The following is a 72,089-nucleotide window of genomic DNA, read 5'->3' on the forward strand; positions in this document are numbered from 1 at the left end:
AGTACATTCGTGTTGACAGAGTCAAACGCACGTCTAAGATCAATGAAAACAGCACACACAAGCTGACCATTGTCTATTGCTTTAGACCAGTGATCCGTCATTGAAGCTAAAGCGGCTGCGGTTGAGTGACCCGGTCGGAAACCGAATTGTACTTTACTCAAGATTGACTTTTTGGTGAGATAATCGTAGAATTGTTGATGGGCAAGTCTTTCAATTATTTTGCTTATCGTGGGGAGAATTGAAATTGGGCGATAGTTACTTAAATTTGAAGTGTCACCTTTTTTATAAATGGGTAAGACTTTTGCGCATTTCCATTCATCAGGGTAGGTGCTCTCCAAAAAGGATTGATTGATGAAATTTGTAATGTAAGGTAGAACAGTTTGAATTGAAATCTTTAACGGTTTCGCTCCGATGCCATCCAAACCGAACGCTTTAGATTCTTTTAACAAATTGAAAACCTTTTTTACCATATCTTCATTTACGGGTGAGAAATTTTTCATCGTTTTTAGAAACGCTGTTTCTAGCGTTCATTGAGTAATCACAGTTTGTGTCACCAAGAATAAACACTTCTCGATTGTTGTTCACTGGGGAACATTGCAATCTTTCTAATACATCAGAGAGTTTGTCAAAGAATTCGACTCCCGTAGATGGCGGCCTGTATAAGCCAATTACATACACGTCTTTTTGGAACTGTAAATGTACCTGTAGACAAATTATTTCTAAATTGCTATCTTCAAATTTAATACGTCTGGTGTATCTATGACGATTTGATATGTAAACCACAATGCCACCGCCAGAGCGGGTTCGGTCATTTCGTTCAACATCAAACCCTTCAAGGGATATTTCATCATTACATATAGTTTGATCACAAAATGACTCGTTTATACATAGAAAATCAATATCATTTATGGCATCTGAAAGTAAATACCTGAGGTTGTCTATTTTGTTGATTAGACCACGAATATTTAGTGACGCAAAAACCAATCCCTTTTTAAATCGTGGGATTTTGCCATCAGATAACTGAATGCAACTATCTTTAGTTAAAATTTTGTCAGTTTCAAAATTATCGTTCACATGAAAATTGGTGTCATGGAATGGTAATAAACGAAATAAACAGCATGTACAATTACAGTTTTCAATACAATCGTTTAAACTTGCACTTAAAGTTTGTTGACCTATGTTGTCATTATTAACGGCTAGGTCTTCCTTGCCGGCAACTCAATAATTTGTCACATAAGAACAGAATTTTGATTTGTGGCCGTAGTTGAGGCACTTGAAACATTGCAGTCTGCTTGGGTATCGGCATACTTTTTGTGTATGATTCTTTTCTCCGCAGTTGTAGCATCCGGTGTACTCATGAGGTGTAAGGTAAGTATAATCTGGGTGATGAGAACTGTCTAGCTGTATCTCATTCGATAATGGCTGATAGTTATGATAGGGTACACGGTTGGTACTCGGAGTTACATGAACATATGGATGGGAAAAATCATCATCACTTCCGGAGTGGCCCAATGAGGCAGCCCAACGTGGACCGTAATAAGGGTTGTCATACCGATGATGATATCCAGTTCTTCCATCTGGTAGGGGGAAATCCTCGTGATACGTAATTGTGTCATCATATTTCACATTCTGTTGCGAGCGTTGACGTTGAACATGGCGTTGAACATAATGGAGATCCTGAAGCGGTTCCGGACTTGGATCATCTCGGTGGGTGATTCCCTTCAGATGGGAGATGAAGTTCCTTGCAAGGATGCGGACCCCGAGGTCATTAAGATGCACTCCATCAGGACCGATGTGCAAGCTCGGATCAACATTCCTGTTGTCAATGAATTTCCAGTCATGCTTCTTCGAGATAATTTCCAAGAGGTCATTGACCTTATTGGTGGTAGATATAAGGACACTTTGACGTCTCTGGATTATACTGCTTATCGTTATTCGAGTAACCGTTTGACAACATTCGAGTACATGTATAGCTGCACTTTCGATTTTAGTTGCGATTTCTGAGGCATCATTCTGATAAAGATTATTGGTGCCAATGTGGAATATAACTTCACTCACATTACTAGAATTGGCCAATCTCACCGCTTCATCGCTAATGTCATCAACACGAGCTCCTGGAAGAGTTTTGCAAATAATTCGTTGAGATCGGGACAATTTTGTTGGTTGTATACGACGAAGCATGGAGTCACCAATCAAGAGGCTATCGGCATGTGTCCTTTTGTAGTCATGGAAGGTCGCATTTCATAAGTTGGGTATGCAAAAAGGGTGGCGTATGAACAATTTTCCACACGGTGCCATGGATAAATTGTTGCTACATCACAGCATCTTGACCAAATTTATTGAGTAATATCTCATTTTGAAGCTAGAACTATAGGCTAAATATATTACTATGAATTAAATCAATACAATATCAGGAACAAAAACTATAGCACATTAAGTTTGAAGTAACAGGGGTGGCGGAGCCGGTGGATGCGGAGCCGGTGGATGTGGTAAATGATGAAATATTAATTAAACCTAATTAACAACTTACTATGATATGTAATATGACTGTTATCCTCATATTTTTGGGCGTTTTAAAGCAGGGAACAACTAAATGTCATAAAAATTTGACAATTTTGAAAATATGCAGCAATGGAATACATGTGTATGTCAGCTCTGATCTGCAACCTTATCAATTAGTAAACCGGAGAGATTTGGTTAATTATCTAATTTGTAATCTTAATTTTTAGTGCAAATGTTGTGTATCATTGCAACAAACATTTCTACCCATGATATTGTCATTTTGCCAAGCATATAAATACAGTGACAGGTATTTTGGGGGCAAAAATGTGAAATTAAATACTGTTAATTAATTAGTATAATTAATATGCATACAATAATAGATGATTATTTGATTTTTGGTACAGATTTAATTATTGATGTTTAAAGATTATAACTGCAAAATACTAGGGTGATCCAACGTTGCATTAACTTTTGACACCATTTTATGTGCAGCAGGTCCAATTTGAGAAAAACACATTTCAAAATTCACATTTACATTGACGTCTATGTAATAATTAGCTGTTAATTAGTCATTTTAAGGAAAAATAAAGGTATTTGAGACTTAAAACTTTTTCATTATTTAGAGAATGGTAATAGCTATAACATATCAAAAAATAAAATTTTTGACCATTTTTACCCTGTTCACGAAATTGGACCACCTTATGACATGCCACCGGAAACGAGAAGTTTGGGATTTGCGATAGTCAAGTAGTTGCTCCTCTAATCCGCTTTGCGAAGATACGTGATTGGGTATGAGTTCTACAGATTCCTTTGTTGTATTTCGTTCAGGCACATCATCTTTTGAAGAAATCTCCGCTTCGATGTCGTCATTTGGGTGAGTTTCTTTGTTCAGATTCGGAGAAGGTAGACAATGAGGGGAGTCATGACCGTTGACCTTCTTTACTTCGTTGTAGAATGACGATACGAAATGGCGTCCAATTTCAATATTCAAGTTTGGGTATACCTTAGTCAAATGGTTCAGAATAGTAGATTCCTCTACTTCATCAGATATGGTAAACAAAATCGAATCATATGATATTTGGAGACAAAAGTTTATACTTGCAACAGTTATGTTCTTTGGGAGTTTGTAGGCGAATGATGATGTTCCTGGTACTCCTTTATGCTTGTTGCTGTATATAGTCCCCGGCGCCATTTATACTCAACATTACTAGTATGAGTTCAAACGAACGAAAGATGTTTCTTGAAAAAACGTCACAATACTGAAGAAACACACTAAAAGATTAACGAATAGTAATTACCAGTGTACTATATATCACATGGATCCTAATGATGCACTCCAATGATAGCAAAAAATGTGAAATTCAAAGGTCATTTCAGAGGTAGAAGTGTCATAGCCTGTTCACACAGATGCGCCCTCATCGAAAACGGCTTGCAGGTATAATATGGTGAAAGACCTTTACAACTAAGAAGAGAACTGTCTGTTGACAAATACATGTTTTATCTTTTTAGCAAATAGAGATACTCATCATCCTACTTTGGAAATTATCGAACCTTCCTGGTATATTGATCCATTTACTTAGAAATCGGGTCGTGGACCACTTGTAGTTAGAGCATGTAAGCCAAATGAAGAGATCCAAATTGAACAACTAAGCCAAATAATATTACGAGAACCTTTTTGGTCATATGAAATACCCAATATATCTTACTACATCCATAAGATTATCAATAAACAACGTAACTTAGAACAAGATATGAAAAACTGTCTCAGAAAGGATACATACAAGATGGAAAGATGGATCAAAACAAGAAGACAAGTGAACCGGCTCGGCTTTTTATACCAGAACTGGATATTAAAAGATTCTATAGATTAAATTCTGTAAGTATATAGAGCCGAATTAACAGCAATGGTAATGGCACTTGACTGGCTAGGAGATATCAGAGGTATGTCCGTGGTGATTTTTACAGATTCATTGTCAGCTCTTCAATCACTCAAAAGCAATCGAATACAAAACAATATTATTGTTGATATCTTGTACAAAATCAAAGTTTTACAATCATCAGATATTTACGTCAATTTTGAATGGATACCATCCCATTGTGGAACGAAGTGGCAGACCTTATAGCAAAAAAGGAGCATCAAAAGAACAAGTTGAATTAAACATTCCATATATCAAAGAGGAATGGAAAAACCACATGTTTTTTATTTATAAAGAAATTTGGCAGGCTCAATGGTTATTCTCATCCATAGAGAGACATTCATTTAGCATCCAACCCAACGTGGCAGATACAATTAGCTATCAAGATCTCATTCGGTTTCAAGAGACTATGATGCACCGGTTAAGACTTGGAAAATGTAAATTGAATTATTATATGTATAAATGTAATCAGCATGATAATGGTCTATGTTCCCATTGTCAGGTTCCTGAGACAATAGAACATCTTTTTACTACAATGTAAGAAATATGAGAGAGAAAGAAGAATTATGCTAAGAAGCCTGAAATTAGACAAGCCAATCAGATCTAGCAACATTGTTGGGAAGAAATTTGCAGATTATAATGTCATCCTGAATTATATGGGGAAAAAGAGATTCGAATAAGAATATTCAATTGATCTCTCTCCATCTCTTTCTCTCTCTCTTCCTTTTGTTCTGATGATTAGTGATGTAATAATTCTTAGACTACTAAAATTGACCTTCGACCTAGCTTCTTATATAAGTTTGCATACTGTGAAGTACATAAACGCACACTTTATTGGTGGAGGTAACTAATCATAATTGCACCTCGCTATATGACAGGTCAGACTAGTCTAACGCCGAGGACATTGAACGGGAATTAAGCAATTCGGAGAATGACCTGGCGCAGATAATCTACTAGTTTGAAAAGCGCCAACTTAACTCCAACACCAGCCAACCAATGACCTGTTGAAATACACGGGGTGCATTGCACGTATAGTATGCAGATTGGTGTGGATTCGCTATCTAATAAGATAAAACTTAAGATGGATGCGAACGAAATGATTTATATGATCGTTCGCATGTCTTTCCACGAGGAACATATCAATTTGTTTGCGCTCCTTTTTTGCAGTGCGTAGCGTGTTAAATTATTTCCCTATGGAGAATCATAGAAAATACGCCGTTTTTGAGGGATTTGCTAAGACATCTCCCAAACGCGTCAACAAGGTGATCTATCAAAACAGAATAGAATAGAGCAGATTCTCACCTTGAACATGATATGATTTTCATTTAATTTTAGTCAAATTAAGTTCTGTCACTTTTGAGGTTTTTGGAACCTTTCTTGATGATTTTGGAAATCCATTTGTACATGAGCCAATGGGCAAGTGCGGGAAACGAAACGTTTGGTGCGACTTCACATTGTTGTAAAAAAATATATACGTCACAATAGACCCTATCAAAAAAGACATTTTGTAGAAAATGCTGTAGATTGCGAATACCTAAGAATGATTTTGATTGGATAAAAAAAACCTCTGTCACTTTTCACATTTGCAAAAGCTTTTGCAATAATTGGTCACTATAGTTTGGCGGGTTCAGCCGATGGCATTGTGTGTACACAGTACACACGCATAGCTAGGCAACGCAGCGCGTGAAGAATTTTGCACGTTTTCATTATTCGTACAGCAACGACTTGAGTGTATGTTGGATAGGACCGTACCATTTTTGACCGGGGGGTGTGCCAATGAATGCAAGTGATCAAGAAGAGTTACAAAACTGAAGGGAGTGAGAAAACAAGGAAAGTGAGAGGGAAATTTATGAAAACAAGTAATGCGAGGAAAAATGACAAGAAAAGGAGAGAAAGGAGAAGAAGTGAAAACACGCAGCTGAGTGCGCTCACGATATGTAAGTTGAACACCCCTGCACCGCAATGTAGCAGCCCGCCACTATACACGTAGACTGCCTGCACGATGCGAAGACAGCGGCGCGTATTGTGCGTTAAACGTCCAATTTCTATGCCTTATAAAAGGAGCGTTTTTTGTACACAACAAATTGATATGACCTAGGATGGACTTCTAGTCCTTTGCGACGACTGTAGTTAGATTTCCTTGTATGTTAATAATAATAATAGGCCTACAAGGGCGCCGGAAGCGGGGGGGCAGGGGGGGCACTTGCCCCCCCAAATAAAATTTTGGGGGGCAAAACGAGATTTTGCCCCCCAATGTGCCCCCCTGAAAGATGAAAAATGATAAATTATTTAAGGACAAAAGTAAATGAAGGCACTTTTCTGCCTGAAAATTGTCATTTCCATTGTCAAAAATGAAAAAAATTTGCCCCTGACGGGGCAAATACATTATCATAGTAAGCCTCGCGTCTTTTGACGAACAGTTCCTCTGTGAAACATAGCTTTGATAAGCCCCCTTTTCATCTAATTACAGTGTGATAACGTTTAACCTTTTAATGAATACATTTCAGACTAAAAGCGAATGGCAAATTGATAGTGGTCCATCAATGATTAGGTTTATAATTCTATGATGCTGGCTGTGTCGTCTAACAAACGCGCGGTCGCCCAGAAACGCTCAGACCGGACCCGATATCACTAACGCGCGTGAACACTAGTTACTCGAGCAAGATATGGAATCTATGTCATAGCTGTCAAGCCCAGAAACCATAACATCTCGAGAAACTTGTTTCAATTATTTCATTTTCAACTAAATATAAATTGAGTTAATACAGTGATAACAAGAGAGCGGTGTTGGCTCAGTCGGTAACGCGTCTGCCCGTCGAAGTCGAACCAAAGATCGTAGGTTCGAGTCCACCCTGGGCGGATGACTGAAGTCAGTGCGTTGTGTGTAAACGTCTCTCCCATGTTTCATAGATGCAGGCTATGTTACAATGGAAAACACTCCGTCCCTCGGATAGGACGTTAAATGGAGGCCCCGTGTAGAGGAGGGTCACCACCCTTGCACGTTAAGAACCCACTGCACTATTCGTATAGGGGGAACCCCGGTGTCGAGGTCCACCTGCACCCCCCCCCCCCCCCCTCAGTTATATCGGGAAAAGAGACCTGTGGATCATAGTGATTCAGTTCGCTTTTCGCCTCCCAGGCACAGGTGACGCCAGACAAATAATAATAACAATTCAGCGCCCTAAAGAAAATACCAAGGTCATTCCAACTCAATATAGACATGTTATCAGAAAATTACACTCAGAATAATCATGTGTAGAGGATTATAATTTATTATTTGTAAAAATGGTGAATCCCACTCGAAAGCAACTTAGAGATAATGTTTAGACATGAAAAAATAAAATCATCTGTGAAAGTGTCTTCTTGACCGGACTCATATTATCCGAGATATGAATAAAAATGTAAAGAATATAAAAAAAAAGCGTTACAGTACTGCTCTACTATATAAAAAAAAATCTTAAGATATTTTCACAGCCCCGTATTTTCCTCTATTCCTTTTCATTGGCATGATTGGAAGGCGTTTTGTCTGATACTATTTCAGCTCATATATAGCACTTATATATGTATTTTAGATTCCAAAACTTCTTCCCATTACCTGTTACCAAGCGCGCCGGAACACTTTCAGTTTTGGGGGGGCAAAAATCCCGAAGGGGGCACAATATTTTTGACAACGTGAGATACCGAAGCGATCGAGGGGGATAGGCTATGGGACCCCCCCCCCCCCCACGGTAAGGATTTTGTGTAAAATGGAGTATAAAAGTTGCGTTTCTAAGTGCATTCAAAAATAAATTTCTTGAGAATTAAACAGTCTTGGAGTTCTTTTTGCTCCTTCTGTTTCCTCCGGCCGGCCCTTCTGACCCAGCCTGGTGATTCTTCGTGACCAGGGTCGCAATTCCAGCAAATTACGAGCCTTATTGCAAACGAAATTGTTTCAAACCAGTGTAATATAGGCCTTTTAAAGACTTTAAGATGACTAAACATGACCTTACGCAGCCGGGGGCCGCCGATCGAGAGGGCAAAATTCACAAAATTCACCAAAAGTGTGCACAAAATCCTTCAATTTCATTCTAGAAAATGCAACAGCTCACCCATCACAAATCCCCTCGCTCATACGTATCTTCGAAAATTTAGGTCTTGCAGCCCTACCCACTCCCGGGTTGTTGTTTTTTTTTTGCAAACGTCCATGAATAACAAAAGCTGGGATGAACCAGAGAACATAGCTGCCATCTCGATCTGATAGTAACAGGTAATGGGAAGAAGTTTTGGAATCTAAACTACATAAGTGCTATATATGAGCTGAAATAGTATCAGACAAAACGCCTTCCAATCATGCCAATGAAAAGGAATAGAGGAAATACGGGACTGTGAAAATATCTTAAGATTTTTTTATATATAGTAGAGCATTACTGTAACGCTTATTTTTTCTTTTATATTATTTACATTTTTATTCATATCTCGGATAATATCTTCTGGTCAAGAAGACACTTTCACAGATGATTTTATTTTGTTCATGTCCAAACATTATCGCTAAGTTGCTTTCGAGTGGGATTCACCATTTTGACAAATTATAAATTATAATCCTCTACACATGATTATTCTGAGTGTAATTTTCTGATAACATGTCTATATTGAGTTGAAATGACCTTGGTATTTTCTTTAGGGCACTGAATTGTTATTATTATTTGTTTGGCGTCACCTGTGCCTGGGAGGCGAAAAGCGAACTGAATCACTATGATCGATCCACAGGTCTCTCCTCCCGATATAACTGATTGGAGGGGGGGGGGGTGCAGGTGGACCTCGACACCGGGGTTTCCCCCTACTCTTATACCCCTTTCATAAACCCCATTAAAATGAATTAGGCGGCTAATAGCAGCATAATTTGGTCGTAAAATTGGAGGAGGACAAGAGTTATCCGCATTACTCTGATGCTGCTATTATCCGCATAATAGCAGCATCGGGACAAGATTTTGAGTTTATGAACGCATTTCCAAATAATGCGGATAATTGCCATGGTGCGGTCACAAGGTCAACCTTTTCCAACACAACCGCATCGGAGGGGGCGTGTCCAGTTGTCATGGCGATTATCCGCCTTTTTCAGGACGGGCGCTCGTAAAAATAATGCGGCTTATTTTCGGAGTTTATGAACGCAATTTTTATTGAATTATCCGCATTACTCTTAGGCGGCTAATTGGAGGATAGGTTTATGAAAAGGGTATTATACGAATAGTGCAGTGGGTTCTTAACGTGAAAAGGTGGTGGCTCTCCTCTACACGGGGCCTCCATTTAACATCCGAGGGACGGAGTGTTTTCCATTGTAACATAGCCTGCATCTATGAAACATGGAAGAGACGTTTACACACAACGCACTGACTTCAGTCATTCGCCCAGGGTGGACTCGAACCTACGATCTTTGGTTCGACTTCGACGGGCAGACGCGTTCCAACACCGCTTTCTTAATTGTTATCACTGTATTAACTAAATTTAAATTTAGTTGAAAATGAAATAATTGAAACAAGTTTCTCGAGATGTTATGGTTTCTGGGCTTGATAGCTATGACATAGATTCCATATCTTGCTCGAGTAACCTGAGTGTTCACGCGCGTTAGTTATATCGGGTCCGGTCGATCTGAGCGTTTCTGGGCTACCGCGCGTTTGTTAGACGACACAGCCAGCATTATAGAATTATAAACCTAATCATTGGTGGACCACTATCAATTTGCCATTCGCTTTTAGTCTGAAATGTATTCATTAAAAGGTTAAACTTTATCACACTGTAATAAGATGGAAAAGGGGCTTATCAAAGCTATGTTTCACAGAGGAACTGTTCGTCAAAAGACGCGAGACTTAATATGATAATGTATTTGCCCCGTCAGGGGCAAATTTTTTTCATTTTTGACAATGGAAATGACAATTTTCAGGCAGAAAAGTGCCTTCATTTACTTTTGTCCTTAAATAATTTATCATTTTTCATCTTTCAGGGGGCACATTGGGGGGGCAAAATCTCGTTTTGCCCCCCCAAAATTTTATTTGGGGGGGCAAGTGCCCCCCCTGCCCCCCCGCTTCCGGCGCCCTTGCCTGTTACTAATCAGATCGAGATGGCAGCTATGTTCTCTGGTTCATCCCAGCTTTTGTTATTCATGGACGTTTGCAAAAATAAAAAAACCGGGAGTGGGTGGGGCTGCAAGACCTAAATTTTCGAAGAAACGTAAGAGCGAGGGGATTTGTGATGGGGAGCTTTTGCATTTTCTAGAATAAAATTGAAGGATTTCGTGCACACTTTTGGTGAATTTTGTGAATTTTGCCCTCTCGATCGGCGGCCCCGGCTCGTACGGTCATGTTTGTCATCTTAAAGTCTTTAAAAGGCCTATATAACATTGGTTTGAAACAATTTCGTTTGCAATAAGGCTCGTAATTTGCTGGAACTGCGACCCTGGTCATGAAGAAACACCAGGCTGGGTCAGAAGGGAGGAAACAGAAGGAGCAAAAAGAACTCCAAGACTGTTTAATTCTCAAGAAATTCATTTTCATGCACTTAGAAACGCAACTTTTATACAAAATCCTTACCGTGGGGGGGGGGGGTCCCATAGCCTCTCCCGCTCGATCGCTTCGGTATCTCACGCTGTCAAAATATTTTGCCCCCTTCGGGATTTTGCCCCCCCAAAACTGAAAGTGTTCCGGCGCGCCTGTAGGCCTATATATAGGGTATTTAATGTATATTGCGCACATCCACCTTATTCTGTGCTCAAGGCGCTCCTATATTACCCGGCTAAGGCGTTCATCTGAGCGCACACAGCTTCTTAAGGAATTACTTCCTACCGGTACCCATTTACCTCATCTGGGTTGGGTGCAGCACATTGTGGATTGTATTTTGGGTCTTTCGCACGCCAGCAAGAGACTATACCAGAGCTTGCTCTTTTGGTAGTCTGGTTGGTATGGAAGTGGACGGTTCGGAGTCTGGAGCAAACGGGTTGGTCTGAGACGGATGGTTGCTGGTCTGAACCAGACGGTCGGAGGTCTGGAGCAGACAACGGTGGAAACTACAAGTACAGCATAGCGATGGGTATGGTCGTGAGAGCCTGACTGCAAAAGGACCCATACATATGGGTATGGTCGAAGAACCAAACGTAGTTTCCGGTACTGAACAGATTTAACCCTATCTAGGCCGGGGGGGGGGGCTCGGAGGCCCCCCTCAACGAATCGCGCAATATTTTCGCCGTGCGAAATTTTTTGACCACGCCGCTCGCTGAGTTTTTACTTTCGAGTCTTGCGCAACTTTTGAGACCAATTTTGCGTCACCCGGGTATGTGGTTCTGAAATTACGCAACATTATGTAAGTGCATGTCAGACCGAAAATTGCTCAAAAACGTGATTTCGTGTACAAAGTCAATGCAAATTGTGTTTTCAACCAAAATTCATAAATGTATGATTATTTTTAGTTTTGCCAGTCTAAATGTATTCATTTTATGATTTTTATGATCACAGAAGAGTCCCCAACAAATTTCATTGAAAAAAACAATGAAAAACAAAAGGTAAAAAAACAAAGAAATACATAAGAAAATGCAAAAAAAACAATATAATACAAAGAAAATGATTTGATATCACAATTTTTTTCATGTACTCTTGCTAAGGACACCACAAAGAGTTTCTATACCAAAAAATAGTACATTTGGAGCTTTATTTAGGGAATTAGAGGAAAAAGTATGATTTCGCTTACTAATTACGCATAAATTAGCATAATCACTTAATAGCGATTCGCATGTAATAAATTACTATACAATCTTGTAGATTATGTCCCAGACAACCCGCGTGCCAAATTTCAGCGCGATCGCGCGGTCGACGGCCGAGATCTTAGGGGGGGGGCCTGGGAGGCCCCCCCCCCCCGGCCATAGGAACTCCCAAAATACCCCGGCCTAAATAGGGTTAAGTGGTTGCAGTACGGAATCAGACGTGCATGTATTGAGTTCAGACATGGTTGCAATACGGAGCAGACGTCGTTACTGGTCTGAAGCAGACAGACGGAAGCCTGGAGCAGACGACGGAGGAAATTATTTGTAGAGCAGAGTCTATGGGTATGGTCGTGAGAGCTTGAACCCATACCTATAGTTTAAAGATCTTAAACTACAGGAATCAGATGCAGATGGTCGAGAGAGCTTAACAACTACACATGCATATGGTCGGGTGAGCTGTTTGAGCCGACACTAAAGAGTGTAGCCGTCTGGAGGTTGTCTGGTGGTGGTACTGGCAGGAATGAGGCTTAAGTCATTCTAAACGAAAATACTTTACATAATGTCTTGCCAATCCAGCCGGAAATAAACAAAAAGTAAGTAAAATATAAAGATTCCATTTCCTTGAATATAACATTATGAACTTTTTAGTTATAAAATTACAGGAGTTCAAACCTTTTCTTGAATTTCTGGATGACCTGCCATAAAGAGGAATGCCCAAAGTAGTGTTGTCGATGTCGTTTCCGTTCCCGCCAAGAAGAAATCGAAAACTAATGGCCATGCCTTTAACAAATCCAGTTCACATTTCTCGCCTGCTTCCCGTGCACGGTTTATTTCCTTCAAGTATAAATCGATGATATCTCTGACGTGATCGGGTTCAAAGGTAGACTTATGTTCCATGACTTCCTCTTCTAAGTACTTTCGGACTGCCACTAAATTTCTTCTACGAGCGTTGCTGATGAAGGTGGGAAGATTCGACAGGACGCCCGGATCTTCGGCTACAAAGTAGTTGATCCGTTGTATCATATCCTTGAATTTCGGATCCGAATATTCAAATCGCTGGCCGAATGTTATGGCGCAGATAATGTTGGATACAGCATTGTTCACAATAAGAAACGGATCAAATGGTTTCCCGATCTTTTCCAATAAAACTTCATTCAGGGTCCGGGCCTCTGCGTTGACCGAGTTTTCAAGTGACTTTTTACCCATTCCGAAGTTACGCAGCGCTGCGAGACCAAAACGTCGGTGCTGTAACCATTCAACTCCTTCGGAGAAAATTATTCCACCTAAAAATCAAGAAAGCAAATAATTTATATTACACATATATTCTACATATAAGTTTCATAATAAAACCAGCTAATATGTTGATGATAATAGGCGTGGTAGTACAATGTAATACTAATGACGGTGATGATAAAAAATGAAATTATGTGAACAAGAAATGGTTTACTTCAGGAAACTTACCATGGTACTGAGTGACCGCTTTCAGTTCCCAGAAGTCTTCTCTTCCGGATGTTGCATCAGCTTGTTTGACAAGCGCTTCATTAACAAGCTCAGGATTCGCAAGAAACACAAAACGACGTCCGCCGTTGTCGAGGTAAATGATATCTCCGTATCTGCAGAAAGATCATTTTCTAAACTTTATGGCTGATAATTTCAACATTTCCATTATAGCATTAGTTCATGTCCCCGTACATTTAGATGTAAAATACCCGTGGAAATTCATTTATTTATTTATTTATCATTACTATTTTTTTTTTTTGGGGGGGGTCTTCAGCCTCGATTTTTTGTCGTGGGTGGGGTAAAATCCTGATTCACAGTCATATTCAGTTTTACATTAAATGAGAGTGTTAGTTCATCCTTCGGACTTACACATTCACTATCCACCATAAATATCATGTACCAAACACAAAATCATTAAAGTGAAGTGAATACTCATGATATGCTTTAATCCCAATTTAATTAAAACAAAGATAGCCTTTTCAATACAGGATTTAATACAACTCACAGCAGGTCATTTTACAAACATTAAAACAAACAATATCCGTCATAATTCCATATAGGTATACATGTTATAATTGTACAAAAAACAAAAATGGAAATAACATTGTTGAAATATACTTAAAGAAAAATGATAAATATGGCTTGAACATGGATCCATAAGAACAGAAAAGTCAACAACGAGATATCGACGATTCAAGCTATGGCGGTTTGTGTTTCCAGCTTTGCTAAAACATGCCAATTTGATGGGGAAGGGTTGGGGTAGCGTATTTTGTTTTTAGATTTTAGACTTGTATGTTTTGGGCAAGTAGGCCTATGGGAAGTTTAGTAGCAAGCGTAAAAATTTATATTTTTTGACAAAATCACTTCTTAAATGACTTTATTAGCTACTACGTTGCTCGCTTCGCCCTTTTTAACCACAGTTTCGCCTGATTTTGCAATCAATAAAAGATGCAATATGATCTTTTGACACCACATGCGGATGACTACTGAACATTGGCCCCTGGTATGTGAATGTAACATGTCCATGATGTAAACAGGGGCTCCCGCCAGCGAAGTATGTTATTTCATGCATGTGAGATTGAGAGATGAGGGTGAAGGACGTGAAAAGAGAATAAATAATTTCGTTTTAGGTTACAAGATTTACCTTTCAGCCAGTTTCCCCAGCAATACGAATGGGTTGGTACCTCGAGCCTTCAACAGGAGATCCGTGATGAAATGTAAGGGCCACGGCACAGGCATCGGTCCCGGGGGTAGATTTATCTTCCTTCGTTTGGAAACCCTTTTCATCAGCCATACCACAAGAAGTGATGTTGTTATTCCGAGCAGAATACTTCTGAAACCGACTTCATGGACACCATGCACCAGCTCTGCTATCATGATGGCAGAGTCTCTCACCTAGTCAATAAGCATGAGAAAAAAATAATGGCAATCACACTTTTCATTATTATTTCATTTGATGATATGTCTTTCGAGTCGTTTTGGTGTCCTCGAAATCAGTTACATCCACCATACAAAACAGTAAATGCAAACGTTTTATATGAATGTTGTCAGTGGCGTAACTACGGTGCCAGGTAAAAATGGCAGAGGTAGTAATGGCAGAGGTAATAATGGCAGAGGTAAAAATGGCAGAGGTAAAAATGGCAGAGGTAAAAATGGCAGAGGTAAAAATGGCAGAGGTAATAATGGCAGAGGTAAAAATGGCAGAGGTAAAATGGCAGAGGTAAAAATGGCAGAGGTAAAAATGGCAGAGGTATAAATGGCAGAGGTAAAAACGGCAGAGATAAAAAGAGCAGAGGTAAAATTGGCAGAGGTAATAATGGCAGAGGTAAAAATGGCAGAGGTAAAAATGGCAGAGGTAATAATGGCAGAGGTAAAAATGGCAGAGGTAATAATGGCAGAGGTAAAAATGGCAGAGGTAATAATGGCAGAGGTAAAAATGGCAGAGGTAAAAATGGCAGAGATAATAATGGCAGAGGTAATAATGGCAGAGGTAAAAATGGCAGAGGTAAAAATGACAGAGGTAATAATGGCAGAGGTAAAATTGGCAGAGGTAATAATGGCAGAGGTAAAAATGGCAGAGGTAAAAATGGCAGAGGTAATAATGGCAGAGGTAAAAATGGCAGAGGTAAAAATGGCAGAGGTAATAATGGCAGAGGTAAAAATGGCAGAGGTAAAAATGGCAGAGGTAATAATGGCAGAGGTAAAAATGGCAGAGGTAATAATGGCAGAGGTAAAAATGGCAGAGGTAATAATGGCAGAGGTAAAATGGCAGAGGTCATAATTGGAGAGGTAAAAATGACAGCTCTAGGTAAAATATGGCCAGCCTTAAACCCCCATGCAATGAATTGTCAAAAAGCCCCCGCATGTACATAGATTAAATTAGAAGTGCATGTCACGGTTAGGCATTTCATCATATCATTATGTCTTTATCGGCCTAACAATGCTATTTACGAATTAGTAGGAGGTGTACCGTGAAGGCTTTTTAAAAAGAAATCAAACGACAGATATTTTTTCCATTCAATTTATCAGAAGCAAAATGAAACTGCACTATTCTCATTCATCATTTTATAACATTCCTTTTTGTCTGGCTGAATTTTTTTTTATATCTAAAGTTTTGCCAGGTTTACCGATGAAAAAGGAGGAAGAGTAGACATAAGAGAGGTGGAGAGACAGAGAGGGGGGTGGGAAAAAACATAGAGATTATAGCGGGGAAGGCTTAGAGGTTGAAATTATCACGAGTAATTGTGGTTAAATATTATGTCCTTATTTGTAATGTCGTCTGTTCTATTCTTTTTAAGTATTTGAATGACAATAAGCATGCGTTCCTAGGCTTGGCACTGAATATGTTACTGATCAGAGGTGTCGATCCTGGGGCGGGGGTTTAGGGGGCGTTCGCCCCACCAATGAAAATATGGGGGGGGGCAAACATAGCATTTTGTCCCCCCAATAATTCCGCATGTGCAACTAAAATAAATTAAGATTGTAATGTTACACGGAAATCAGCAAGCGAGATCGAGATACCAACTAGTTCTTTATTAAAATCGTGCCTAAAATGTCCGCTTTTCAGATTGGAATATACAAATTTTCAGCTCGCGCTCGCATCACATCTGTAGCAAAAACTTTGATATTTTGATCTGAAAAAATGACAGTTTAATGTCTTCATTGTTCTTGGTGCTCGCATTGCCTGTTTAACTCGATATAATAGATCAAATATTTTTTTCGGAACACTATAGTTTTCAAATATATTTGAGAGACGTGACGTTGTCAAATCAAGTCAATATACACCAAATATGTTTCCTCGCACTTCGAGCTATTGTTTTATGTAGTGACATATGCTTCTTTTTCATGACTATACTTAAAGTGATCGCCTCATTTTAAGGTCCTAATATAAAACATTTCCTGTCCGTGCTTACGTTCGCATTAAAGGATTGGTGAGATATTCTGCTCTTCACTAATTCCTAAAATTAGTCCTTAAATGTCCCTTTTTCTGATCTGAATATCAAAAATTTTCAGCTCACGCTTCGCGCTCGCATCATTTGGTTAATGAAATACGTATGGTCTTAGTGAATTCCTACAAACAAGCCTTAGAATGCCTCTCTTCAGGTTTGTATTTCCTATATTTTCAGTTCGTGCTTCGCGCTCGCAATAGTGAGCTGCGTATGATAATCATGATTACAATGACTACAAAAAGTGCTTCATGTGATTAGATGTAATTCAAACCAAATCAGCAAGCGCTTGGCACTCGCATTAAAGGACTGGTGAGATATGTCTGCTCTTATCAGTGTTCATGAATTCCTAAAATCAGTCCTTAAATGTCCCTTTTTCTGATCTGAATATCAAAAAATTTCAGCTCACGCTTCGCGCTCGCATCATTGTTAAAATAATGGAATTCCACGTGTTCAGGAAAAAATGAAACTTCATTTCACATGAAAATGACGAGAAAATAAAAAATATTTCATATTTCATATAATATAATACAAAAGAAATAGTGAGTGAGTGATGTCATCAGTTCCTCATTTGCATACCGACCGAGATGTGCAACTGTTTTGTGAAATGAAGATGAACTTTAAAATGCCATAACTTTCTTATTTTACATCCGATTTTGATGAAATTTTCAGTGTTATGCTTGTTGGATTTTTCTCTTTTTATTCAAATCAAGTTTTTGTTGGGATGGAATTGTCCTTCAAAGATCATCGGACCTTTCACACGGAAAATTCGTACCGTAATTTCAAACTTAACTGGCCGCCCTTTCACACGGTAAAAAAAAGTAATTTGAATGACGACTCCAGTGAAAAGTAGAACATGATTAGAATCACGAACGCTAATCACAGTCACGATTACAATAGCAATCATCTTTACAATGATGATTTCAGATTCACGTGGGAAAAGGCCCTGCATGGAATTCAACTCCGGTGTAGAATTTGATTTCGTGATTGTGATTGGCGTTCGTGATTCTAGTTTGGTTTCACACGTGCTAAAAACTCGTTATTAGCCTTATTTTTCACTGGAATCATCAATCAAATTATGATTTTGTTTAACCCGTGGAAAGGCGGTTATAGTTGTATATCAAAGAAATTGATGTGTTGAAGCGAAAACACCCTTTTTTCCATATAGGCATCACCCCAGGTATTCTGGAAGATGCGTAAAAATGGGAAAATGACCAATCCAAATAAGCAAATAACCAAAATGACCTTCAGTTTATTTTTTTATTTCTAATTTTTTTTGCCCTTTGAAATTTATCGGCACCAGTTTTACCTCCATTTTGGAGTAAAAGCACACTTTTTTTGCTTTTCAAATTACATCAACAACCACGGTAAATAAAACAAAATTGTTCCCAGCTAGGGCCCTGCATGTCACCGAGTTGTGTAACTGTTTCGTGAAAAATAAGCCAAACTTTAACATGTCGTAACTTTACTATTTTGGGGGTAAAATTTTCAACATTATGCTTGAGTTTTCTGTATCTTATCGAACATTTTTTCAGGGGTGGATTTGACCTTTAAGGCAACACTTAGCTTCTGCAGGTGTTTAAATTTTCTGGGCCTTGCATGTGAAGGATGATGTCGCTTTAAATTTTTAATTCTCATCCTTTACTTCATGTGCTATATTTTGAAAGAACCTCCCCCTCCCTGTCCTTTAAATGCTAACCCACATTTTCCCATTAAATATGCGTACCCCGGATGCGTACAGGGAAATCTAAGTTCAAGCCCTTGACAAAAAGGCATTAGTGTTAGCCCATACCCAGTGGCGTAACTACGGGGGGGGGGGCATGGGGGGCACGTGCCCCCCAATCGGCTGACAAAAAAAAACGGGGAAAAGGAAAAGAAAAAGAGGGAGAAAGGAAGAGAAACGTAGTGGGAAAGAAGACATTATTGTTCATTATAATGTTATATTATATCATAATTATGTTATGTTATATTACATAAGAAACAATTTTTTCATAACTTAATGAAACATGATTTGCTCAGGGCCTATCTCTTCATTGTTCCTGGTGCTTGCATTGTCTGACCGAAATATATAATCCTGTTATACTAAAACCTCCCATTTTCAAGTCAATATACACCAAACTGCCAAATATATGTCCTCGCACTTCGAGTTATTATTGTTTTATGTACAATAGTATGCTTCTTTTTCATGACTGCTTAAAGTGACTGCCCTATTTTAAGGTCTTAATATAAAACATTTCCTGTCCGTGATTACGTTCGCAGTAGTGGATTGGTGAAATATGTCTGCTCTCCAAGAATTCCTAGAATCAGTCCTCAAAATTTCCGTTTTCTGATCTGAATATAAAAAAATTTCAGCTCGCGCTTCGCGCTCGCATCATTTGGTTAGTGAACTACGTATGGTCTTCGTGAATTCCTACAAACAAGCCTTAAAATGCTCCTCTTCAGGTCTGAATTTCCTAAATTTTCAGCTCGAGCTTCGCGCATGCATCATTCGGTTAGTGAACTACGTATGGTCTTCGTGAATTCCTACAAACAAGACTTAAAATGCCCCTCTTCAGGTCTGAATTTCCTAAATTTTCAGCTCGCGCTTCGCGCTCGCATTATTTGACAAGTGAGATACATATCCGTTAAATGGCACTGTCCTAAATGTCTCTATAGGTCAGTATACCTGGCAACTGGGCGCGCTTCGCACGCTCACTAAGTGACTCAAAATTTTTGCTGGTGCCCCCCCCCCCCAATGCCGTGACCCACGGTACGCCACTGCCCATACCACAATTTAACTAAGCACTTCACCCTGGCGTATTTGAGATGTATTGAAGACTGGGTCGGCCGGCAGGATGTATGATGGACCCCTTTTCCGAGGCGGCCGCCAATAAATCCCATCGCGCCGAAATTTTCCACGGACTATTTCTTTACTATAATTTTTATCATTATTATTATTATTATCAATAGAATTTACAAATTTATTCCTAAGAAACTTTATCTGAATAATTATTTAACAACCAAAAGACCGATTGATTATAAAACGAATTGGAGTTATAAAACAGACTAGTTTATATGCCCATGCACACCAGTTGCCGCACGCACGCAGTAAATCAATATTTGAATTTTGTCGCTGCCGCACAGTTTCTACAATATGTTTTGTCTTGTCTTTCCGTTGATGCCCACAATCATTATATTGATTTTTAAGGCATATACCCCTCACGTTGAGATCTACGATCTTATCTGAAACATAACCGACTGAGCTACGGTGCCTCCATATATAATTAACAACCTGAACCTATACACTTAAAATGCAGTGAGGCATACTGCAATAAGTAATCACTATTATGAATATGATTAAATAATACACAAATAAAACCAAACAACGTGAAACCATAGTCGACTCACCTCTTAGCTTAGTCAGGTTGTAACGGGGCTCGTGGTTATGACTGTTGAGGCTCGTATGACTTGCAGAAAAAGTGGCTGGCTGGCAGTAATTGTAGACCACCGGCACCTTGAAATTATGCAAAGCACAACTGTGTGCTCGTATTCCAGTTTTTGTTTGTCAACGAGCATTAAATTAGCGTTTTCTCTATAGGGATATTGACCAAGCGATCATGTAACAAACAAGTTTAAAGACATGTGCGCGCTGGTCTCTTCTCAGTAATATGTACGTACATCAGTACATGGCCAATACCTAGCGGAAATCCGGGAATTGTCGGCGAGGGGTAGTGTAATATTTTGGAAGAGTACACTGGAAAAACTCCGGTGTTGATTTAACACCAGCCCGAAATCTAAATATGTCCACACCAGAGAAGTGTTAAACACCGGTTTGGGTACTTAGTCTAACACAAGATAGGTGTTTATACAACACCAATTAGTTTTAAAACCATAGATGTAAAACCATGTTTGATTCCAAAATGTTGTTGTTTCAATACTTCTCTGGTGTGGACATACACGTATACATGCAGGCTGGTTAAATCAACATCGGGGGTTTTGCAGTGACATCGATCGAGAAGGGAATGCCCTGGAGAAACTTATTTATTAACATGAGAACAAAAGATACAGGCATGCAGGAGCGGTGGAACCGGGGGAGCAGGGGGCACTTGCCCCCCCCCCCCAAAAAAAAAAAAAATCCCCATCTGAAAAAGTGCCCTCTTTCAAAATGCAAAATCCCCTTTTTTAATGAAATGTGCCCTTTTTCAAAATGAAATACCTTTTTGAAGTAAAACATAATTAGGCCCGGGGGCAGTCAAATATATTGGTGAACACACACGTGACCCCCCCCCAAAAAAAAGTACGCGTTGAAGGGTGTTTTTTTTTCAATTTTCGAGCGGGCCGCGCGTGCACTCGTTAAGGGTATCAAAAACACTGATTTTCCAAAAAGGGGTAGTTTTGAAACACTGGTCAATGATCAATCGCAGGGTCAAACGTATTTAGGGTATTTTTCCCCCAAAGCTTTCTTTTCAAGACTAGCCAAACGTGTTTAAAGGGTATGTTTTTTTTCAAAGCTTTTTCCCCGGGGTTATATTCTGTGACATATAACTTTTTTTAGGGGCCAAAATGCATTATTTCATGCACCGACTGCTCTTCCTCATGCCAATCCCATACCTCTCGCTGATATTCGCACCCTTTCTCATCTCACTAAATCGCTCGATTAATTTTTTCTCAATCATTATGTGTTTTATATATGTATTTTTAAATGTCTGTGTTATTCACTTTTGTATGATTTTCTGGGAAGCAACCCCTGTACGGGCTATTTAACCTATGTTGTCTCCCTGAGACATGTTTCTTGTCGAAATAAAATCAATCAACAATCCATCAAAATGTCAAAAAGTTTAATCTCGTGTTTCGTGCTCGCAACATCTCACAAGGATGCCTTTTAAAGGAATGGTCCGGGCTGAAGGTATTTATAGCTTGATAAATAGAGTAGAATTCACTGAGCAAAGAGCCGAAAATATTAACAAAATTGGAAAATAAATAACAAAGTTATTGAATTTTAAAGTTTAGCAATATTTTGTTAAAATAGTTGTCATGAATATTCATTAGGTGGGCTGATGATGTCACATCCCCACTTGTTCTTTTGTATTTATTATATGAAATTAGGTTTATTCATGATTTTTTTTCCTCCAAGAACTAGAAAAATTGGATTGACAACTGATTTAATGCATTAGTTATTTATTGCTGCAACTTATTTCATTATAAGGGAGACATATCATTCACACAAAATGAAATACCTAGGGATACCTAGGGAAGTTTCTGAATGTAGGCATGTTATGCCTCTGTATTCAGTTCTAAGTTTTTCCTCCTCAAGATGGCTGGCTCACTTCCGGGAACAGGGCTTTCGTAGTCATATTTTATTGGCTCATCTTTCCAGCATCTATCCAGGGCAGCTTCAAAACTGTGCACACTTGGGGCAGTGACAACATCATTGCTTAGGCTGTTCCATGTCTTACGTATTCTAACATAAAAAGAATTCCTTTATTTTGGGGTCTTTGTCCTTGGTATGAACATTTTTTTTACTGTGACCCCTGAAATAATGAAACAAAATATGATTTTGTGTAATAACAAAACAAAACGGAAAGTGGAGATGTGACATCATCAGTCAACCTAATGAATATTCATGACAACTGTTTTCACAAAATACTGCTCAACTTTAAACTTCAATAACTTTATTATTTGTCATCCAATTTTGATGAAATTTTGGGCATTTTGCTCACTGAATTCTACTACATGCTCTATGTATTAGCATATAAGTATTTTCAGCCAGGACCATCCCTTTAATAGTAATCAGTTGAAAAAGGGTGAGTCTTACCATAGGCGGCGGAAGCGGGGGGGGGGGGGGGGGGGGGGACAGATCCCCAAAATTTGAGGTAGGAGGACATCCCCCCTAAATTTTTAGCTGATAACCTTTTTTTTTTGCTTGTCAATTTTGTTTCCTGCGTCCCCTCCCCTAAATTCTGGTGGACCCCCTTAAAATGTCTCTTGTACCCCCCCCCTAAAATTTAGGTTGATGACTTTTTTGGGGGGCTTGTCTAATTATTTTACATGTGTCCATCACATAATTTCAGGTAGACCCCCCCCCCCCTAATTTTTTTGGCTTCCGCCGCCAATGAGTCTTACAGCTTCAGATTTGAACGCATACATTCGTAATTCCGAAGCATCGTTATTCCGAAGGTTCAGTAATTCCGAAAGATCGTAATTTCGAAGTTCGTAATTCCGAAGGTTCGTTAATCCGAAAACAAAATAAGGTTCATCTTTCCGAAGGTTCGTCAGTCCGAAAACGAAATGAGGTTTGTAATTCCGAAGGTTCGTTAATCCGAAAAAGAAATGAGGTTCGTATTTCCGAAGGTTCATTAGTCCGAAAACGAAATAAGGTTCGTTAATCCGAAAATTAAATAAGGTTCGTATTTCTGAAAATGAAATTAAATTATTTTGGTAACAAAACGGTGTTGTCATTACAAGAAATCAAGATATTATGCAATAATAGTAATAACGATCGATGATACATGGGTGTGTGTTGTGGCCAAAGCATGTATTGCATTAAAAATAGGCGCCCGGATCAGCTTATATACTTAAAATTTTTGTTCGCACTCCTTGCTCGCAGTTGTTAACTAGGCATCTCGGTTTGAAGATCAAAAACATATTGCCCATCATATTTAAAAAAAAATATATATATATTGCTCACGCTTCTCGCTCGTATGTTTTAAAAAGGGCTTATGATGTTATTACATATTTACTTTATTCTATAAGAATAAAGCTAATTATTGACTGATAGGACTACCCTTTCAAAGAAACAAACAAAAATCAACTTTGAGCTGCCGATCGGGGAAAATATAAGTAAAAAAAATCGCCCCTCCCCTATTGGCGAAAGTTGGATCCGCCGGAGGGGGGGGCAGGGGGCACTTGTACCTAAAACAGAAAAAAAACAGGGAAATTATATTTCTCCAAAATGGGAAATTCCCTTTGTTTAAAAAATAAAAACGTGCCGTTTTTTCGAAATAAAATACTCTTTTTTAAGTATACATTTCAGATTAGTTTTCAGGCTGGAATTTTACAATTTTTTAGCTCGCGCTTCGCACTCTCGATTATTCGATTGGTGAAACATGTATCATAAAGAGGTCACTAAATGCATTCTTCAACAGGTTCCTTTTCTGGTCAGTATATTTAAGGTCGCGTTTTGCGCTTGTGTTAATTCTTTAGTTATAGATGCACATCTTTTTAATGACAGCAGAAACCTGCTCGGTTTTTTTTTTCATTTCGTGTTGAAATGCCCTAAAGTTTTAGCTTGTAATTCACATTCGCAACATCACGCAATCAGTGGCGTAACTACGGTGGGGGGCACGTGCCCCACCCCCATCGGCAGGCCAAAAAACGGAGAAAAGGAGAAAGAGAAAAAGAAACGTAGTGGGAGAGAAGAAATTATGTTCATTATAATTATAATTATGTTATGTTATATTATACATAAGAAACGGTTTCTTTTAATAACTTAATGAAACATAATCTGCTCAGGACCTATATGTCTTCAACTCTTCATTGTTCCTGGTGCTCGCATTGTCTGTCTAACGAGAGAATTAATCCTATTGTACTAAGACCTCCGGTTTTCAAGTCAATATACACCAAATATATTTCCTTGCACTTCGAGTTATTATTGCTTTATGTTATGTTTAATGGCACTGTCCTTAAAATGTCTCTATTAGGTCGGTATACTTAGCAACTGAGCGCGCTTCGCGCGCTCACTAAGTTACTCAAAAATTTTGCTGGTGCCCCCCAATGCTGTGACCCACGGTACGCCACTGCTCGCAATAATGCCATTTTAAGAATAATTGACCCCCAAAACGAGTTTTACAACTTCGGCTTTGATTTTTTTCCAAGCAGCTCGCTCATTATACTCTCTCGCGAAAAATAAAGCCTAAATATATATCTTTCCATAATCAGAAGTCACTTCAAAAACGCTTTTCTCTACTTAATTACTCTAAAACGCACAATGACTTCACGTAGATGAAAATCTCAAGGTGAAAATATCACTAAATTGCCCATTTTGACGTATGAGTTTCAGTTTTGGCTTTGCCCCCCAAACGAAAATTCGTTCAGCCGCCCTTGCCTTCCCATCCTCATAACAATTGAACAGCAACGGTGTTTCTCTCCCGCACTTGCCTCTGCTTTCCCGGTTTTCATTTTACGGATTAAGGAACCTTATTTTGTTTTCGGATTAACGAGCCTTCGGAACAGCGAACCTTATTTTGTTTTCGGATTAATGAACCTTCGGAACAACGAACCTTATTCCGTTTTCGGATTATCGAACCTTCAGAATAACGCCACAAATGTTCGGATTAACGAACCCTTTTTCGTTTTCGGATTAACGAACATCGAGGTATAGGCAATTTTCGGAATTACGAAGTGTAACCGATTTGAAATATCTTCCAATCCGCTCGTTCGAGGAAACAGAAAACCGAAATAGACTTATCAATCAGAAATCACTCAAAAAAAGCTCAACTTTATTACTACAAAACACGTAGATGATTTCATGGTGAAAGTATCCTTTTACCCAAAATGCCATTTGACATAAATATAAATGCCCCTCCTTTGGCTTTGCCTCCACTGATCTCGGAGAGATCAGTGTTTGCCTACCCCAAACGAAAGGACGTTCCGCTGTCTGCAGGCATGCAGACCCTTGGTTTTCACCATTCGCAAAGTGCATAATGCAGAGTCTGAATTTGTAAGACTAGATTCACTATGTATACTGTGACTGGCGTTATCTAGTCTCTCTTCAGACCTGTTATTGGTTAGTGCCAAATATGAGTCTGTGCTCGCAGACAAGTGTATGGGTGAGTAGTAGTGGGACTGGGTATGATTAATACGCAAAACTCAGATGGTTTCTGTTTTAGCTACAAAAACTACTTTTTCATTTGTAATTTGGATCAAAACTAGGAAATGTGTCTCTTACTTGGAAGTTGATGATCAAATTCAAATATCTTTTGAAAATCGAAACACTTCTCTGATTGATACTGAATATCATTACCCATTTTATATCTATAAAATATGTCAAGATCAAAATGTTTCTTTCAAGAAGAAAGATATTTTCAAGAAGAAAGATGTGAAATCTTCGTTTTTAGAATGCTTGTGCATTATGTTTGCTCATTTGTATAACTTGAATGGTGAATTAATAATGAAAAAAAATGTTGAATTATGTTGTTTGATTTCAATCAAGTACTGAATATTAATCCCACAAGCTAAGCTTTTCAATATATCCCTTCTTTGTCACCATTCTATCCAAAAGTAGCTACCTCGCAGATTAAGCTTATTTCTTTTTCTTGGAATAAGAATAAATGTAGCAAAATCAAATCAACCTATAAAAAATGGATGGATGGATGAATGAATGGATGATTGGATGCATATACGGATGGGTGGATGAAGGAATGAATGGATGGATCCCGGGGGGGGGGGGCCACTTCCATTCACGAGTGGATACCATGCGCGACCAAGGGGTCTCGAAAAGCACCCTAAACACGTAATTTCCATATTCTGAAAATTAACAAGTATTGGCGTGTAAAACCCTACCCTTAAACAAGTATTGGAAACAAAAACGATACTCTTAGCAAATATTCCCTGAAATGGACCCCTAAACAAGTACAGGAATGTTTTATTGTTACGGTTCCTTCGGTCGTCGGCTTTACCTTATTTGGCCTTACGACCCCACTTCTACACCTCGCGCAAATCGGACTCAAGTAAACACAAAGTGTTGGGGCAAAAATGACATCCTTTATAAAACATTTTAATTTTGTTTTATCATCCCCGCAAATTAGACCCTAAACACGTAATTTTCCTAGCGAAATAGATACCCTTTTTTCACTATTTTTGTGTTTTTGGCACCCTTATCACGTTACGTACGTAACGTGCCCTATCGTGAAAAAGACATCCTTTTTACGTGTTTTTTTGGTCGCGCATGGTATCCACTCGTCAATGTAAGTGGCCCCTCCGGGGGATGGATGGAAGAATGAAAGAATGAATGGATGGATGAATGGACGGACGGATGGATGGATGGGTGGGTGGATGGATGGGTGGATGGTTGGATAGTTGGGTGGATGGATGGGTGAATGGATGGATGGGTGAATGGACGGATGGATGGGTGGGTGGGTGGATGGTTGGATGTATGTATGGATGGATGGTTGGATGACTGGATGTATGGATGGGTGGATGGATAGATGACTGGATGGATGGGTGGGTGGATGGTTGGATGTGTGGTTGGATGACTGGATGTATGGATGGGTGGATGACTGGATGGTTGGATGGATGGGTGGATGGGTGGGTGGATGGATGGTTGGATGGGTGGGTGGATGGATGGTTGGATGACTGGATGGATGGATGAATGGATGGGGGTGGATGGATAGGTGGGTGGATGGATGAATGGATGGGTGGGTGGATGGATGGTTGGATGACTGGATGTATGGATGGATGGATGGTTGGATGACTGGATGTATGGATGGATGGATGGTTGGATGGATGGGTGGATGGATGAATGGCTGGATGTATGGATAGATGAATGAATGAATGTACGGACGTATGAATGAATGACTGGATGGATGAATGGTACATTTTTAATGCTATCTGTAAATGAGAGACTTCACACAGTATTGGTCACTTCAATCCCACTTTAAATCCCATGTACAATATACTTTGCTTGATGTGTCATATCATGGACCTACTACAGTACATATGGAGCCAAGATACAGAAAAGTAATACATTTCTAGCACTAATCTTTTCATCCATATTGGCCATGATTTTTGAGAGACCTAGAATGACTTGATGAGTGGTATGTCTATGGATTACACTGAGCGCACAAGGTGAAAAGGTCATCAGTTAAGCAGCCCCCTTCCCCTAGCCCTCTACATGTGAACAAGAAAAAAACAAACATATTCTTGAAGAATGGAAATAAATACATATGTAACAACAAGAATACATCATTGAATAATTTCAGAGTAAACAGTCTTGGTAAAAATTATGTTATCAATTATGAACTGCAAAGTTTTATTCTCATATAACAAAGATACACATATTTTCATATACAAATATTCGCAAGCAGCCAAACAAACTGACATTGTTTTCATGGCTTTCTTCTCAACAGGTTCATTGTATTTCCATTTTTGAAGACATCACAAAAGTGGTAAAAATACTATGAGATACTTATATTCATAAACAAAGACATTAATGGTAGTCGAAATTCAGCTGCAATATTGGACTTGATAGTCTTTTTTTGTCTATCGACATTATTACTTTATTCATTGCCTTTTTAGATCAATGGATGATAGAATTTTCTATTTAATCGTAATGACTACAATAAAATACAAATGATTTTATTTAAAAATAGGCACGAGGAATATATACATATAATACATGTTTTAAAATATGCATCTTTTGCCAATTATTTTCATTCAGTATTTAGTACTGTTCATATGAATTCAGAAGGTCAATACACAAGTTATCATGGTCCGTAAGCATCACACCACAGAGCAATTTAATACAAATGTCTGATAACAAACTTAACCAATAGAAGAATGTGCCGTAAAACAAGAAACTGAAAGGAAGTACTGAGCAGGTTATCTGTCACGATACAGAGCATAATGAAAAATTCATAAATATATATACTCATTAATCATTACCGTACTTAGGGTTCCAAAACTTATGAAAGACTGTAAAAAACAAAAATAAGTAGAATTACTAAAAGGAATGTTATTTTTTTCTAGTAAGGTCAAACAGGTCAGAGTCCTCGGACCCATAATATGAAGACTGCAAGTGATCACAAAATAGCACTGACCAATTATGAGCATTATTACATGCACAAACTGTTCAACACATCCCTATCAACCAATTGGAAAGGTTGTTAGAAATTTGATTGCAAATATTCTTTTATGGTGCCCTACGGCTAGCTGTACATCCTACATTTTCAAATACTAGCTGAAGCTTACGAAAGTTACAAACCCTTCATTGCAGGGGCACATCCAGGGGCGGTATTCGGAACATTGTCTTTTCTCCATATGTTATCTTTTCTCAGAGATAATTATGACAAGGAACATGTATTCTGGTGGATGTCATAACTTTTTGTCACAAAAACTGTCATATATTTTGTCTCTTATCTTCATTGCCCACCAAATATATGCGGCTTTAAATGCGAGTAATCCTTTTATACAAGCAAAAGATATGACAAAAGTTATGACATGGGGGTAGCAGTCATAAATTTTTTCATATCTTTTAGTACCAAATATCCCGACACCCTGCCCACTAAATGTCAAGCAAATAGTGATATTATTTAAATTCGATTGTGTTATTAGTTTCACTCATCATCCATGACAATTTTCAAAATTATTTTTTTCATGCTACAATTAGTTAGGCCCTACATATTAATTCCTTCCTTTTTTTCCTCTGTTTTCCATCTTTTTCTACTTTGCCTCTAAAATCCTTCACAGCTCCGTCTCTCTTTGTGATTAAGCGCATCAATAAACGCGTAGTTGCGCGGTGCCAGCAACTGTATTGGGGATACGCCCTACCTGTCACGGGGCCTTCCTATTGGCTAGAAGGGCTCCCAGTGGGAACTAACAATGATTTTGATTGGTTTGCTCCCGAAAAGATGGCCGAGAACAAGACAATGTTCAGAATACCATTTTGTGACAAAGTAGCGGTGTCACATCTCAGAGAGAAATGACAAAATTTATGACAGTGTTCCAGAATACCACCTCTGGATTTTCCAAAAGGGGGGGGGGGGCACATTTTCTGATGAAAAATTTGACAAGCAAAAAAAAAAAGGTTTTCAACCAAAAATCCAGGATATTTTGTCCCTGAACTATTGAAAAGCAAAAAGAAGAGGAGAAAAGTCTTCATCCCCCCCCCCCCGAATCATCAGTGCTTCATTGAGTTTTCCAAGGTCACTGCACTCCCATCATGACTTATCTGTGAAACCAGAGCCCCGTCATACAAAGAGTAATGATTGATCCAACGCAACTATGGACGGCCAACAACATCAACATCTATAATGCATGTTTGTTCATAATTTTTTCTAGATATGATGTATATTCATGCATTCATTGCTCTTTTTTGCATAAAAAGGACACTGCAAATTTTTTGTTAAAAAAAAAATATGACACTGATGGATTTTGATAGAGTTAGGATTGATCGAATCAATCGTAACTCTCCGTAAGACGGAACCCTGGGAAGCATTTCATGAAAGGCAAAGTCTGTTTGCAGTGCTTCATCAATCACCATCAATCAAAATCAGAAAGTTGTCAGATTTGACAAATAGTCAGGTGAAAAAACTTTAAATGTTTTTCAGATGACCAGGGGCCCATTTCATAAAACAGTTGGATGACAGTAAATCTGTTATAGATATTGTGCAATTTGTTATCATACACATTCTTTAGGAGACAGGACCCAAAATGGACAAATTTTACTCTTTCTGTCTGAGCAAAGTAGGATATCTAGATCCTATTGCACAAACGTACATGTATAACTCTGTCATACATTGGTAACTGACTTAAGAGCCAATCAAAATTAGGGTTCCAAGGAAGTTAAGGTCACACCGGCCTAATTACAACTGGCAGGCAAAAGATGTTTCATTTGAGCCAACCCATTCTCAATTTTTAAATTTGATATTGCTGATTGCCAAAAGCGAATGAGTATGATTGTCCATCTCACACAGATTCTATTTTTTGGTAACTACCGATCTTCCTTTACTCACATTGGGAAGATGTATCACCAAGTTTGGAACGAAATTTGACTGACGGAAGAATGAAGGCCATTTTTCTGTCTCAGGTGTCAAGCATAGTCATCATAAATGCTGATTTATTTTTTAAATGAGCCAGTCAAGGTACCCTTTTCTGGTCAGATATGGAATGTCAGACATATATCCTGTCCACTTGTAGTAAACATTTAACCCTCAAATTTCCTCCTTATTTTGTATGAATTTTTTAAAGTGCCACTCTAACACACGAGTCTATGGGAAATGTTTTATGCCTGTGCAACCTTACCGATAGATAGTAAATCTACCATAGGACCATAATACCAATTGTGAGGCAACGGGGCCAAGGTTAATTACTCACTTAGTTCCAGGATACTGCCCCACTCCACTAAAGGGGTCAGACAGGCAGGGTAGGGTGCGCTGATGCGATTGCGACATGGAGGTGAGAGGCATTAGGCACTTCTGGATTGCTACTTTGAATTTTTTCTTCGTCGAGAATAGCTTTGATCTAGTTGGGTAAGTTGTTCCATTCAACAAAAGAACAGGTATAAAGGAAAACTTCAAACAATTATTCTTTGTTGCAATCGGAATGAAACTATTAGTTAGTAGTTGAACTGTTACACAGTTTCCTTTGGGCCAGGCACAGAGCAGATCGAACCGGCACAGCATGCTCAGCCTTCTCTGTATGCTGGAAGATTGTCAGACGGTCACATTTCTGTTTCTGTTGATGAGGCTCTATTTGAAGGATCTGTTTTATTTCAGTTACACTCCTTTCTTTTGGTGTTCAATGCTGCTGGTTTGTCACTGCAATCGAGGTAGCATAAAACTTTTCTCTGTCCTAACATTTGTCTGAAAAGAAAGAAAAATCAAGATGGTAATCATAGAAATTTTGTGAAATATTATTTGGGGAACGGATTGAGAAAGTAAATAATTGTGTACAATTGTGCATACCAGTTTTGATTATTAGTTATTAGTTGCATTAGCTGTGTCATTTTCTCCTTCCACATTTTTTTTCTTTCTATTCTTTTAATCCCAAAAATAAACCATAATCAGAACATAGTGCACTTAGAAACACCCACAGTGAGTGCCTTATAATCATTATCATTCTTACAATACTATTTTTTTTTCATCTCTTACTATCACATAATTAATCAATTCAATTCACAAACAACATTATCAAAATTGAGGTGGGGAAGGGGGGGGTGTCATTAGGAGCCACATTGTCAGGGTTTCAAAACAAAGCCAAGTCAAGAAAATGAGTATTAGTATTACAGCAATATGATAAACATTCGATCTAGAAGTGAATTTTGATGGGCATATGAGCCAGCAACCTCAATAGCCCCACTTCAAGTCATTACCCATAATGCAACATTCTCAGCAGTGCGGTCTTGTAATATAGACCCACTTGAAATATTCACTACTCAATACATTCATATTGCCATAAGTATGTTACCAAGCAGAAAAACAGACCACTAAAAAACATTTCACAAAACTTATTGGCTAATTATTTCATAAGGTGTTTGAGACTAGCTGCTTATAGCTAGGAGACAATACAAATTGTGTTCAATGTGGCACACAACTTTCCTCACCCTATGAAGAAAGTATGTACATCAGAGGTTTTTTTTAGGCAAAATTTTTATGCAACAGGCCCCTCGTTTCTCATGACGAAAAGAAGATAAATTATAATCACTGTAATGCTTGAGTACCTACACGCAGTCCACCAAAAACTGGGGTAATAATAAAGTTCTCATGGTGAGCACAACCTACCGGGATAACAATTTTGAGAACTGAAGTGGCTAACCTGGGTAAATATGACACTATTATTATCATCATCATTATTTCTCATGATTATTATTCTAAGACCAGTAAATAAAACTGATTATTACCTATACAAGGCATTTTAGTAAAGTCATATTTTGGATGCTATTACGTCACACTTGCTTAGCAAGGATTACTTTGCCAAGTTCATGAATACTGAACCGGACATCAGAAGAAGTGTTAAGAAAACAGGCATATAAATTGTTCCCAAATTATAGCTTGAATTACATATTATCCAGCTGTAGGTAATAATAATAACAGACACATACTGCCCTTGTCTAAAGATTGATTGTGTTGCGGGCAACATATTTGATGTTCCCCTCAAGGCCAGTCAATATCATATTAATATTCCACAGTAAAGTTCATACATTTTTATACATTTTGTAACCTTTTAGGATCAATTTTCAATCTACTGTGCTATATTATATGATATTGCATGGCAAGATAAAGCCTATGGGGACTTTGTCAGATTCTGGCACATTTTGCAATAAACTCTAACATTGCACAGGAAAATCATGCACAAATAAGACCCTATGTATTGTAAGTTCTTACCTCTTCATCTCTGTAAAATATAGTAAGTATCAGCGACCCACTTTCTTCACTATTGTCAGTATCTTCTTCCTTGTAATCATGTTGGATGGCATAGCGTGAAAGCAGGCCTTCAGGTTGTAAGTTACAATCAATCCTGAAAATATAAAAAGATATAAAAAAAATGGAAATGGAAGTTACAAAAATAAAAATTAAATGTTTTACATTATTGATAATCATATTGTTGTCAGTAAACAGCCAGTCAACTCTTACAATCTGTCAGAGACACATTGTAGTGCTTGCTTCCTCTACTTAGAACAATCACAGTAATTAGAAGGGCTAGAATTCTTTAATATATCCCTGAAGATTTGTTACTATTTGATTGGTTAAGAGCCCTTCACGTGACTAATCATAATTTCACCAGAAAAATTAAATTCATCAGACATCGAAATAGTTTGTGACGTCAGAGTTGAATAGTTTTTTTTTCATTATTTTGCGTCCAACTGAAAACCATGCAATCACTAGGGCACTGCATGCGACGGACTGCCTCCACCGGGAAGTCTAGTGATGCAAAGGCGCAGACTCTTTATCAGGGGTCACTGAGCGCAGCGCTATCAGCACAGGTAAAAATGCACAATGCCATGCTAGCTGAATCACAAACTCTCTGATAAATAAATTTCAATGTGAAATCGCGTCTTGCTTGTTTATATAATGAATCTGTGAAATGCTGAATGCTGAAAATAATATTAATGATTATCATCAAATGATTTGGGCTGCTTGATTTTAGGTTAGCAGGATTAGTTCACAACCGGTAAGTGGAATTATTAAATCGATCTCATTATGCGCAACACCAAACCATCCAGAGTGATGCTTGCATGGGAGCCGGCGGTAGCTAGCCACGTGCAGTCTATTCAGGAACTAGACGATGATCGGCTAATTTTGCTTGAAGTATAGCCGATCTAGATTTTGTCCAGATCATGGAGATGGGCCAATTAGTACTAGATTACCAACATCAGGACCAACATATTTGGTTCGAACTTTACTACGGAAGAGATGTAAAACAAATATATCACACGTTTCTTTCGAAAGTGTAGTGGAAATATTTTATCCTAGGTTTGTCCGGCAATGTTACTATTTTCCCTCGGGGCTCGCGCCCCTTGGAAAAATAGTAATTGCAGAACCAACCTCGAATAAAAATATTTCCACTATACTTTCTCAAACCTGGTATATTTGTATAATATATTTTCCATAGGGCAACATAATTGGAGATTCCTCCATGTTTATTCTCAATAGAGAGACTATCCAAATTTCCTATTTTGATTATTCACTATAATTCACTAATATTGTTACATTGGTATCACAATGAACATTGGTAATAAACTGCATTGAATCTCTTCGTTGTTAGTAAAATCGCCTCCAACTGTATTACTATTATGGAAAATGGGGCCCAACAGTCACTCAAAATTTTAGTGAGACATGGCCCTGGGTCTGTCTCACAAAGAGTTGCGATTGATCCAATTAATCTCAACTGTAGGAAATCCATCCACACCATAATTTTTTCTACAGGAAATTTGCACACTCTTCTTAGTAAACAAAGGGAATCACGCTAAATCTCCAAGAGGCCGATGAATGTATGAATACATCATATCTAGAAAATATTTTGAACAAATTTCCATTTGAGATATTGGCATCGCTGGCCGTCCATAGTTGTGGTTGATCGGATCAATCACAACTCTTAGTGACACATGGCCCTGGTCTGGGTAAAATAACGCAAGGAAGTTTTCCCTATAACACAAACATACCTGAAAACAGTAATAGATGTGACTTCCCTGATGGCTGCGGTGATTTTTACTAAGTCGGTTTCGTTGAACACGCAGTAATTAAAGCTGACGATTTCAAGCTTTTCCATTGAGCCACGGGTCCTTAACATTTGAATAAACTTCTCAACAGAGGTACGCGACACTGTATTGCTTGCCTTCCTTCTAGGGTCAAAGGTCACATTGAGAACTGTTGGTTGGATGCGATTCTTCACCATCCCATCGACAATAGCTAAAACAACTTTATCATAGTACACATCCTCTGGGAACTTCCTATCGTAATTATTCGTAGCAAAAATATCAAGCTCCATGATATTTGGTAGACGGGAAAGAAGTATTACAAAGACATCCATTTGAGATTTGATTTTTGTTTGGAAAGTCTCCACAGAGCCGAGGGGGTCGAGATGTAAGGTCGGAACGGATGAAGGAATGGTCAGTCTCAAATGATGCAGATCACGATAATTAAGCAAGATACTCCACAAGTTGATGAAGAACTTGTGTGCTTTTTTAACGTCTATTTCTGGATATCCCGGTATCTAAATAAAAATATAAAACAAAATAAATGCATGTGACAAGAAATGTACAAAATTGCCATGCAAAATGAATAATTAACAACAAATATATGTTATTGTCAGTTATAAAATTCAGATTTGAAGAATATACATGTAACATGAAATGTTAAACTCTGCATGCATTCTACAGATATAAGTTTACTTACATCAGAATATAAATATAGCTTCTGTAAATTTGGAAGTTTCGACAAGACGGTTAGAATGTCGATGGAAGATGATTTTGTTTCGAAGACTTGGACCGACTGGAGAGGCTTGAGGTCACAATGGATACAGGCCGGGGCCGGGAGAGGAAGAAAAAGCTGGGTGAGGTCAGGTGATGTATGAAGGCTATCCCAAAGATGACAGAATGCAGCAGAGTTGTAGTTCAGTTCAGAAATTTCCTTCAAACAAGTAATGAATAAAGATAATTCATGAATTTATGAATTTTAAATAGGTTGTAAGGGGAAATTCTATTGTTACAAAAACAGAGAATAGCAAGTTGCAACTATGATGAATGATGATGTTGAAGGATGATAATGATGATGATGGTGGTGGTGTTGGTGGTGGTAGTGGTGGTGGTGATGATGATGATTATGATGATGGTGGTGGTGGTGGTGGCGGTAGTGGTAGTGGTGGTGGTGGTGATGATGATGATGATGATGATGATGGTGGTGGTGATGATAATGATAATGACGAGTTTTAAGTTAATTTTTATTGATTGAAAAGAAAGAAATCCAACCCTAAAGAATTATAATCAGAATAGAATTAACAACTTTTTTTTACAAATTATCGAACATGAGTTACAATGATAAACTATAGTAAATTTCTCACAATAAACAGAGTCACAAATTAAACAAAACAAAAGGACAAAAGGAAACAACAAAACAAATCAACGACTATATGCTGTCAGAAACTGTTTCACTTGACTATCTGTCAATTAACTGGGCATAATTATTCTTATCAAAACGATAATCATCAGGCACTAATATGTCGTTCTAATTTATCAACTGCAAAATTATATAATCAGGCCTGTGAGTGGGGTTTACAAAAAATAGCGGAAAAATTCCGCTGAACTGCGTTGGCTCACTCACCAATACATAGACTGAAGAGCTTGAAGGCCCATACGTACAGACAACGTATTTTAGCAGTAACGTTAGATCTAACAGTGGAAACCCGATTTTCCGATCGTTTTTTTGTACATAAAATGTCACATTATGAAAAATAAATCACATCCATATTTACGAAAAAATGTTTAAAATTCAGAAATATCGTACCTTAGACCGCAGTTACCGCTAATTCCTTTGAAATAATGATCGAAATATCGTCATCTTCGATCCTTTCGTTGGTCAACGTAAGTTTCCATCTTGGATGACGTCATCATCCTTACAGACGTATTTACCAGTCGCAAAATATCGCAATTTGAGCCGCTGCTTTGCGCTTGTATGCCAACAACAGCAACGGTGCACGGTGTGATCCGCACAGAGATGTATCTCTATGGATCCGCAGCAGTTTCATTCGAAACTTCGCGAAGGCAAAATACAAGGCCCCGTAACGTGTATATTCACAACACCCACATTCTGCTCGCATCCATTTACCTAGACTTGTTTTCCAGCCGTTTTGGATAAAATAGCGGAATTTTGACTAAGAAAAAACGGAAATGGAACACAGGAAAAAAGCGGAAATTGTAATCGGTCTTAAAAATGAAAATAGCGGATTTCCGCTAAATAGCGGAGATTTCACAGGCCTGTATAATTTGTGAAATACTTGTTATTGCTTTAATTTGAGGCCATGCTATTGATGATGATGACGATGATGATGTTCATTATGATGATGATGATAGTGATGATGCTGCTTGTGCTGGTAAATATGATAGTGATGACAGTGACAATAGTGATGAAGATGATGATGATGGTGATGACAAGGCCTAAAAAAGAATATGAAATATTTGTATGGATGATGTTCTACCATTATATTTACCTGTAAAACACAAATGTAGGCAAAATAATTACAATTTGGAGTTGGTCAGCCTTGTCAAATTTGAATAATGAAAGAAGAGTTGCCATATTTAGCCAGGGTCAGTCAGCTTACAGCAAAAAAAAAATTGCCTAAGGAAGATGATGTTGATAATCATGATGAAGGTGTTGATGATGACAGGATGATGATGATGATGATGATAAAGATAATGATCAGTATTTATATTAATAAAGAGTGACTCACCTTTTCAGAAATAATCAACTCCCTCATCTTTGGAAGGAACGTTAAAACGTGTACGAGGCTGCTCACTGAAATCACATTGTCGGTCTCAAACACACGGATTGATGCGAGTGGCTTCAAGTCAAAACTGATGCCAGCAGGGATGGGCAGAGAAAGACGACTGAGAAGGGTCAAGGATTCCAACTGATTCCACAGCTTCTCAAATACTTCAGGTGTGAGGGCAAATTCTGACTGATCTCCAAAATCCTGTAAGGAAACCTAGATCAAATAAACCTCGCCATTCTTGATATCAAACTGTATGATTGAGAATTGCTGCTCACGCCACTTGTTATACAGCTGGCACATTAAAATTACCAATCGTTTTATTGGGGAGGAAACCCCTTTAGCGGTCAAGAATTTAGAAAGTGACAGCCTGAAGTTTTGGGGGTTATTTTTCAAGTTTATAGGTAATCTTCATGGCAGAATATGAGAGTGTGATAATGGGAATGCAGCACACTCAAGGGTATTTACAATGGTGTGAAAGTATATCCAAGATGGCTGCATTGCCACTCACATCACAAAGTTCAACCTAAGCATTATTTGGTTTTTTTTTTTCAAAATGGTACAAAATAAAGGGTTCCATGAAATTTGTTCCACTCTAAATTCCACATACTAATCGAATGATGAGTTCATGTAAAACAGGTTAAACAAAATACATGTAAAGAGCAGAAAACTAGTTCTAAATAATAAAATAATTGAAGTTTCAATGTCACAACATCAAATAGATGACACAAATTCTTACATCACAATAAATGATGAGTTCATTGAGGTTTGGGAGGAACTCCATGATTTTCACATAGTCATCCGCTGGAGGCTGTATACTTGTGGTGAAGCTATTAATCTGGTATAGTTTATTCATCCGAGATGAGATTGTTGGTGGAACATGCCGATACATCTCCATATATCTCAGGTTGATGCAAGTATGGATGTTGTTCCACAGTCTTACAAATAAATCAGGAGAGCTTGTTGTTCCAGAGATGTCAATCGTTGTGATCTGCAGTGAAAAGAAAATGAAAAGCTCATCTCTAGTGACTTGAGTCAGTTAAAATACATCACAAAAAAGTTTCTATTAAATTAACTTTGCCATCCAATGGTATCTTCTAAAAATCCTTGTGTTTTTTCTTTACTGTTGCCTGTTAAGCATCGTTACCATGCTAATTACCATTGAATACAATAATAATCATGATGTTTTATAGAGCACAAACACTATTCAAAGACGCTCATGGAACTAATAAATTTAATGTAAAACATGGCTCACGAAAGTAGTGAAAAAACCTCAAGTTTGCAGTTACTAGTGCATATCTCCATCTTTTCACTATCAACCAATCATGCTTACGGTTTGCAAATTGCAACTGACATCAAATATTGGAAAGAAGATATGGTAGACTATACTAAAAACTAACTAATAATATGTAGTTCTGTGAAAATCAGGCAGGCCATCAAATTCAAGTCCTCTTTTTTTCAATCACAATGATATAAGACTGAAGCCGTATAAAGGTTATTTTTACAGTATCTTTGTTATTCAATGGTTGTTTTCATGGTAACAATGCTCAGCCAATGCCAATCACAGATTTCCTGGAAATCACCATCGGATGGCAAAGTTCTTTTGTTTCCTTCTGTTTGCTGCCTCTATTTATTGCAATCTTTCGTCTTTTGCCGCTATTCTTACCCATCTTTTAATTTCATTTCTTCTCTCTCAACATTTCTCCATCCCCAATCCTATCTATTGTCTTTACCTTCTGCTTTACGGATCCAGGAAGTCTGTCAAACCCAACAACGGTTGATGCCGTGACTTGTCTCAGCTGAAGTTTTCCATCTTCTAAGAAAGGTATCAAGTGAGGTCCAGAATCGTCTGCACAGGTCCCTGCTTCGCTGATGAAATCTAAGATGATGGGATGGTAGAGGTAATTCCTATTGGCGAAAGCTGAGCGGCGACCTTCATCGATGAGAGATGTCACAATCTTCCGACAAGCAAAAACCGATGTACCTGAAGCAAACTGAAGGATCTCTTTGATGTCAAAGACTACTTCTGGAAAGCCATCAGTGACGATTCTTCCCGCGTCAATGCCACTTGCAAGGTATCTTCCTGCCGAATATTCCTGAGCTAGCTTGTGAAAGAATTCAATGTAGATGATGATTTGACGATCTGTCTTCATGTCCTTGGTTAGCAAACCAAGAGAGAAGCTGATGTCAACTTTATGATCATGGACCTCACTAAGATCTTTATCCATTAACAGTAATGGATTTAAATCATCTTTGTTACTCAATTTCGTATAAGCAACTTCCCCTAATGACACAACAGTGTCACTGAGCATGTCTTGCTCAATCTCTTTATCCTCTTCATCCTTGGCATTCAGGTGTGTCCTCAAAAACTCCATGATGTCATCAAACAGTTTGGTTCGAGTGAAGTTCCCATGAATATAGCCTTCATTCCACAAATAACACACCATGGTGCAAAAGAGAGGGGTGGCAATCATTTCATTGGTCACAATGTCTTCTTCCAGATATTTCTTCAGTTCTTTACCTTTTGTTTCATCGGAAAGAAAGAATTTATTGATGAAACCTGTGGCATGCTGTTGAGAATATCCTTCTATTACCATCTTGGAGTAGTAGACTTGCCTTGTATTGAAGTCTTTTATTCTAACCGGACGAGAGGTCACCAATACCCGACATCGCCTGCATCTCTTCTTACATAAGATATCCATGACGTCACCTCCATTACTCCGGCAGTCTAGCTCTCCTGCAAATTCATCATAACCATCAAAGAGGATGACTATATCCTTTTCATGGGAATCAATGTAATCTTCTAGATGCCTTTGATACTTCTTGTATTTATTTCCAAGCAATGAAACAATGGCTTCAGTTATTCCTGTTTTAATATTCAATTCTCTCATCTTGATCACAAATAGCAACTTCACATTCTTTAAAGGGGAATCTTCCCTTTTGTTAGCCCAATCATAAGCCATTTTTGCTACAGCTGTAGTTTTTCCCCTCCCAGCTTCCCCAAACAGCACGATTCTCTCTGGCAATGATCCCCGAACTTTGGTCTGGAAGATGTCGTTGACGGATCCATTCAAGAGCGACTTCTGCATTGGTTTGTCCGGAATGTTATTCTTGTCTTCCTTGTAGAGGCTGACTGTTGTGTAGTAATTCTCCAGGTTTACGTAATCATACGGGTCCCATGGCTTGATTTGAATTTTAAAGAGATGCTCCTCGTAGTGTCTTTGCAAGGTTTCCTGACAGTCTTCAAGGCTGAAGTCTTCTGCTATGTATTCTGGAATATATACACAAATAAAAAGTTTGTTAATGTACCTGAAAAGAATTTCATATTCACTGCATAATTAATGTGTATCATATTTGAAATGTAATTCATATAAAATATTGATAACCATTCGAGTTAATAAAGATTTGTATAATCTAACATGATTCTTGGTATTGAAATATTCCTTGCAATACATACTTGAAGAGGATAGTAGAGTAACAAAATAAGAGTATTAGCCCAACATGGCAAGGACTGCAGCACAACATCATGATTAACAATTGGTCCAATGAGCAGTTAGTCTAATTCCTGGTGGTTTATCTTCATTTAGTCTACACCCAGCTCACCTACATACTATTTCATCCACTTGGTCTAATAATTACATGCAGTACTTCTGATATCATCGGCTGTACCCCCCCCCCCCCCCCCATTCAGTGTAAGGTGCTTGGGCTAGGTTAAAGTAGGCTAAGAAAAAAGAGTACTTAGGCCAAGTGATAACTAGCCCAATATTTCTTCCAGTTTAAAAGACAAGATGAAAATTTGTCCAAAAGGGGTTAATTGGATAAAGGCAGTCCATCTACATAGGCTGCTTCAGACCAAGCTGACATAAACCAGGACTGGTACAAGAACTTGACTCAAATGACCCAAGTCATACCTTTCAAATAACATGACATTACAGTAAATGGAACCTACTTAATTACAGACCTACCAATTTCACACGTATCACCTCCGTATCCAGTTCTGCAGGAACATGTATATCTCCCATCATGCTCCTCACAGGTGCCACCATTCGCACAGGGTGATGGTGCACATATTCCAGCTTTTTCAAATAGAAAAGAACACAACTATACAAGATGAATACGTATCAAACTGGTACATGTATCTACATAAACAGAATTACGTTTATGGAAAGGCAGTATTTTTGTCATTCACTTGATAAAGATGGCATCTGCGTGTAAAGAATCTGTGGACGTGTTTGAAAAAGCATGAAAGTTTCAACCGTGCATCTCGAAGACTGAATTAAATCTATAAATAACAAATAAGTATCTCTCGACATAGCAGAGATTAAACTGTAACATTAAGTACAATGTGCAACAAACAGGCAGCCCCTGAATAATCAAATCCACTCCTCCCAAATAAAACATAACACCAAGTCCCCCCAATAGTAACCCTTCATAAATGAATAATCCTACCACAGTGCACATACACAATACAATAATGATGGAGTGGAATTATCACCAAGTTGTTTTTTTTTATAACATAGATCAATGCAACATATCCTCTGAATCACGCACAAAATAAACCTTGCTCTCATATATACATTGGAGGTAAAGCTATATAAGGAACTATGTACATGGGGCACGGTGAGATACTTGTAATCAATCGCAACTTAATTTTAGGACCAAAAAAATCAAGTCCTGCGTGCAACTGCAAATAACAATTAATCGAACACTTTGACATACTGTACAAGAATCAAGATATATTTGAAATGCATATATCCGTTTTGAATATGGAATTGATGTTTGAAATACTAGCAATTGATTGCTTGTATGTTTGTTTTATTTGTGTTTTGCAGATCAAAAGACAGTGTAAAACTTGTAACAAAATTATATTTCAGGGATGATTTGCTCTGACTTACCATAAAATAAATTCTTACAAGCCACTGTAACTGCCAATAAAGCTACAACTGTACTGAACCCTGCAATAAAACAAATATCCAGATAATCACCAACAGTAAACATATTACATGTAGGTAAATAATTCCTAAAATTTCTACTAAGCTCATTGTACTGACACAACACAGTTCATCATTGATAAAGGATAAGAGAATTACTTTCAATTTTGTTAAGACATGTATGCATCAACGAATATCAATATCGTCACAAGTTCGGCAGTAATTATTATGCATCTCACTCCTGTTTTAGATCAATTTCTTCCCTACATGTCAATCTCGTTTCTATTCATTAGGTAAAGTTACCTTAAAAAATTGTGCACCTGAAATCATTAATCTTGAAGGTATCTATAGTTTCAAGAGAGATGTTATTTACCTGCTGCAAGTTTCCAATATAAAGTGTTCTGTGCCTGGTTTAAAGGGGGCGGAACCGGTCGGGGTGGTGGATTATTCTGGTTCAATGACTCGGTACGTTGTTGGGGTACTAGCAGACTGACATCTGGTGAGCAGTCTTCAGTTTCTGTATATTCCCTCCTCTCAGCTTCTGTGGGTTCTTGATAATGTTCAGGCTTACTTGATTTCTGCACATTTTCTTTTGCAATAGCTGCATGAAAAGACCAATGAACAAAGAATCATTTCTAACTGCCAATTCCCTCAATCAAAATGGGACGACAACATCCATGAGGTAAAATTTAGAAATATAACATTTCTTTAACCAACCACATCTTCTTCAAAGCCCACTGTGCAAACCCTTCACTGGAGTTAATTGGCCTAAATCCATAGCCTACAATGCCTTGTGTACAGAAGGCCCTATCACAGCAAGTTTTATTATGTGCTAGTCTTGCGTAAAGCCGTAAAGACCCACTTTCAATCAGGGTCTGTACCTGCAAATCATCTCCTTGTATCGTGAGCGCTGCTGAAAAGTACATTTTATAATGATCCTCATATCATCAGCAGCACTATCATCAACTTCAATCAATTCAGAATTATTTCAAGGTCAGACATAACTCATGATATCTCAGATACATGTATGTTCTCATGCTATTCACTATAATATCAATTAAATACAAAATATTATAATATCTTTATTTTTCAGACATGTTTTCATGAAACTGTAAGAAGAGAATCTTTTATGCAATGTATAGCATCCCAGAAAAAGAAGAAAGTCATTTTTAACAAAGATATATCACAATCAGCAATATAATTTGATTTCAAAATTTTCACAGTGAAAGAATAAATATGATTCATTAACACTATCAAATACACACAAATTTTCTTTAAAAAGGGATAGTCACTGCACTTTTTGACATAATTAGTTTTGCGATTATCATTAATATTCTCATATAACTTTTAGGTACATGTAAATAGGGACATTGTCAACATCCTGATAACAACATAGAGAAGACCACTAGGGGCAATAGTACCACCAAGAAGAAACTAGGCCTACTTGGTGTAAATTCTGAAACCATCATGTAGTAAATTTTGAAAAAAAAGCTTGATGCTTCTTGAATAAGGCAGTTAATACTTACTTAGAGTAAAGATTTTATCAGCAAGATTGATTTGACCTGATTTCTCCAGAGCGTTCTGCAAACCTTTTCTCTCGGTGCCAATTCTTTGATCTTTGAACCAATCCCGGAGCATTTGAAGAGTTCCATCCCACGTAATATTTTGGGTTTTGTGATTTGTCGCTATATATCCTTGAATGTCTTCAGGAGTAAATCCAAGCTGTTTTCCTAAGGCATCGATTTCTGAGTTTTTCCGTACTTTTTGGGCAACAATAGTCAATATATCATCAAAATCTACTATGTTTTCTGTGAACCTTGGGTTACCTGGGGAAGCAAACACATTACATAATACATTGTTTGGAATCATGAGAACAACAATATTCCAAATTTAAAAAAAGGCTGTATTTCACATTTCTAACAGATACTAACAAATGTGGCAAACCAAAAAAGACAGATAATCTTGCAGCTACCAAGCAAAAATAAAAATACTTCCAGTTAATGTGTCTAGGAAAATGGGCTGTAACATATTGAAAAGTGGTCAGTCTCTACGCTCTGTCTGATTTATTCAAATTTATATCTATTTTCTTGGATGGTGACCTTGGGGTGTATGGACTTAAATTTGAACAGTTATCTTCCCACTGTAAACAATGTTTACGCATTTGGGAGTTGCATCATTATTAATACAGTTGCAAATAAATGCATACATGGAACTATCGTGTGGGTAAACAAAAAACTTGACATCTCATAAATCCCCAATTTAAGGAAAAATATGACATGAGCACATGATCATCATATATTGCCGGAAAGAATAAACTACTCCCAAATAATTTGATATCATATTCATGTTGTATATCTTCACGCTTCAGGGGCCGCGGTAGGTTTTCAAAGTGGGGGGGGGGGCTGACCATGCTAAATATCACAATCACATGGTCATTTTTACGTTTTTGTACATGGTTTTGGAAAAAAGTGGGGGGGCTGAAGCCCCCCCCCCTGGTTCCATGGCCCCTGCGCTTGGATAATTAGGTTTTCTTTGCAGTGATGTAAATTATGACCTGCGCCAAAGGCAGCCATGACTCCAGGAATCCAGTTAATGAATCCAGATGTCAATGATGCCATTATCCTACAAGGGTCACATTAAAATCAATTGTAATACAAACTGTTTAATAAACACTTTGTAGTATCAATTCTCAATTTAATTTCATTGAAAAGAGGGTTTGCCAATATGTTTACAAACTTATGTAGGATTATGACATCATTGGCATCTCGATTCATTCATTGGAGTCTTGGAGCCATGCCTTGCTTTGGCGCAAATCAAACTTTACATTGTAGTATAAAATACCTCCCCATTATCCAAGCGATAACACATGCCACACATATGGAATCATATTATTTGGGAGAAGTTACTCTTTCAGGCCATATACATGTATGATAATTATGTATTCATAGGCCCGTATTCTGAAGTCAGGTTTAACTTACCATGGTCCAACTCTGTGCTAGAATTATGGGAAGCCAAAAGTGTCCAAACTTTTAAGTTGTCTGTTTCTTATATTTACTGTGCTCTTTCCTGATTCTTCAATTGTGAAGACAATCATCTATTTACACTTTCTAGACAATTATGAATGATTTGAGAGCCAAATGACCTGACAGATGATATCTCTACTAAATTAGTGATTTATGTAACAATTGGCTATCCATACTTAAACCACAACTTAAACCCGACTTCAGAATACGGGCCATAGAATACTCTTTCCTTAGATTGGGGATTTGTGTTGAGTCAAGTTTTGTTTTACTCACACGGTAGAATTGAGTCCCAAAAGAAAGGTTTACCTCCTAATCTGTTTTGAGAAATCTGGTTTGAAGGAGATGGATATGACTGATTATTATCTCGACTCGATGATGTGGGACGTTGTTGGGGGGCCTGTGAGGCCTGTAGAGTAACATGTCGTCCCTGTCCCTTGGTCCCTGTATGTCCTGGATCTTCAACAGCTCTAGGTGCTTGAATACGTTTAAACTGATTCTGTTTCTGTGCTCTTTCTTTTTCGATGGCTGTAAATTAGGATCAATGAACAATGTATCAATTTCATAAAGACTTTTATTGTAAATTCTGGGAAATGGCTTTAAAATAAAAACATATAACTGGGGATAAATCCAGGAGAAAACTGGTGGCAGTGTGAAGTTCAATTGGAAATCCATTGAAATCTGTAATTTTTATGTATTTTGAAAAGACATGGATCAACCTAATTTCAAGGAAAATTATTGTATCATATACCTGTACTCAGAATGATTGCATTTTTATCCATTTTTACCAATTTACCCAGAAAAATGAACTGTCAGGATTATGTGGGAACAATTTTACATCATTTAGTTGAAAAATCATGTTAAAAATGTATTTTTTCACATTTATTCCAGTGAACGTGCAGAGTGTCAAATTGTGTGATTTAAGTAGGAATGTGCATACCAGACAGGTTTGGTCTTTCAAAAGGGCATGAGAAAAAAAAACAATTGCACTTAGTTTAGGTAGCCGATCGTGCACTGGAATTGGAAGAGAAGAAGAATGGTAGTGAATTGTAAACAAATATATTGCCAAAGACTTTGACTCCATGATTTTTTTTCTTATGTATTCCCTGTTTTGTCAGTAAACCCAGCTGCATGAACTTTAACCGGTGACTGGCAGCATTGGTGGAGACCTGTTGGACCAGTCAGTTCAACTTTTAACTTGTAAGTTTCCATAATAAAGTCTGATCTTTAATATTTTCTTATCAATTCATTTTTCTATTGAATTTATTTCTATCAGCAAACTACAGGTGCTTACCATCTTTGAGAATATCAACAAGGAGCTTCTTGTTCATTTCTTCAAATATATCTATGAGGTTCTGAGCATCCCGACCATTCCTCATGACAAACTTGTCTAGAATAATCTTGTATTTCCTTGTTGGATCCTGAGACTGTATTGACATCTGCGCTGCAGCTGTGGCAGCGGCAGTATCAAAGCCCAGATCTATAGCAAACTCATTGATTGGATAAACTGCTGCATCAATTTTTTTGGAAAGGTGCAGCAATATGGCCTCACTAAGAACACCTGCCATCACTACCTGAAAGGAAATGATTTTTGAAAAATGGATTTATTATTTGACATATTTGAACAATTTATGAATGGTAGCAAAGTTACCAGCGGCAGAAGGGGAGGGGGTGCTCTTTTCTGTATTGTTTGGGGGTGGGGTTGCCCTTTCATATGTATATGTAAGTTAATTTGCTCTGAAAGACAAATTTTCAATTTATGAAATATACTTGATTAATTTAGTACAGATATTCTTTTAATAAAAATAGGAGGTAGAATTTAATTGAGATTCTTTGGTCTACATTGAGGCAAAAGTTGAGTTTTTTTCTTTTTCTTTTGTGAAACAAAAATGTAACCATAGAATGGAAGGAAATGTATTTAAAGATAAATTCCAGTATTGGTAACAATCTCAAAATGACTTTTTACAGAAACTAATATAATGACCACCTAAGTGTCTGTTTGTATAAAAAAAAAATATGTGCCAAAGGACTCTGGAAGAAATTGTGTAATTGCTGAGAAATAAGCAAAATAAGCGCGGATTCGGTCACTTCCGTTGGGTCTTTATTCCAGTAATAATAATACACTGTCCCACGTGTGCCTATCTGTGTTGGTGATCTTCAGTGTGAACATTTTTCAGCGTAGATTTCAAGATTTCACAAAGTTCAGTTTATGTAACTTTACCAGATCTAGATCCTCGATGATATACTGACAATTAAGCCTTGTTTTACAGACTCTCATGAAATCAGTGTTTACTGCAACTACTGGAATTTCTCTTTAAACATAGTCCAGAGACTATTTTTGTGACAGAGAACATTCATTGTAATTTCAAAGTAATTATATCATGATATAGCAACAAGTCAGAAATTCAATAACTCAAAAAATGTAGACTATCTTCATTAAAAAACAAGTGGAATGCCTCTGGCCGTCTCACCTGCATCACGCGGTTCAATATAGCAGCAGTGCTGACTTTGAATACTACTCTAACTCGCACAAGATGTTCAGTGATACATGGTTACTCTTATGTCCACTTTTTATGAACGAGACCAATAAACTTACAGAGATATGATGGTTATTCAACAAAAAACCCCAACATGGCCAAAGTTCATTGACCATACATGACCTTTGACCTTGATCATGTGACCTGAAACTCGCACAGGATGTTCAGTGATACTTGATTACTCTTATGTACAAGTTTCATGAATCAGATCCATAAACTTTCAAAGTTATGATGGGAATTCAACAGATATCCCCAATTCGGCCAAAGTTCATTGACCCTAAATGACCTTTGACCTTGGTCATGTGACGTGAAACTCGCGCAGGATGTTCAGTGATACTTGATTACTCTTATGTACAAGTTTCATGAATCAAATCCATAAACTTTCATAGTTTTGATGGTAATTCAACAGATAATTCGGCCAAAGTTCATTGACCTTTGACCTTGGTCATGTGACCTGAAACGCGCACAGGATGTTCAGTGATATTTGATTACTCATATGTCCAAGTTTAATGAACTAGACTAATAAACTTTCAAAGTTATGATGGTAATTCAACAGATACCCCCGATTCGGCCAAAGTTCATTGACCCTAAATGACCTTTGACCTTAATTATGAGACCTGAAACTTGCACAAAATATTCAGTGATGCTTGATTACTATTATGTCCAAGTTTCATGAATCATATCCATAAACTTTCAAAGTTATGATGGGAATTCAACAGATATCCCCAATTCGGCCAAAGTTCATTGACCCTAAATGACCTTTGACCTTGGTCATGTGACGTGAAACTCATGCAGGATATTCAGTGATACTTGATTAACCTTATGTCCAAGTTTCATGAACTAGGTCCATATATTTTCCAAGTTATGATGACATTTCAAAAACTTAACCTCAGGTTAAGATTTCGATGTTGATTCCTCCAACATGGCCTAAGTTCATTGACCCTAAATGACCTTTGACCTTGGTCATGTGACATGAAACTTTAATAGGATGTTCAGTAATACTTGCTTAACCTTATGGCCAAGTTTCATGAACTAGGTCCATATACTTTCTAAGTTATGATGTCATTTCAAAAACTTAACCTCAGGTTAAGATTTGATGTTGACGCCGCCGCCGCCGCCGTCGGAAAAGCGGCGCCTATAGTCTCACTCTGCTTCGCAGGTGAGACAAAAACCATACACAAAAATAATAGTTTATACAGTAATGATATCAAGATTAATTTTTTTCATAGTAAATCTATTGATTTTTAAAAGATTTTGGTTTTTTGAAAATACAACCTGAATTTTTTTTTAAGTGTCATGAGTCAGGACATCAAGCCAGTATTTTTACATGCCAAAAACAAATTTCCCAACACCGAATCCCAAAGTTCAGTGGCATTTCCTGTTTTTAACATTAAAAAAAAAAAAATTTAAAGATACAGTGATCAAGAACTTAGGCCTGAAGAACAAAAATCAAGGAATTGAAACCCTCTATTGTTCACACACTTCCTGAAATGATTTAGGGCTAGATCTTTTAAAAGGAAAATAGAAATCAAGGGGGCGAAATTTTGATTGTTTTTTTGCGGTATGTGTAGATGAATGCAATAGAATCCCTGGCTTCCAGAGAGTATTAAAGCATACGCTAGTAAATGATTTTTACTCTCTAGAAGCCTCCTGGCATGCCTGGCTACCTGTACCATAGATCAAAAGCTTTGGTCTCTGTTATGTTGGTTGTTCCGCTGAACTACGTTGGCTCCACTCACCAATTACAGAGACCAAAGTTCTAGGGCGATCTGTACTGGGGACTCAATAGCCATATGTTTATGTACTTTAGTTCGGATAAAACGGGGGAGTGATGTTGTGCGACAGCCAAAGTAAGTCACTGTTTTTTTCCTTTTAAGTTTATTTGTCCCTGTTTCGGTGCATTTCAGAAATTCAGGCCAAAGTGGAATAATAATCTCTATTTTGGTTCAATTCTTTTTCAATATTTTTATGAAATAAAGACAGAAATCGATGTGCCCGATCGGGGGGATTTCGCATTGTTAACCCCCTAATGGAGGCTGCACGAGCCTTCTGTGTACGAGGAGATATTAAAAAAAATTTAAATGTTGAAAAAGTCCTCGAAACAGACGGCTACCAGCTGTCTACCTGTACCATAAGTTAACCATAGACCAAAAGCTTCGGTCTCTGTTATGTTGCTCGCTCCTTTGAACTACGTTGGGTTTACTCATCAAAAACAATTTTAAATGCTAAAAAAACTCCTCGAAACAGACGGCTGCCAGCTCCTGTACCACTAGCCTGGAGGCGTCTGGGGATTAAATTCATCTACCTACGTAGGTTACTCCCCTAACGCCTGGCTTTGCGTTATATGCCTCTCTGTAGAGGCGAGGGTTACCCATGTTGAACCTAGATTTAAATCACCAATTTTATTTTTTGTTTTTCGCCTAAAGTTATGTACATGGGCAAGTTTTATGTTTACCCCCCCCCATTTTTTTGCATTTTTCTTAATTTTCATTAAATAAATAGTAGTAAAATTGAAAAAAGTTAAAAGCAAGAGTGTTCACTTACCCCGTCTGTTTACGTCGCCATTTTTATTTCTTTTGTTATCGATACCTAGATACACACGCATGCAGAGCTGCAACTTTGATTTTAAAAATACTTGCATTTTTTACCTTATTACCTTATTACCGGATGTACTGGAAAAATGCAGAAAGCTGCAGCCAAGTTTCCAGGTCTAGCTTTCAACCAAGCTCAATCTTCTTCCACAAGTATACTATGTGTTACAGTGTCAGTGTTCAGTGTACATGGTGCAATTGCCATCTTTTTTGTCAAATCAATTTATTCCCAAGGGTGACTGTACCATTATCTATTCCAAAACTTATCAAGCCTGGCTTTGAAGGAGTTTACAGATGGAGCAGAGACAACTTCATTTGGTTACGAGTTCCAGTCATGCACTATTCTGGCTCCAAAGGCATTTGCTCTGTAACGAGTTCCAGTCATGCACTATTCTGGCTCCAAAGTCATTTGCTCTTACATCCAGTCTATTTCTTTTCTTGAAGAGTTTAAATGGGTGACCAGGGGTTGCCTCAACAGTAATAGACGAGAACATATCCTTGTCAAGCCAGTCAATTCCATGCATTATTTTATAAGTCTGGATCATGTCACCTCTTCTCATTCTGTATTGCAGGGATGGTAGTTTTAGGGCTCGAAGCCTGTCTCCATAGCTTAGCATTGCCAAGGATGGTATGAGTTTTGTTGCTCTTCTTTGTACTTTCTCAATCTCTTTCATGTCTGTCTTGTGTCTTGGATGCCAAACTGCATTCCCATATTCGAGGATTGGTCGTACAAGACCCTTGAAGAGTTTTGGAATTGTATCCCTATCCCTGGTGAGGAAGGTTCTCTTGATGATTGCAAGTACTCGGCTAGCTTTCATGACAGCTGAAGCAACATGTGTGTGGAATTTCAGTTCTGAGTCCACGATAATGCCCAGGTCTCTTTCTTCTGACACTTCCTCAAGAGCAGTTCCATCAAGGCTGTAGTTGTAATGCAGGCTGTTTCTCCCAATGTGTAAGAACTTACATTTTGCTATGTTGAACTGAAGCTGCCATTCTTCAGACCATTTGATAAGGTTATCTAGATCGGCTTGCAGGATTTCACAGTCAGCATTTGTTACTATTTCTCTGAAGATCTTGGTATCATCTGCGTATATTCGGACTAGACTTGTAACTATCTCTGGCAGGTCATTGATAAAAATCAAAAATACTGTTGGTCCGAGGACACTTCCCTGCGGTATTCCACTCTTTACTCTACTCCACTTTGATATCTGGCCATTGATAACAACTCTCTGCCTACGCCCTGTCAGAAAAGCACGGAACCAGTCCTCTAGCTTGCCAGATATTCCATATGCTTTGAGTTTGCTTAAAAGACGTTCATGAGGTACAGAGTCAAAAGCTTTGCGAAAGTCAAGATATATTGTGTCAACTTCGTGTCCACTGTCTAATGATGATGTCCAGAGCTCCATAACTTCCAACAACTGAGTTACACATGACCGGCCAGGAAGAAACCCATGCTGAGCATGACAGAGCATATCATTCTCACACAAGTGTTGAATTACATTGCCTCGAATAAGAGATTCCAGAATCTTGCCGATAACAGACGTGAGACTAATTGGGCGATAATTCTCAACAGCATTTCGATTTCCCTTCTTATGCACAGGAGTAATGTTCGCATCTTTCCATGATTGCGGGAGTGCACCTTCCCTTAAAGATTTCCTGAAGATGATAGTCAGTGGAGTACATATTGTGTCAGCAGTTTCTTTTAGTATTCTTGGATGAAATCCATCTGGTCCTCCAGATTTAGAACTCCTCAACATTTTGAGTTTATTCTTCACAGAGCTGGAGGTGATGTCAATGTCGATTTCGATTTGCTGATTAATATCATTTGCTGATTAATATCACGATTCGTAAAATATTTGTTTCGGTTGATAAATTTATATGATATTTATTGATTAAAACAAATATTTTGAGATTCCTGATAAGTGAACGCTCTTGCTTGTAACTTTTTTCAATTTTACTAGGGCCTACTATTTATTTAATGAAAATAAAGATAAGAAAAATGCAAAAAAAATAGGGGTAAACAAAACTTGCCCATGTACATAACTTTGGGCGAAAAACAAAAAATAAAATTGGTGATTTAGGTCTAGATTTAACACGGGTAACCCTCGCCTCTACAGAGAGGCATATAAAGCAAAGCCAGGCGTTAGGGGAGTAACCTACGTGTCCGTAGGTAGATGAATTTACTCCCCAGACGCCTCCAGGGGCCCGTTTCTCAACACCGTCATAAGTCTAACTTCTTGACTAAATCGGAGATAGTGAGCTACTTGTCCGCTAACCGTTTCACGAAGCCCTCTTTACCAAGATCGGGTACAACAACCTCACTAAATATTTATGACACCTCCGAACCTGTCACAACTTCTTTCTTAATGACGTACTCAGTAGTGGCATCACATGGGTAGACTATGACATGCAAAAGTGCCTAGAAATGTGAAAATTATAATCTTACGTAATCAATCAAAGATGTTGAAATTACATCAAAAAACAAGTTGGATAATGCATTCTATGATCATGGTAATACAAAGAATCTACAAAAACTGTTGGTAATACTCCACAAAACCATTCATTTTGAAATAGTAAAATAATTTATTTGATAAAGATTCTACCACGTCAGGCCATCCATAAATAGACTCGTATTTGTCGTTTTCAGACCCCTATTAACATTTTGATAAATGATAAAAGTGCCCCCCACTCATGGTTTCAAATCGTCTCGTGTGTGAAGGATTCATATGCACCTGATGCACGCGAATCTTTCACACCCTTTTTACTAAAATAACTATGACTTTACATCGTAGCTAAGCATTATATTTATTCTATGACACTTACCGAACCATATGGATCGTTTGTTGAATTCTGTTTGGTGTTGTTTTTAATAAAATAAGAGCATTTTTCGTGATCTTCACGTAGATGCCTCTTGATCAGCGTTGATATCAACTTTTGCCTAAAGAGGGCGCGCGATATTATTTCAAAGTCGGTAGGCACTTAAGAACCAAGTTTGAAAGGATACTCGTAAAATTATGTCACTCTCGCCGATGAATATTCATTAGATCGTGGTCGTGCGTGTTCAATACACACTGAGTGCATGCATGCAGAGAGTTTTTATTGAACACGCACGACCACGATCTAATGATTATTCATCGCGAGAGTGACGTAATTTTACGAGTGTCCTTTCAAACTTGGCTCTTAAGTGCCTACCGTACCTTTGTTTACGGTGTTGCAAGCTAGCTGCATTCTAGGCGATCAGCATTATTTTCTTGCTCGTTCAGTCCACTTTCATCATCATCTTGTCAAAAGATGGCGTACTTTACCAATAAGTATATACATGAGATGCAACCTGTTGATTTTTGGTACAATTTCCTATTATGCGCTGACGACTTGAATTGAGAATGTTCGATACGAAAAATTGCTTTTCGATTGTTGTTTGCGTACTTTCCACCGCAGTATTAAGGACGGATCGAACGGAGTATCCTGGTTGAGACTTGGAGGTAAGCGATAAAAACACTTTTATAAATAATTTCCAATTCATTAAAAAAAAAAGTTAAATCATAAAAACAAATTTCCATTAGTGGAGAAATACTCGAATGTTTGGCGTTTTTCATTCCCTCACATTCGTGTGATGAATGAAAACGTCAAAGTCCACTATGAAACCACATGCCTTGTGCGAGGTTAGTATTACTAACCTCGCATGTTGTGTGAGTGGAGTGGGGGGTACCCATCTCAACGTCCACATGTGATATTTTAGTCACGAGATCAATTATTCATAATTCCATTTTCTCAGCAATTGATTGCTCAAGTCTTCATGGTCTCAGTATGTATGGTGCATAATATACCTGTGATATTATTCTTAAAAGATGAAATTCCCAATTCATCACAATATTTGCAATTTTGTTATAATTTTTCATTTTGAAAATTATGCTATTTTGTGACTAAGCCTAAGGCTACGTCTCGTCTGCTCTTTTTATCAATATCGATATCAATGTATTTTAGTTAGGAAGCCTTTCGAGAAACGGGTTTAGTAAGATTGGAACTAACTCGGTGGTTGGTGGATAAAATTATGACTAACTTGTCCAGGTGTTGAGAAACGGGCCCCAGGTTCAGGCTATGTACCACTACCAGGCCAGAGCCGGGCGTGCGGGCAGGGGCAGAGGCAGAGCCGAGGGCGAGACCGAAGGAGCAACAACAATGCCCAACATGCCCAATGCATACCAATGGCAATGGCAATGCCAGCAGCCATGGATTTTTATAAAAACAGCGGAGTTCACCCCTCACTTACCTCGTTTAAAATACTACACTGTCACAAAGAGAAGTAGTTCGTGTGTGCTTCTTCTTCTTGTTTTTCGCCTGTCTTTATTCTTTAATTAGTTTTGCTCGACTTCGTCGTAATGCCATGGTTGGCAAACCACGAGCTCATGGTTGACGCGTGCTACGTTTAATTGGGGATTCCCCGATTCCTGACTAGTCTTTTGTTGAGACACCTAAATTAAACAAGACATTTTTCACAATTTACATGTACTCACATAAAGGTTCACATAACATTATTTTTGAAATGACAGGCTCTCCAAAACAGATTATGATGATGATTACAGCAAGAACAACACCACTAACAACATTTTAACGACAATGAGAATGATAAAAAGAAATTCTGCTAGAATGTTCAACGTACAAATCAACATTTTAATTACTGAACCAGGTTAGCCAGAAATTTTTTCAGTCAACGATTTGTGATGAGCTGCCTTTCATGATCTCCTACAAATTGCCTTTAAACAGCAGCGCTGATCCATAAATGCATCACAAATTTTATACCCGCAAAATAAGACAGATAATATTCATATCAGAATAGTACGCACCTTAAAACCGGGGGCGGTCCCCCGCCCCCCCCCCCCAAAAAAAAAGAACGTCCCCAAGAAGAAAAAAGGGGAAATGGAAGAAAAAGAAAGAGCAAAGGGGAGAAAAGGGAAGAAGGGTAAAGCTTTATAGTTTTTTCTCAAGTTCTTATAAGTTTGTTAAAAGAACGAAAACCTAATCGGAGACGGATCTTACTCTTTTTAGACAAGATTTTGCTTACGTGCTCCGTGCGGGGGGGGGGATAAAATTGCCTTTCCCCTTAATTTGTTTCCCACACCATTAATTTTTCTACTCCGTTTGTCTCTTCCCGGCTATCGGGACACATGTATTTCTTGATCCAGGAAATATTGGTGTAAAGTATAGGCCTAGCTGACACAAGATTTACGCTCTCCTCGTCGAAACGGGTAAACACGTGTATCCCGTTTGGCGTTACTCTCCGAGTCCCCATTCTTCCGCTTTTTATTAGCAAGCTATTTTGATCAAGTATCTGCAAAGGGGCAGGCATCCCTGTTGTGCTATGTTCAAAAGCATATATACGATGGAACTTTATTTCATATCGCTGAAAATCCCGGGTGCAAATCCATCTCATATACTGTTTTGCTCCATGCATTAATTTGAAATTTTGAATATCGCTCAATTTTTTTTTAGCGAAATTACACTTTTTTTTGGAAACAAAAATTACATATAGATTTCCGTGCTTCGCGTGAATGGGAAATGGATTATTCATCTCCGTGCATCATCCCTTTCCTATTTTTAGCTCTTATTTCTTCGTAAATCGAGTTTAATAATCTAAGAAAAATGAGATTATGAAATGAATCTTATCTTCAACGCTATTCGCGGGAAGGGATAATATTTTCCCTCTGCATACCCATCTTTTTTTTGCTATCATATGTGACCAAGATAGGCATTTTATACGACGCAAGGAACTATTTTCTGTTCTCATTTTTTTTTAGCTTCCGCGTTTTGCGCGGGAAGAGAAATTATTTCAATTCCCTAAAACTTTTCCCATTTAGGGCGTTCAAAAGTTTATTTTTTTTAATCACACCAAGTCAATTGAATTTCGAACTAGTGGCGTAACTACGGGGGGGGGGGGGCATGGACGTAGAGCACGTACGGGCCCCCCAAAAAAAATGTGGAAAGAGAAAAAAAGAGGAATACAAAGAAAAAGAAACGCAGTGGGGGAAATACATTATTTTATATTGAGTTTTTATTATAATATTTTATAATAATATTTTAATAACTTTATTTGCTTAGGGCCACCTTTGTTCATTGTCTGTTTCTTTTTTTCAAGTCAGTATGCGCTACGTATATCCTCGCACTTCGGATTAGTATTGTTTTATGTAGTTAGAGATGCTCCCCTTGCTATAAGGTCTAAATAACCCTAAACATTTCCACCCGGCATTTCCACTCCGTGCTTACTTTCGCACTGGTTGATTGGTGAGATAGGTCTATATATGTCATGATTGTCTGCTCTTCGTGAATTCCTAAAAACACTCCTTGCGAAACTTAAAAAATGGCATATTCGTTTTGAATACGAATATTTTATTGTTTCAGTTTATGAATGATATCTCGCCATGGCATGTTGGGGTGTTTCCATATATGTTGATTAATTTATTTTCCAAAATAATCCGGTCAGATCTGAAATCTCAGATTATATTCCCTGTCGACTGGTAAACACTATTTTTTTGTTTATCGCTATTCAACACGTGTGTCTTGCGTGTAGGTATCATGAAGAGCGCCATCTTAAGTGAGGTGAGTCAGGCGACGATTATGCGATAGCAAAATGCCATATTTTCTATGGACACGATGATTACTAGTATCTCGTCATGTCTACATCCCGGTCTACATAAATCAGGGAAAAGGGGAAGATGATCTTAGATCTCGTCATGTCTACATCCCGTGTGATCGAGAGCTAGATGACAAGATCTTGGATCTCGTCACATCTACATCTTTTAGAAGAGATTATCAGATGCAAGATCTCGGATCTCGTCGTGTCGACATCTGATGCAGCTCCTTCTGGAGTGAAATGTCTATAAAAATATGCACAGTTGATTCCAGCCAGGAGGTGTAATACACTCTCAAAAGAAGGAAATCACACTCCAAACTGACTGATTCCTAATTCTCACTCTGAGTGGAGTGTGATTCGCCCAGTGGCGTAGCGGCTATGATTTTTTTCCCTGGAGGGCACTGGGGTTCCTTGCTTTTTCAGGGGGGGGGGGGGGCTACGGCCATTTTTCCGGTGTGTGTGTCACAAGTGCGGATCCGACTTTCGCCAATAGGGACGGAGCCCGAAATTATCTTCACCTATATTTTCCCCGATTAGTCACTTCTTACTTTTATTCTTAGAAAACAATATAAACCTGAAATAATTTCATAAGCCATATGAAAAGTGCGAGCGCGAAGCGCAAGCGATTTTTTTTACTTTAATGTATTTTTTCTGAAAATTTAATTTTCTGGGCAATTTTATGTGTTATCCCCCGGTTTATTGCCATTTCGTCCACTGCCATTTTGTCCACTACCCACATGGTCTAATATCATTTCGTCTACCATCAGTTGGTCCACTATCCACATGGTCCAATTACCATTTCGTCCAATCACCATTTCGTCTAATAGCCATTTCGTCTAATAGCCATTTCGTCTATTATCATTTGGTCTAATAGCCATTTGGTCTAATGGTATTTTTTTGCCAATTGGTCCAATAGCCACTTTGTCCACTATCATTACGTCTATTCCCATTTGGTCTAATAGCCAAATGGTCTAAAGGCAAATGGTCTAATAACCACTTGGTCTACTTTCATTTCGTCCATGTTCCATTTGGTCTAACTGCATTTGGTCTACTATCACTTGGTCTAAACTCATTTCGGCTAACAATCATTTGGTCTAATTGCCATTTGGTCTAATAGCCAATATGTCCAATTGCCATTTTGGCTATTCACCATTTCGTCTAATATTCATTTCGTCTAATATGCATACTGGTCTACTATGCTGCACTAGCGCCCTCTACGACCCGAGTCGACTCTATTCGCGATTATGGGCCTAATTAATTACCAATTCTCTTCAACTTCTTGATTTATTTTATCACCGTTGACTAGTGTTGTTCGTCATTGATTACTTTGCATTATGGAAGTGTTTTCCACCCAAAGGGGGAAGCAATGTGTGTCTTATCGAGGTTATACATACACGATACGGGCGAGGAAAAACTGAATGGTATACTGGCGATGGCGAAAGGGGGCGCCAAAAAGGGGAAGGAAAGAGAGGAAAAGAAAAGGGAGAGAAAAAAAAGAGGGAAAGAAGAAGAGAAAGAGAAAAAAATGGGGAAGAAAGAGAGAAGGAAAAAAGGAAGAGGGAAGAGGGAGAAAGAAAAGGAAAAAAGGAAAGGGAAACATCTCATGCTTCGCGTTCGCATTAATAATTGATTGAGATATGTATCCTGTACATAATAACAAAAGAAAAATGATTAAAATCTTCCATTTTTGTGATCTGAAAATAGGGAAACAGCTTCAGCTCTTGCTGCGCGCTCACATTTTTATTTATGATACATCCATCTCTTCTTAAATTCCTTCAAACAATCCTTAATCTGTTACTTCTTTATGTCAATTAACCAACATTTTCGGCAATAATTGCAGTAATTGTTCATTTTAAGATAATTATGTATCCTGTATTACAGGGAGTGTTCAAAGTGTCCTGAAATATCAATTTTTTTAACTCACCGTGCACATGTTTGTATATTCATTTCTAAACTGGATATATAGTGACGTGGATTGTCAATGTCTAATTCCTTCCTTCAGCTTTTTCTCGTCTCATTCCCAGTTTTCTTTTCCCTCCTTCCCTTTTTCTCTTTTTTTCTCCCCCACCCTTTTCTTTTTTTGGGGGCCGTCAATAAGGAGGGGCGGACGCTTTGCCCTCCTCGAAATGCCTATGTATCCACTTTATGAATGCTTACAAACAGTCCTTAAAACGTCATTTTTCATGTCAGAATATCACAAATTTCGACCCGCGCTCGCATTGTTTATTTATATGTGTATTATGTACAAATTTAAAAAGTGATTAAAGTGCCCCGTTTTGAGGTCTGAATATAGGAAAATTTCAGCTCGCACTGTGATGTTGCATTTACACAAGTAAAATATGTATCTTCAAGAATTCCTAAAAGCAGTCCTTAAAACGCCCCTGTTTCATGTCAGTATATGGAAAATTCTCTGCTCGCGCTGCGCGCTTGCAATCCTCGCATTAGTTATTAATCTAGAGAAATGTTCAGGATTTCAAACAGTGTCAAGACTTACGATTTTATGTGTAAAATAATAGTGGGCCTACATGAAATAAAATGTTCATAAAAAAAAAGATCAGCTCGCGCAAGCAAAAAAAAAAAAAAAAACACGGAAAAAACCCTCTTCGATCCGCAGACAGGGCAATATATAAATGAATGAACATTTTTCGAGCAACAGCCCCCCCCCCCTGCCCCCATTAGCAAAAGCTAGATCCGCAAAAGGGATGTGTTATAATTATACCCGGCAGGCCTATATACTCGCGACCAAAAATCTACTCTAGTGATTTCAATACCCCCCCCCCCCTTCCTGTAAACTCCTGGATCCGCGCCTACGTAGTAGTAATTATTTTAATTATGTATATTATTTCTATTATGATTATCCTTATTATCATTTTTGTTATTATTAGTGATATGATCATCATAATTATTATTAGTAGTAGTATTATTGTGAATTTTATTATTATTTATTAGTATCATTATGATGATTATCATTCTTATTATTATATCCATCAATTGCTACAGCATGAGTATATCACAAACATTATACTCATCGTTATTGTCAATACTACTAGGCCTACATTTATTTTAGGCGCAGGCGGGCTTCTAGCGACGGGAAACGAACAAAAAGGGAGAGGATAGTACAGGGAAAGAAGAAAGGACAGATCGGGAAGAGCTCTTTTTTTGGGGGGTGGGGGGTATATTGATCAATAATATTTCTTTAAAAGGCTACATTGTCTTTCATCTGTTTATCGTATTTTGATATCGGAATACAATATTCTTTCTTTTTTTAAATAAAAATTGAGCGACAAATTAAATTAAACCGACCCTTTTCCATTTTCCCCATCTTAGTTCCCCCTTTCATATGTGTGTGTGTGTGTGTGTGCGTTTTAGGGGGGGTGGGGGTGCCTGAATGGCTGTACCCACTGAATCGACCCTTGCGATAGTAGTTTTCATCATAGTTTTTAGGGTTTTTTAAAAACTAATATCATCAATAATTTCAAGGTATTAAAGTCATTTCGCTCCCCTCCTCGGATAACGCAAATTATTTGTATTAGACGAAATGGCTATTGGACCGAATGGCTATTAGACTAAATGGCTATTGGACGATTTGGGAATTGGACGAAATGGTTAGTAGACGATTTGGTTGGTAGACGAACTGATTATTGGACCTAATGGTTGATGGACGAAATGACTATTAGACGAAATGGCAATTGGACGAGTTGATAAGTAGACGATGTGGATATTGGACCAAATGAAATTAGCCGACATGGCTATTGGACCAAATGAACGGTGGACTAACTGGTTAATGGACGATTTGGCATTAGACCAAATGGATTTAGACAAAATGGTTGGTAGACGAAATGGTTGTAGACGAATTGGCTATAGACTAACTGGCTATTAGACTAAATGGCTATTAGACGAAATGGTGATTGGACGAAATGGGTGGTAGACGAAATGTTGATGGACGAAATGGCATTAGACGAAATGAATGTAGACCATGTGGTGAGTGGACGGGATGGCAGTAGACGAATTGGCAATTTACCGATCCCCCCCCCCCAGCCCCCCCCCCCCCCGGAATCTACGCCACTGGATTAGCCTTGATTAGCTCTTTTGCATTTAAGTCTCTATCTATAAAAAAATGATGAATATAAATAAATAAACAAATAAATACATGATAATAATTATTTTGTGATATTATCAGAATGTTTCACTATAATAGCAAACTGTAAAAGAGGTTGCATGTACTATAATCCAAAACCTAGCCATCATTTTTGTTGCCTCTTGTCAGGCTCTTAAACTATTTGGTATTCGCGCTGTTTCACGTTTTGTGGTTAATTGATATTGCAACTTTCTATTCAATATGATTCCTACATTTAGCCTATACTCATGCAGACTACCAAGTAAGCTGATAAAGAGCCAAAATGGAGCCACTGGCCTTTTTTAAAAAAAAGGGAGTTAAAGAGCCACGGGACTTTTTTAAAGTATGGGGCTGCATGAGCCGAAAGCTAAATTTATTTCATACACTAATAATTACTCTGAAAGTGCAGTCACCCTGCATGTATATTTACCCAACTAAATTATTAACATGCTTTATTCTTAAAAGGTTTTCAGCTACTGCAGTTAATTCATTTTTTCGATTGTCACACAAAAATATAGTCATTTATATCATTGTTATTGTAAGGACTCTAATTTTTTCATTTACTGATTTATTAATAAAATGGACAAAATCCTGAAAAAAAACACTGTTATGTCCGGGATTGAGCGATATTATTTGAAATATAATATTGAATTAATATAGTTGACCATTGGCAAATAAGGTTTAAAAATGTTTTAGGTGATATAGAGTTTTCGAGTAACCCGGAAAAAGCTTCAATCTTCAGTTACCGGTAATTTGATGGTGGCGGAAAGGGGGGGGGGAACCTATATGTGACGTAAATGCACACCTTTCTGATTTCTTCCCTTTTCGCCTCCGTTTTCTTCCCCTCCTCTTTTTTTCACTATACTTAATCAATCAGGTAAATTACCAACTCGCGTCCACTCACCCCATGGTCTACTGCCATTCCGTCAATCAACATTTCGTCTAGCAACCATTAGGTCCAATCATCACTTCGTCTAATCACCAGTTGGTCTATGCATTTCGTCTCATAACCAGTTGGTCTAATACTCGTTTTATTTTCATTAATTTTTCCCAATTAAAACTTATATTAGACCAAATGGTATATGGAATAAATGGCTTTTGGACCAACTGGTTATTAGACGAAATGGCAATTAGACCATGTGGTGAGTGGACGAACTGATGGTAGACCAAATGGTAGTAGACGAGTTGGTAATCGGACGAATTGGCATTGGACCAAATGAAAATAAACCGAAAAATCAGAAGGGCAATTCTGTCATTGTCAGTAAAGAGTCTATTCACTCCAAAAATGGAAAACAAACATTCTTCGTCATGCGTATCATAGTCCATAGAGGGTCGCACTATAGACCAATTTCACAAGGTGAGAGGGCAGCAGACTGGTCGCCATGCTGCGGTGGGCGAATCAACTTTTATACTACACAAGTCAATAGGGTATTTGGTACATTCGTTCGATTTTTTTTAATTTTGGACCAATGGAGCAGATTTCTTGTAAGATAAAAAATGAGCATTAATCGGAGAAGTTCAGGTCGCAGCTGTGCTGTGTTCAATTGCCACAACAATTGGAGAAAGCTTCAGAATTGGAAGCAAAGTGAATGTGAAATTCACTCGCCTTGGACTCATGAAGCCTGTTTGTGTGTGAAGCCGTACTCCCTGCATAGGTTTCCAGGCCGTGATGAAGGAATGCGTCGCCAGTGGCCCTCTCTTCCCCTTCCTCCTTTCTCCTTCCTCTCTGTTTTATTCTCTTGCCTTGTCACCTCCTTTTGGATACTTATAGGCCTGCATAAAATGTGGTGGTGGTGGGTTTTTTTGTGGGGGGGGAGGGAGGGGGGATTTATTTGATCATGCTTAGATGGAAATATCAGTCCCTCTCTCCCTCTCTCTCTCTCACACTATCCCCCTCTCTCTCCCTCTCACTATCCCCTTCTCTGTATTAAACTATCCCTCTCTCTCCCTCTCTCACACACTCTCTCGCTAGCCCCCCTCTCTCTCTCACTACCCCCCCCCCCTTCTCACTATTCCCCTCTCCCCTCTCAATATCCCCCTCCTCTCACACATACTCTCTCCCCCCCTCTCCCCTCTCTCATCCTCTCTCTCTCTCTCACTCTATGTCTCGTTCACTCTCCCGCTACTCTAACACAATTTACTAGCAACAAGAAGTGAGCTCCCTGATGAAAACCAACAGCGATTCTTGGTCATCATCAACTCACTTTTACTGACAAAACTAAGGGGAAAAAGTAGCCAAAGTGCAAAAAATCATCATACCTTCATCGGTCAGATATGGCCATTGTCTTACATCGTCTACCCAGGTGTCCATGCTTTATTTTATTGATTTATGATGAAGTTAATGACACAATATCAGAGCTTATCTGTCATCTTTCATTGAATTTGTACACAGAGCCAATAGCGGTCAGCGCACTTGCCCACCGCAGCAATGGCGTCGCCGATAGAGGGCCAAATACATAAACCGGCCGTGAAATTGGTCTATACTTTTATTAGGCCCATGTGCGATTTTTTTTACCACTGGTTTTATAAACTTTCAGATTTTAACTTTTAAGTTTTTCTCTATTCATATCATTCAAATAAGGGTGCTTTTAATAATACCCCTTTCATAAACCCAATTAAAATGAATTAGGCGGCTAATAGCAGCATAATTTGGTCGTAAAATTGGAGGAGGACAAGAGTTATCCGCATTACTCTGATGCTGCTATTATCCGCATAATAGCAGCATCGGGATAAGATTTTGAGTTTATGAACGCATTTCCAAATAATGCGGATAATTGCCATGGTGCGGTCACAAGGTCACCCTTTTCCAACACAACCGCATCGGAGGGGGCGTGTCCAGTTGTCATGGCGATTATCCGCCTTTTTCAGGACGGGCGCTCGTAAAAATAATGCGGCTTATTTTCGGAGTTTATGAACGCAATTTTTTATTGAATTATCCGCATTACTCTTAGGCGGCTAATTGGAGGATAGGTTTATGAAAAGGGTATAAGACGCATCATTACTGCAAGAACCAACGAAAATATGTGTACAGCAAGAAATATATAAATGTAACAACAGGGTCCGGGGATACGCTGTACTGTTATACCAAAGTGTGACCTGATAAGTTTTCCAATTTTGCATTTCAGCATGTTTGATACCATATTTTGGTAGAGCATGATGAAATACCTCGATCCACTGCAAAAATTTGGTGCGAATCGGTACATGGGGGCCTGAGATTATGACCTCATGAATACATAATTGCATTGGCGGCGGAAGCCAGTAAATTTAGGGGGTGTCCACCTGAAATTTTGGGATGGACACATGTAAAAAATAGGACAAGCGCCCCAAAAATTTTTGAGAAGCAAAAAAAAAAAAAAAAAAAAAAAAAAAAAAAAAGGTCATCAACCTAAATTTTAGGGGGGGGCAACACACGTGTCAAGGGGGTCCACGTGAATTTAGGGGGGGACGCAGGAAAAAAGGAAAAAAATTTGACAAGCAAAAAAAAAAAAAAAAAGGTTATCAAAACAAAATTTAGGGGGGACCGTCCCCCCCACCTAAAATTTAGGGGGGACACGTCCCCCCCCCCCCGCTTCCGCCGCCTATGCATAATTGTTATCGTTATTGTTTCGAAATCCCCTAAAGGTATGCAACACTGTTTAGATAAATTCACCACATACTGTAAATCCTGGATGCTAAGCGTAAATGTATCTAAGACTAAGATCATGTTGTGCTCAAAATCAGGGAGATCGAACGAACAGGTTTCATTTGAAATTAATGGAGAAACCATGGGAGTCGATCACGGGGGGGGGGATGGGGGGATGGTCTGTATTATCATCCCCCAATAATTTAGGGTAGAAATATCATAATAATGATGATGAAAAAATGAAAAGTTTGATCATGATGATTGTAGTATGGCATCAATCAGTTTGTTTCCCTCGCAATTTGTGTATATTGTTATTAAATAAAACATTTCTTTTTCAGGACTATTAAACACATGGGTGGAGGTTCAGGATGAAAAAGAATGAAATGTTTATGTATCTGATATTTTTTAACACATGACATAAAGGGACCCCAACGAAAATCAACTTTTGTTGATAGGGTGTTCCATCCCACCAGTGGTGAATAAATTAATCTAAATAAATCATTAATTCAAAAGGGTGGAAAAATAAACGGGGGTAAAAGGGTGGGAAGATAAATAAAGGAATGACGGTATAAAAAGCCCGATGGCGCACGAGAAGCCACACAGGTTGTAATTTTGTGCTAGTCTTAATTGGTCCGAATCTGCATTTTATCATCATGCATTACGAAGAATAAAGATACTGCCAGTCAGGTTAGATTTAAGAGAGAAGTTTTATACACAGAGGAGTCGATCCTGGGTGGGGGAGGGGGGGAAGGGGGCGATCGCCCCACCAATGAAAATATTGGGGGGCAAACATATCGTTTTGCCCCCTCCCCCAATAATTCCGCATGTGGCAACTAAAAAATAAAATAAGATTGTAATGCTACACTGAAATCAGCAAGTGAGATGAAGATACCAACTCGTTTTTTATTTAAAATCGTGCTCAAAATGTCTGTTTTTCAGATTGGAATATACAAATTTTCAGCTTGCGCTTCGCGCTCGCATCATGTACCAAAAACCCATACTTTTCATGATTATATAGGTGAATAGGATGTCCCGTTTTCAATTCTAAACCTCAAAAGAACTTTGATTTTGCAATAACATTATTAATTTCTAGTTTTCAGGTATCTATTTCAAGGGACTCACATAAACAAGCGATGCTTTCCAGTGAGTTCCCTTTTTTTTTAGTTCATTTATTCATATTCTGATTTGTTCCTACTTTGTAAATTTGTGTGAAATCAAGAAGAATAAAAATCAATCAATCAATCAATAATCTTTTGTTGGATATTATAGGCATATGTGTGGGGGGGTGTGTGGGTGAGTTTGTTCGTTTTTTTTTTGTGATCGAGCGCCTTTGGAACGTTGATTCATAATTTTGCCCCCCCATCTGAAAAAAGGATCGACGCCCCTGTGTATACATCATGCTCAATAAACAGATCACTATGTACATGGTCCAGTCAATTTTAGTCATTTTTTCCTCGGTATGAGTTTAGAATAGGCTTACTTGTAACACAAATTGAATTTTCAAAAAATATAGTACACTACAACAATGAAGGAATTTCCGAGAACACCATGCATATCAACCACCCCCAAATGTCCTAACTTGTGATTTTAGTGGGGGTAATGTTGAAATATCCCCATCCACAAGAACATTTGTGTCAATCATCCCCCCAACCAAGAATACCAATCGACACCCATGGGGTTAGGGTTATGGAAAAAATCTACAATTAATTGATGGGAAAACAGGGCTATATTTTAAACATGAATCTGAAAAGGTGCACATTCAATTTTGTAAATATATTCTTGGGGTAAACCGCAAATGCAGTAATTTAGCTGCGACAGCTGAAATCGGTAGATATCCAAAAGCCATCCAAATTGCAATAAATATACTTAAATATTGTATTCGAATCTGTAATATGGATGAAGATAGTTTGGTTTACAAAGCTTTTGTAGAAAATGTAAGTCTATTGAAAAACGGAAACAATTGCTGACTTAAGACAATTCAGGATATTTTTAACATATTAGATATTGTCGGAAAATGACACCCCCATACTCTATCCAGAAAATATACCAATTTCCCCAAAAAAGAATTTATTACAATATGCAAAACATCCTTGGAAAGACATTTGACGAACAGTTTGAATTGGATTTATTTAACGACAGGGACAGTAGGGAAGGAAATAAATCCCATAAGAACTTTTAGGCAATTCAAACTCAATATAAGGCAAGAAAATTATTTATGTTCAATACACAATGTCAATTTGAGAAAAAATATAACCAAGCTCCGACTGAGCACTTATCTACCAATAGAAACAGGGAGGTACATAAGATCGGAGAACATACTATCTAACCTGAGATTTTGTGAGGATTGTAATTTGAATTTCATGGGAGATGAGTTTCACATTATAATGAAATGTAACAAATATAATGATTTGCGCAAAGATTTTTTTGAAAAGATAAGTACCCTTAATATTAGGTTTTCTGAAATGGAGTGCCAGGAAAAATTTATTTACATCATGAAATTGGAAACTGATGCATTGATTAAATTATTTTGTTCTTTTGTCCAAAACATAATTAATATTAGGGGGGAATTCTGAGTACTAAAAATATCAACCGGCAAACACTTTGAATTAATACACTCGCAATATTCTTACACAATAAGTTTACATGTGATGCCATTCTTCTCACTCTTCCTCTCTCCCGCCCTCTCTATTTTCGAACTTCTTTCCTCTTTATTTCCCTTTCCTCTCCCACTTTCCTTTTGTTTTCCTTGTCCTCTCTTGGACATCAGCTTTTTTTTTTACTCATTGTTAAAATGAGTACCCGAATAATGCCTATGTTTATGGTGTATATTTTTATATATAAGTTGCTTTGTTATGTTTTGTTTTTTGTTTTTGTTTTGTTTGACAAAAAATACTATTTTGTTTTTGTTTATCTGTTTATGTATATATTTTCTTGTTTTGAACAAAATGTTGGCAATTGCCGGTGACGTTCTGTAAGAGATTCAATTCATAATTAGCCCTATTGAAGTCATTGTTTTATGTTTAACTATGGTGGTTCTAAATGTCAGTCCAATGACACATATCAATGGAGCTAATTATGTATTACCGAATTTAATGTTTCAACCTTTATGTTCATCATGCTCACCAAAACATGGTATCAACCAGGGGGGGGGGGCACTTACATTGACGAGTGGATACCATGTGCGAACAAAAAAAAACGTAAACAGGATGTCTTTTTCAAGATAGGACACGTTACGTACGTAACGTGTAAAGGGTGTCAAAAACACAAAAATAATTTTAAAAGGGTATCAATTTTGCTAGGAAAGCTACGTATTTAGGGTCAAATTTTCGGAGATGATAAAACAAAATAAAATGTTTTATGAAGGATGTCCTTTGGCTTTTTGCCCCAACTCTACGTGTTTAGAGTTAGATTTGCACGAGTTGGGCTGTACTAAACTCAATCATGTAGGTAAACCGAAGTCCGTGATATAACATTGAATTATCGCTGTATGGCTTGTTTAGGGGTTTAATTCAGCGAATACTTGCCAAAGGTATCATTTTGTTTCCAATACTTGTTTAGGGTAGGGTTTCACACGCCATTACTAGTTAAGGGTGCATTTTCAGAATATGGAAAATACGTGTTTAGGGTGCTTTTTGAGATCTCTTGGTCGCGCATGGTATCCACTCGTGAATGGAAGTGGCCCCCGGGGGTATCAAAAATACTGAAATACAGCAAAAAAGTTTTTTGTGACGTCATCACATATTCAAAGTCAAACACAATAGGGCGGACCGGGGTTTTTTTTTTCAGGTATTCCAATTACCTTTTATTGATGATATGTCGAGAAAGGTCATTGTCATCATACAGAAGATTTCAGTATATTATTATTTATTTATTTATTTATTTTGTTTTATTTATTTTATACTGCAGGGTAGGCCTGTTCAGTTCTTAAAACTGCTTTACAAAGGCGCCCTGCAGTTTAAAATACATGTCAAGATAAATATAAAATATATCATCAAAAAACATTCAACGTCAAAAATACAAAATACAAACTATTTAACATCAGAAACAATTAACATCAAAAAATTTAGAGTGGGAAGTGACAATCTAAACATACAAGTACATAGCATTGTAAATCAATGGAATATTATTTCGCTCTTCATCAATTCGTATGAAAGGCTTTGCATAATTTTTTAAAAACTAACAAGGAGGTACACGTACAGGCTTGTAAATTTGAAGGAAGTGCATTAAATAATTTGGGTCCGAAATATGCGAAAGATTTTCTTTTATATTCAGTTCTAGCTTTGGGAAGCTGAAGGGGGCATCGCAAAGAAAACCGTGTCCTGTATTTCACGGGCCGTTTACATACTAAAGGTTTTAAATAATTTGGAACTAAATTGTTCATTATTTTATATACAAAAACACAATACTGATATTTTATACGCTGATCTACTGATTGCCACTTCAGTGACTGCAACAGAGATATTTGTGATGTATTATAATCTTTTTTCAAAAGCATCCTGGCATATTTATTTTGAAGTTTTTGTATCTTATCTAAATGTATTTTTGCACTGCTTCCCCAAGATGTACTACAGTAATCAATGTGATATTAAGTGATATTCATGATATTCCTTCCGCTTTAGCTTTCTTTTTCTTCCTTGCCCCATCTCATACTCTTGCTTTCTTTTCCTTCTATCGCCAATATAGCTCCCCACCTATTCTGAGGTAAAATATTGTTGTCAATATTCTGTATACAATTTTTCGTTATAACGTCGGGTCGGAACATACCCATCCTGTTCATGATTACCAATATTGCTTAGAATGTCAACATTTTAGGTCAGAGTATCATTTTTTTCAGCTCGCGCTTCGCGCTCAAAGCGTCATTATTTAGATAGATACACATCCATTTCAGGATAATTGAAAGTGCTTAGAATGCGGAATGTTTTGGGTCGGAAATTCAAACATTGTCAGTCCGCACTTCGCGCTCACATGTTGAGATAAATACTCATCCTGTTCTTGATTACTTAAAGGGATGATTCATTATGTGGGCTGATGATGTCACATCTCCATTTTCCGTTTTCTTATGTTATTACATAAAATCATATTTTTTTTTCATTATTTCATACTTGTGTGAATAATATGTCTCCCTTATAATGAAATAAGTTGCAGCAATATCTAATGCACTAAATAAGTTGTCAGTCCAATTTTTCTACTTCTTGGAGGAACATTTTGAATAAACCTAATTTCATATAATAAAATACAATAGACCAAGTGGGGATGTGACATCATCAGCCCACCTAATGAATATTCATGACAACTGTTTTCACAAAATATTGCTAAACTTTAAAATTCAATAACTTTGTTATTATTTTGTTATCCGATTTTGATGAAATTTTCAGCATTTTGCTCAGTGAATTCTATTCTATTTGAATTAAATTGAATTGAATTGAATGTATTTATTGTCCTGTGTAGGAAATTCATTTCACATCGGGTTTACAAAAATTACAAATAGATATGCACATATAAAGAATGAAAATAGACTTAAAATACCGTGGCATTACATACACAAAAACAAAATGCCGTATACGTTATTTCAAATATAATAGAAAAAGTACAATTGCAGATATATAAATTGATTAATTATTCAAATACTAATTGGTTTGTGATTCTATATCCAGCCCGAATACGGGGGGGGGGGGTGGAACGGATATTGCGAGACGGTACATTAAAAGTGAGTATTAAAAGGGGGCGGGTTTCACAGTAAGCTAGGTGCAATTCCCCATTCTATCTGACAACTGTACTATTAAACACATCGTGAGAATTTGGGACAAAAGACTGCCTAAAACGTACTTTGTTGGTACGGGAGACACAGAGGCGAACACCGGACCTATTGAAGTTGTAATAGCAATGTAGAGGGTGAGATGGATCTTTTAAGATGGCCTGAACTATAGCTAGTAATCTTTCGTTGTAGAGAGTTTCAATTGGGGGTAATTCCAGACCGATTATTTTCTGGGCAATTTTCCGTGGACGTTCAAGCTTCTCTTTGTTCGATTTAGTAAGGTTGCTATAGAAGCAAATTACATTGAACATCACAACTGACTGGATGATAGACTTGTAAAACAGGGACAAAATCGACCTATCCAAATGGAGCTTTTTGAGTTGGCGAATGAAAAACAGTCTTTGATTTGCCTTCTTTTGAATGGAGATTGTGTTTTCAGTCCAGTCAAGTGTATTCGTGATTGTGGTACCAAGGTACTTGTATTTCTTGACCTGGTCAATGGGCTTTCCATGTATTTCGAGTGGCATGTGCTCAGTAACATTTCTTCTAAAGTCAATTTGTTAAGCTATAAATACTTTCAGCCCGGAATATTCCTTTAAAGTGCTCATAGATTTTCCAAATTTGAGGTCAGAATTCTATCATGTCCATGGTTTCAAAAAGTGCCTAGGATCTGTCAGAGATTTGGCATTGGGGATTCGTCATGATAGTTCCCTACCTTGTCTGCAGGTACAGACCATATAGTTTCCGCAATTCGCTTACTGCATAATGCAAAGTCTGAAGTAGTGAGACTAGATTGGCTGTGGCTTGCTCTACCAATTTGACACAGACAGAGCATAGAGTCACCGGAGTCTAGACTTCACTCTAGAGCAGCTGTTATTGGTTAAAATGTCTAATATGAGTCTCCGCTTGCAGACTAATCTCTACCGCAGCGTTATTGCGCAATTAATTCCCGGAAGCAAAATGTTAATGTCGTCGTAAACAAAGCCATCGCAGCTGATATGACTACGCAACAGTATATCGTACCTTACAAAGCGCCAGCGCGAACGGTGTCGTTATCGCTACTCCGCTGGTCTTACTTTTCCTTACCTTTTCTACTTCTGAAAATCTGACACTTTTACC

At 37.9% G+C, this 72,089-nt stretch overlaps 3 protein-coding genes across 4 annotated transcripts in view; 1 reads left to right on the forward strand and 2 right to left on the reverse strand.

Moving 5' to 3' along the window:
* The window catches only part of LOC121425183 (cytochrome P450 2C15-like), a 24,660-nt gene extending 3,827 nt beyond the window's left edge, over window positions 1–20,833 (reverse strand). Inside the window, exons 1-4 of the mRNA XM_041621188.1 lie at window positions 20,478–20,833; window positions 14,789–15,039; window positions 13,606–13,757; window positions 12,817–13,427 (exon numbers count right to left, since the gene is read on the reverse strand). Coding sequence (XP_041477122.1) covers window positions 12,817–13,427; window positions 13,606–13,757; window positions 14,789–15,021 — 996 coding nt within the window. The 5' untranslated portion in view covers window positions 15,022–15,039; window positions 20,478–20,833. The remainder of the gene's footprint in view (window positions 1–12,816; window positions 13,428–13,605; window positions 13,758–14,788; window positions 15,040–20,477) is intronic.
* Window positions 20,834–30,222: 9,389 nt separating this feature from the next.
* On the reverse strand, window positions 30,223–55,262 carry LOC121425107. 2 transcript variants are annotated; one of them, XM_041621085.1, is made up of 14 exons: window positions 55,119–55,262; window positions 47,015–47,294; window positions 46,030–46,248; window positions 44,227–44,526; window positions 43,074–43,301; window positions 42,665–42,724; window positions 41,735–41,845; window positions 39,503–41,040; window positions 38,509–38,760; window positions 37,731–37,973; window positions 35,681–35,914; window positions 34,948–35,498; window positions 33,170–33,302; window positions 30,223–31,648 (listed from the first exon to the last, which is right to left on the reverse strand). In XM_041621085.1, exons 2-14 carry the CDS (start codon window positions 47,286–47,288, stop codon window positions 31,601–31,603), a joined length of 4,191 nt encoding a protein of 1,396 aa, XP_041477019.1. In that variant the 5' UTR covers window positions 47,289–47,294; window positions 55,119–55,262; the 3' UTR covers window positions 30,223–31,600. The 2 variants fall into 2 exon arrangements, with proteins under 2 accessions (XP_041477019.1, XP_041477020.1); XM_041621086.1 differs by lacking the exon at window positions 44,227–44,526.
* A 16,737-nt stretch (window positions 55,263–71,999) lies between these two features.
* The window catches only part of LOC121424690 (peroxisomal N(1)-acetyl-spermine/spermidine oxidase-like), a 15,465-nt gene continuing 15,375 nt past the window's right edge, over window positions 72,000–72,089 (forward strand). The window contains exon 1 of the mRNA XM_041620436.1: window positions 72,000–72,089. This exon is cut by the window's right edge and continues 320 nt beyond it. The gene's annotated coding sequence lies outside the window, so the exon portion shown is untranslated.

Source organism: Lytechinus variegatus, chromosome 12 (genome assembly GCF_018143015.1).
Source record: "Lytechinus variegatus isolate NC3 chromosome 12, Lvar_3.0, whole genome shotgun sequence".
Classification (NCBI taxonomy): Eukaryota; Metazoa; Echinodermata; class Echinoidea; order Temnopleuroida; family Toxopneustidae; genus Lytechinus; species Lytechinus variegatus.

Excerpts from the sequence above, each read along its gene's own strand:
- LOC121425107 (XM_041621085.1), bottom strand. The coding sequence starts at position 47,288 with ATGGCAGGTGTTCTTAGTGAGGCCATATTGCTGCACCTTTCCAAAAAA. Across the intron at positions 46,249-47,014 it reads TGTTGATATTCTCAAAGATG|CCATCGAAAAAGAAAGAGCA; the intron begins GTAAGCACCTGT and ends CCTAATTTACAG. Across the intron at positions 42,725-43,073 it reads ATATTGGAAACTTGCAGCAG|GGTTCAGTACAGTTGTAGCT; the intron begins GTAAATAACATC and ends GTTTTATTGCAG.